We start from the raw sequence: 72,089 nt of genomic DNA on the forward strand, positions 1-72,089 counted from the left end.
AACAAGTCAAAATTAAATAACCTCACCAACAGGAGCCTAAAAAGCAGGTAGATAACAACTGATTATTTTTTAACGTCTTCTTCATAAAAAATAAAATTATTAACTATTTTATTAATATATGCCTCTTAAGAGTTTTCGCTATTTCATCTACTGACCTATAAAAGGAAGCATTTAATTAAGGTCTGACAGAAAAGGAGATTTTCTTTGATCTCTGGCTCTACATCCCTAAATCATTGTACTAAATCAATGTGTTTATAATTACCGACTTTCCTCTAAAGAAGGTGTTTTTGAGGTTTAGTCAAATGAAAGAAGGAATGTCTGAGCATCTTTAGCAAAAAGAATCTCTCAAGAACAGAGCTCGGCCAGTTGCTATGGTTTTTCTGATGGCATCCTTGACCTCCTTGTTCCTCAGGCAGTAGATAACAGGGTTGACCATAGGAATAAAGACTGCATATATGGCTGAGATTAATTTGTTAGAATTAAATGAAGAAATGGCCTGAGGTCGGACATACATGAAGATCACAGCTGTGTAGAAGATGACCACCACTGTAAGGTGAGATGCACAGGTAGAGAAGGCCTTCCGCTGCCCAGTGGCTGAGGGTATGTGCAGGATGGTAGAGACAATGAAAGCATAGGAAAGGACAGTGGATGAGAGAGGAAACACAAGGATGATGATGGCTAGCACAAAGTCTACCGTCTCAGCCATAGATAAGTCCATGCAGGCCAGTTTAAGGATAGGTGACACATCACAGAAAAAATGGTTCAAGATATTATTGCCACAGAAGGCAACTTGGGAGATGAAGTATACCTTTGCCATGGAGATGGTAAAGCCACTCACCCAGGAACTGACGGTCAGCTGGACACAAAGCCCTCTGGTCATCATGACAGGATAGTGAAGGGGCCAACATATGGCCACGTAACGGTCGTAGGCCATGGCAGCCAAAAGCACACATTCAGTACAGGCGAGGGACATGAAGAAATAGAGCTGAGTCATGCATCCCAGGAAGGAGATAGTATTGGGATGGAGTAGGAATCCAGCCAGCATCTTGGGGACTGTGACAGACATATACCAGGCCTCCAGGAAGGACATGGTACCCAGAAAATAGTACATGGGCTTGTGCAGGGACCGAGTGACCCGTACAGTGAGGATGATAACCAAATTTTCCAATAGCACAAACAAGTAGGTGATGAGGAAGAGGAAGAAGAGCAGAACCTGCAGCCAGGGAGCAGTAGGGAAGCCCACCAGGATGAACTCACTAATATTGGTGATGTTTTCCTTCCACATGGTTAGGACACCAAAAGACAAAAGTATTTAGTAATAATAGCATCAAATTGAAGAGTGAGATCCACATTAGCAGCATGGGGTGCTCGGGTTACATGTACTTTATTGTTACACTTAACCCAGTTGCCATCCTCTAGACCCTGGGTATGATTTGGGAATTATGAGATGCCACAGATCCTCTCCAGAAATACAGGAGTCAGCACAGGATCTGAAAACAAATCCACCACAGACACAAAGCTAAGAATGTCAAAGCAGAATCGTGAAGTCAGATTCAGGGTCCAGGCCTTTGGCTCTGGATCAGGAAGAGGTCTTCAGGTAGTACTTGGAGTAAACACTTTCCTTATCGGCATAGTCCCAGATTTCAGAGGCGTTTGTAAGGCAGCAAACCATAGTGTTTGGAATAAGTGCCCAGGATGGTGCGGAAAGCAGGGCAGTTAAGCAGGGAAGTTCAAAACCTGGAGAAAATAGAAGCAGCATATTAATTGGAAAAAACTCTCCTGATCAGGAGAGTCCCTAACTGTGGCCTATTCCTCAGCTATGTTGGATGTGTTTTAATATTATTTGAATAATAATATTTATATATACAAATATAGTAGTTATATACTATATATGTATATATAGTTATATATATATATATGGTAGTTCCCATTTACTCTCAAATTAATTTGTGTGATTCACCTATGTCCTATTCAAAGACTGGCTCAAAATTTTTGTACTGCAAGAAGTGACACTTGATTAATTTTATCTACTCCTTGACTGAAATGCTTTCTTATTATGGACACAGTCTGAAGACAATTTTTACATAAGCAGCCACCTTGGGAGCAGGGAGTCAGGAGGGCCAACAACTCAGAAGGGTCCTGGGCTTCTAAGAGCACAATATGATCTGAGGAAAGAACTGAAATTTAAAAACACATTCTTCATAAGTGGGGATAAAAGAAAGAGAAAAGTAGAGATACAAATTGGCTTGAGATTATAAATAAAATGAAACTGGCCAGGCCTATAATCCCAGGGCTTTGGGAGACCAAGGCAGGTGTTTGAGACCAGCCTGGGCAACATAGCAAGATCCCATCTCTACAAAAGATAGAAAAAATTAGCCAAGCATGGTGGTACTCATCTGTAGTCCCAGCTACTCAGGAGGCTGAGGTGGGAGAATTGCTTGAGCCCAGGCATTCAAGGTTACACTGAGCAATGATCACACCACTGCACTTCAGCCTGAGTGACAGAGTGAGACACTGTCTCTAAAATAAATAAATAAATAAATAAATAAATTAATTAATTAACTAAACACTGAAATACCTCTTCAAGGAGAACAATAATAATGAAAGGTAAAGGCAGAATTCATCGAACTAGAAAGAAGAAGATGTGGAATTTTCTAGACATTCACTAATTATTTCTGATTTCTGTATACTTTGTGGCCTAAACCCCCTAGATCACCAAAAATTGGTTATATATGTTGGAAAAATTGCCATAGTGAAATAGGAGTTAAATATGACTGTTTTCTCCTCTAAGGATAATTATCCTTTAGTTAATTTTAACAACTCTCTCAGGGAGGTAACTTTTGTCCAAGAGGTATAAGGCAGTATGGAAGCACGTAGCCTAAATTCAAACAATTACAGAACAGATTGTGAAGGAATTTTTATGTGAATGCACTCTCAGTCATGTCTGATCTTTCAGGAATAATAGAAGAAATGAGTCACATGACAAGAGATTCAACATGGACAAAAGGAGCCCCAGTATTTAAAGGTGTACTAAAACATTAAAGAAAGTACATACTAGTGTGACTAAATAATTGGAAGGCCTGAATTCTAGTTCATGTTGTATCATTTATTCGCTTTATAATCTAAAGTAAACTTCAACTTGTCTAAACTTTAATTCACTTGTGGGTGAAGAGGGGCTATATTATAATACTAAAAAATCCAACAAATCATGAATGCAGAAATTTATAGCATTGTTAGTGCTTATAACCCTCCATCTGTGGTAGATCCCATTTCTCAGGAAGCTTATGTTTCATATATCCTATCTATTTCTGTATGTTAAATCTATTCTGTTCACAAATAGTCACTGAGTACCCACTATTGAACAAGCACTATTCTAGACATTTAGAATACCACAGTTAACAAAACAGACAAAAACAGGAAAAAAGCCCTGATCTTAAGTAATTACATCCTAGCGGAGGGAGACAGGCAATAAACAAGGAATGCAATAAGGATATTGATGTAGGAATTGATAAATTCTATGGGAAATATAAATAAACCAAAGTAAGGAAAACAGGACTGCCGGGAGTGGTGGCAGTTTGATATTTTAAATAGAATGGTAGGAAGAGGCCTCACTGAGCTGAGTCATGAAGAAGGTGAAGGCATTAGCTGCCTGGCTCTCTGGCGGAAGAGCTTTCCAGACAAAATGAACAGGTAGTCTAGAGACGCTAAAGTAAGGCACAAAGTGAGGAACAAGGAGTCCAGTACGACTGGAGCAGAGCAAGCAGAGGGGCAGAAATGAAGTTATAGAAGTAAGGGGTCGGGGAAGTGATGATGAGCAGAGAACTGTGAGCCTTCTAGGCAGTTGTGAACATGTTGGCTTTTACTGAGTGGACTGGGCAACTTTGGAGGTTTTAAGCAGTTGAGAAATATTATTGATGTTTTAATAATTCTTAAAAATCTTATTCATGTTTTAAGATTCTTTTGGCAGGTCCTTCTGATATGAATCATTTCCTACAACTTTTAAAAATGGTCACTGAATGGTCACTCACTTTCTAAACATAATCCTCGTGTTCTTTACTGGTCATATTTTTGTATCTTCTTCAGAACCTCATATCATCAATTAACCCCTCTCTTTCCTTTCTTTCCACTGCTTACTTCCTACTGCTGCTACCCCTCTGGCAATATCCAGGTCTTTCCCATCTTAAAAATGTTAGTTTCCCACTCCGTTACCCCTCCTCTCATTCCATTTCCTATGCCTTTAACACTATCATGGGCCGGATAGTTCCAAGCACAGAAAACACCAAGAGAAATAGACATAGGAGCAAAGGAGGCATTATAACATATTGTGATAAATATTACAATAGAATATTGAGTACCGTGGGAATCCAGGGTAGAGATTAATTCTTTCTCTCTGGAGAACCCAGAAAGTCATCACCAAGAAGTGTCATTTGGACTGAATGAAGCATTGTAGAGTTTTGGAGGGGAGATATACATTAAGGAGAGAAAATAAAAAATGCATAGGCACAGAGTAAAAAGATGAAAAGTTAATGGTGGAATGATTCGCATTTTGATTAGAAGGAATTGGTGGCATGGAGGAAAGAAACAGATAAAGTACCTTTTCCTATAACCTTCTACTAATTCTACCCATTTCTGCACACTGAGTCCTGCAACATCTAACAGAATATCTCTTATCACATTGACTTCATGTGGAAAATGTCTCTCCTTTTATCTCTAGTATCTACACAATTCCTGGTCCATGCTTGGCATTCAATAAGTAAATGCTTTCTGATGTTTAATTAAGACCAGATGTCTCAACAGAATAGAATGACAGTTACCAAAGGCTGGGAAGGCTAATGGGGAAGGGGAAGATAAAGTGGGGATGGTTAATGGGTGCAAAAATATAGTTAGATAATTAGAATGAACAATATTTGATAGCACAACAAAGTGACTATAATCAGTAATAAGTTAGGGTATACTTTAAAATAACTAAAACAGTGGAAGTAGAATGTTCTTAACACAAAGAAATGCTTGAGGTGATGGCTACCCCAATTACCCTGATTTGATTAACTCACATTGTATGCCTGTATCAAAACATCACATGTACTCTATAAAGATATACAACTATTATGTACCCATAATAATTAAAAATAAAAAAAAATTAAAAAGACCAGATGTCTCACCATACTGCATTCTGTTTATTTCTCTTTAGGAAGCTGGTGGAGTAGGTCTTCTTGGTTGAGTCTGACCTGGAGATCCTGGTTCAGTTGTCCAGTGGTCAGATTTGTGGAGAAGTGTCCGAGGTGATGGCCTACGTCACGCCATGAGCCTGTGCCTCTCCCCCTGAAAGGAGTTGCAAAATGGTGACAGAAAGGGAAAAGGAAAAAAAAAATTTAAAGTCTTTAGAACAGCCTAATCTAAATCCCAGAAAACTGCTGTTCTATGAAGTTCAAGATTTCCATGACTTTGTAATTCTCCTTGCCTGGGAAAGGCTCTGGGCTCCAGATGGATTATAGGGAAATAAAAAAATTATTCTGCTATTAATTCAAAAAGAATGCAACATCAATTCATGTAAGTGGTAAGACCCTTAAATTAAAAATTCACAGGTTACTGCTGGGCCTGTTGGATGCCGCTGTTGGATGCTAAGAACCCAAGATGGAAGAGATTTTTCTGTTCATAAATGTTTTTTTCTCTTTCTATATCTTTTCACTGCATGTTTTTTCCTAGTCCTCTCTCGCTTTCACTATAGATCTGTTTCTCTGCCAAGACCCTGGGCTGGCTTTTTATGCTGACTCCTCCCATAGTCTCACCCAGACAGTACCTAGAGCTGGATGAGTCCACAGTAGCAGTACGCCCACTGCTCAGCAAGGATGACTGTTCTTTCAAAAGCACATCCCTGGGGATTTGATTCACAAATGCAATAGGATTTTCAAGAGCAAAAATGACAAAGAAGTTAGAGAAATCTCCCTAGTGATCTCCATAGGTCAACAGAGAAAATACTAGGTAATTATCAGATGGAGAAACAGAGAAGAACAGCAACAGGTTCATGGCAAATCAGCCTGGTGACTGATCCTAATCCTAGTCTTAAACCTTGATTTTCCTTGCTCTCTCTGTACAAATAGCTATTATACATGACCTGTTTCTTTACGATATTAACATTATTTGGAGGAGATGTTGGTGAAAGGATCAAAATACAGAAAAGAATGATTTAGCAGTGTTGATATTGCATATTAAACTCCAGAAAAAAGCAAACTTTCTGTCCACTCCTTCCACCTAATCATCAAAGACACAGAATTATACATAGGGCTGGGGAATTGAGCTTTGGTGGCCAAAACAAATTTAAAAGTTCTTTCTCTAATGCAAAGGGATATATATGTATATAACCAAAGTGTTTGTACCCTGACAATATTCTGAAATTTAAAAATTAAAAAAAATAAAAAAATAAACAAAATAAAAAATCAAAAGTTCTTTCTTCAGTTTAGCCCAATTTTGTCTCTTTTATCTTTCAAGGAGACTTCCCTTGTCCTAAGATTGTTTTACATTGCTCCTCTCTTTCCTGTCTTATGTTAATAGTCATTGGGAATAGCCTGAGGGAGAGACTTAAAAGGAGAAGTATTCATTATCAGAGATCCAAGAAGAAAACAAGCCCCAAGCCCGGATGAAAGCAAAGGAGAGTAGGAGATGAGGCAAAGGACACATGGAACAGGGAGCTGATGGTATTTCTGCTCTAAACTAGACTGCAGCCTTCTAGTTCCTCTAACTTAATCTTTCCATCTCCTGTCACCAGCAGAATGATGGATGATCAGACTGTGGGTCTGAGGAGTACAAAGAGACTTCTTACGCTTTTCAAGATCTAGAAATTAGTCAGTGGAACAAGAAATGACCTTTGTCTTAGATCTGGCCCAGGCCCAGTTACCAATTAGGGGATTGAGGATAGAGATTTAATGTGTGACAAAAATGTGTCTTTGCGTACAACATTTCCTCTTCATATATCTCTCTTTGAAAACAGCAAGTGAAGTGGTAGCAGCTTAAGATTATTGTACAGTATTTGGAGAATTTCTCAGTTCTTTGTTAAATGCTATTCTATTAAAGATAAGACAAAAAAATATAAATACATTGGTAAGGAGAATTTTGTTGTCATCCTTACAGCACTCATGTAAAGATATTTTGTGCACTAAAATTCATGGTCCAGAAGAAAGATCTTTTTAACTTCTGAATTTATTTTTATAAAAACACTTAGAGAGCTATAGATAGTACATCAATTTATTCATTTATTTAGTAGCCTTATTAGAAATAAAAGTAGGTAAAATAATTATAAGATTCAACAGAGAAACACAGTTATTAGTATATTTGCTTTGTTATTTTTGTCATTCATCTAATGTAGGGGTTCATGTGATATTTTTCCCTGTATGCTTATGAAGAACTCTGCTTCTCAGCATTCATTTACTGATTTGGTTAATTTGGTTATTAACAGCTGAAACATGGCAACTCCAGGATATTCCAGATACTTTAGGGCCTAGTAAAACTGTGATAAGCAGACATAAATTCTGGTCTCTTCAGTTAGGCGGAAGGCCAGAGTCCACCCCAGATGCAGAGAAAAGAAAGAAGGCCTCGTGATTATTGACTGTATTGATGATTATCTGCTAGCACAGTACAATGGGTGAATAATCAGAGTGACCTAAGGCAGGTCCTAGGTCCAAGGGAAGGGGGAGTCGATTTAACAATACTGCCCAGCTATATGAAGTTAAATTTTACAATGCTTATTTAGGTTGTAGGAAATTGTACTTTGTTCTAACTGATGCTATCTGCTTCTGTAAACCTGCTTGCTTTTTACTCGATTGTTTAAAACAGTTAATCAGCTAGGACCGGAGGGTCTTTAGATGATCTTATAACCTTGAAGCTGGAAATTGTTGCCTAAGATGTCCCAAGGTGTATATGTTTAATGTTCCACGTGGTGCAATGGTGAAGGGTATACAAGTTGTCACAAAACCCGTGCTCAGGGCCGCACTCCCAGCTCGGTGGGATTCCCTGCCGGAGAGCGTGCCGCTGGCCAGCTAATAAAGACTCACTAAATTTCAATCAGTCTTTTGTGGTTGACTTTCTCACTCTGGTCCATAACAAAAACTATCCAATCTCTTAAACCAGAAACCTCTCTTAAACCAGAATCATTACAAGGTGTAACTCCTTTGGGTCAGTACTACCCAATCAGATGGCTAAGGTCATCTGTTTTAAAAATGTGAGGAGTACCACGGGTAAGGCCATAAGGACATCTGTGAACACATAAGACAAACTCTTCACAAAAAACTGAGACTTACATTATTAATAATAAGCTGTGTGCCTGCTCTGGCTAAAAACTTCACGTGTGTTATGTAGTTTAAACCTTCCACCAATTCTATAAAATGTTATTAGTATTTCCAGTTTTTAAACAAGAAAATTAAAGTTCAGGACAAATAATAATTTTTCTAGGATGACTGTAATAGTCAACATTCTATTACAAATAATGGAATCCACTCTAGATATTTTAAGCATAAAGGGAATTTTGTCCTTGTAAAATCATTGAGATGTTTAGAGAAAAATTCTTTAGGCTGAGCCCCAGAAGCAATTTTCAGTCCAGAACACCTTTATCTCAACCACAGTAGAGAAAGTTGCTGTGGTTGCTGCTGCTTCTCTTGGGCTGATGAATCAGAAGCTGCTGGCTTTAAAATTTTTGCCATAATCCACATCTGCTAAATGGATGCCCCATAGCCTGCTTCGCTCTGCATGTGACATGTGTGTGAATCAAGTCTAACTCTTCTAGATTCCACACACTAAGTGAGATCACATGGTTTTTGTCTTTCTGTGCCTGGTTTATTTCACTTAACATGATGTCCTCCACGTTCATCCATGTTGCTGCCAATGACAGGATTTCCCCCCCTTTTAACACTGAACAGATGGAGGAATAAGATTAGTGATCTATTGCACCGAATAACGACTACAATAAATAATAATACACTTTATATTTCAAAAGTGCTAAGAGAGTAGATTTTAAATGTTTTCACCACAAAGGTAAGTATATGAGATGATGAATTTATTATCTTGATAAGAGAGGAGGGGCAACCTAAAAGGGAAATAACAGAGGGGTGGTTCTCTGGGTAGTAAACTTACTCAAACTAGCTCTGGAGAAACTAAGTGCTTCCTAGTGGCATATGGAGTCTTAAAATAAATGACATAAAATCTGGGCACAATATGTTTAACAACTGAGTTTAAATTTGCTGACTGAGTTAGCTCAAACATCTCATAATCAATTCAATTTGGCAGTGGCATCATGTGGATGGAAGAAAAATAGGAGTTATTTATGGATAAATACTTAAAAATTTAAATGTGAAACAAATGGTTTTGTACTTTATTCAAGTTCTGTCACATATTATACTTAAGTAGAAAATGAAGATGATTATGTTATGTTGTTGATTTCAAACTCTAAACATATGAGAGCTTTTAAAGTGGTATATTTATCCCAGGAATTCTCACTGTGATTTACTTCAATTTGACTAATATTAATCAAATGCCATATCAGTCAGGATCCCAGAAAGAAACAGAAAGCAATTTCTGCTGAAATTTTTGAGTAGAATTAAATGTCATGACGCTTCACAGAGTCAGGCAAGGTGAAGACAAACAACAAAAGATGTTGAGCCACATAAGGACTAGAGCACAGAAACCCAGTGACAGCTGCAGCCTTGGAAGGGTTTCCTCTGTTTCAGGAGTTATAGCCACTATCAGAGTCACAGAACCCAGCCAGGGAAGAAATCCCATGTCTTTTCTTACTTTGAAGCCTTCAATTTCCTGCTGCTGCCTCCCTTGGCCCAACCAAAGTGGAAGCCAGAGGCCAATTGAACCAGAGCAATACAATCTACAGGATCAATTTTGATTACCTCCTTGGAGATGGGATATGCAAAAGGATAGAGGAGTGCAGAGAATAGAAAACTGGGGGTTGGGAGTGAGGAATAGAGAATGACCAGCACAAAAACCTATAGCAACAGGTACTATGGCAGGCACTGTAGATACAATGATTAATGATTAATAAGGTTAGTTCCTACTTTAGAAGAACTCACAATATAATGGGGAAGTCAAACAGATAAATTGATAACTGATACCTCTTACTCAGAATGAAAATATGCTGCAGTGAAGGCCAAATATTCAATCAACTCACTTTGTTCCTGCTTCACCTTATCAATGACTACCATTCACCTGGCAGAAGTGCTACAAGTTGGAGAACTAGTGGTTGCAGAAACTGAAAATGCCTTTATGGAATTTACTGTATATCCATAAAACTTTTCAATAAGAGAAAATTCACATATTGAAAGATTTTATTGTTTAAGATCAATCTACTTCCTCATGTGACCTGTTTCTTCCTCATGCCCTTTTATGCTCCAGACATGCTAATTATCTTCCTGTTCTTTCAATGTGCTGTTATCGCTTTTGACTCTTGGCTTTTCCTCTTCCCACAACCCCTGACTCTCACTAATACTCATCATTTTCATCTGTCTAATTCCTTCAAGTGTTAGCCTAAATGCTACTCCTGCTAGAACATTTTCTCTTCCCATCCTGGCCATCTACCTACCATTTGCTTCCATAGCACCCAGTTCTTTTATCATCACATTTATAACATGTAATATCATTGTGCCTTTATCTTCCCTGCTTGTCTCTAAACTATCCGAAGAAAGAATTTTCTTCTATTTGTTTTATTCACCATTATATCCTCACAGACTATTATAGTCCCTAATAGGGATACAAGAAATACTCAATAAATAAGTGAGTAAGTTAAGCAAGGCAAGAATCAATATGTCATAATCATTTAGTACATTAAAGTGATTAGTATCATCAGAATGGATGTTTCATATTGGGGTAAGTAAAATACAAAGTTGAGTTGGTAAAGATGGAGAGAAGATATTATTGAGTTTCATGAATGCTAGAATAATTCCAAAATAAAAATAATAATAAATAAAATTATTAGATCCCATTTTTTTCAAATCAAGAGTAACTTTATAAGAGCACTATATAAGGACTATTAGTTAAGGTATATTGAATAACTTTGAGAGTGGCTTAGATAAAAATGGGAGACCAATTCTGGACTCCCACTTAAAAGGGTCATTACATACAGTCAGAGTAGCTCTTCCTCATTATTTCTTGTATACTCAGTCTCAGTTTAACGAAAATTTTTAGAATTTTCTCTGATATACTACATTTCTTTATCTAGTCAGCAGATGTTCCAATGATATCTTATATTTTCATTTGCCTTAGAAAATTTTGCATTTGTTTTTCACCTAATTTGTATGTAGAACCTATATTATAATGATATATTGAGGGTTTTGGCTCAGATACATATAGATGTATGATATTGCACTAGTTTGCTGATGTAGTCATGATATAGCATGGAGGACCACCAGAATTCAAGAGCTCAAAAGAAAGTGTCTCAAGAGACACATTTCAACTGCAAAAGCTGCAGTAATATCAATTCTTTCATCTCTCATGAAACTATTGATTTCACTTCTATAATGAGAAATCAGCTATTATAGTTCTAGAAGGAGCCTCAAATTAGAAGAGGATTGTGAAATGATCAACATTATTATTAATATCAGTAGTAGTCCATCATCACTAACCTAATGCAATCACAATCACCACTATCGCCTCCATCACTAACAACACCATCATCAGTTATCCTGACATCTCTATATATCTTAACCACTAGATAGCTTGTTCCTTCCAGACATCAATGTTTTTTAGTTAATATGACTCTAGAACTACTGTCACAGAATTTTAGATATAGAGAGAATCTAATACAGTGGATTTTAGAGCTGGACTCCCTGGGTTCAAATAATGGCTTTGATATTAATTAGGTGTGCAATATCAGACAACTTATTTAATCTCTCTGTGCTTCAGTTTTCTGATCAACAATATCAGGCGACTGACCATAAGTAACTTATGTATAATGTGCTAAGAACAGCACCTTTTTTCATTACATATTTATTATTATATTATTTCAAGGTACTTATTTAGTATCTACAGTATATATTAATAGTAGCTTATGGTTAAAACAATAAATATCAAATATCCGGTTTCTCCTATAATTTTTCCTTTTTTTTCTTTACTTTTCTCATGCCGTGATTTGAAGAGTTCAGGTCAATAGTATAGTACTAGTAATAAACATGACCATGACAAATGTCATGGGAATGACATCTTGCATGGGACACTGTCTCTTCCTCAAGGCAGCAGGGCTCAGCTGAGCAGGAGGCAGTAACCACCCCTCAAGGTCTTTTTGATAGCATTCTTGACTTCCTGGTTCCTTAGGCAGTAGATGAATGGATTTAGCATGGGTGTGAGAACTGCATACACAGCTGAGATTAATTTGTTGGAATTAAACGATGCAATAGCTCTGGGCCGGACATACATGAAAATCATGGCTGTGTAATAAATTATAACTACAGTGAGGTGGGATGCACAGGTGGAGAAGGCCTTCTTCCTTCCCTGGGTGGAAGGTATACGCAGAATGGTGGAGACAATGTAGATATAGGAGAGGACAGTGGTGATGAGAGGGAACACAAGAATGACAATAGCCAAAGCAAAGTCCACTAGCTCAGCTATGGACATGTCTTTGCATGCCAGTTTGAGGATTGGTGAGATATCGCAGAAAAAGTGATTCATAACATTAGAGCCACAGAAAGCAACATGTGAAATGAAATAGACCTTAATGACAGAGACCGTGAAACCACTCATGTAGGAGAAAGCCACCAGCTGCATACAATAACTTGTGGTCATGATGACTGAGTATCGCAGAGGGTGGCAGATGGCCACATAGCGGTCATAGGCCATGGCTGCCAGGAGCACACACTCTGTGCAGGCAAGTGAGATAAAGAAGTATAGCTGGGTCATGCAACCCGTGAAGGAGATGCGCCGTCTCTGCAGGAGGAATCCGTCCAGCATCTTGGGGACTGTGACAGAGACATACCAGACCTCCAGAAAAGACATGCTACTCAGGAAATAGTACATTGGCTTATGCAGGGAGCCAGTGACCCAAATAGTGAGCATGATAACAAGATTCTCTATTACTATTAACAGATAGACCACACAGAAGAGGAAGAAGAGCAGGACCTGCAGCCATGGGGCAGTGGGGAAGCCTACCAGGATGAATTCACTGACTAGAGTGATGTTTATTCCCAGCATGACTAAAAGCACTGAGCGATATTGAAGTCTTCTTCAGCAACACCACAATTAATGAAGACGGCTACGATGTCAGACAAGAGATGGAAGTAAGTCCATACATCAGCCTTCCCTGTGAATGAGACTCATAAAGTAAATTCTGTTAATAAGGACTCTTCTTCAAATGTGAAGCACATATGTTCATTAAAGTTTTTTGAGTAAAAGTCTCCCAGAATCAAAATGCACTTCCACTCCAACTCTCTCTCACCAATGACAGTGATTGGAATGTCGATATTTATGTCATTCCCAGCTCTTCTGTCAAAGAACATAGATATATTTACCTCTCCCATGTTGATTCCAGTTCTCCATTTAGTTAGGAAATCACTGCATAAATATTTATTCCTGCCTGAAAGGAAACAGGGAAGATAGCATCCAGTCAGAGAAGGGTCCAAAAGTTCAATATTTGGGTGATCCCTGGGCTTTGATCCAGCACAGTTTCTTCAAATTATAGACTGAGGAAATTTTAAAATTATAATAACTATTAAAATTCTTTAATGATTCCTGCATTGACTTCACATAAAAATGCAAAGGCTTAGTTATCAAACATAGGAGGCAGTTCATATTTTGATCCCCACCTATTTCTCTAGCCTCATCTCTTGTGACCCTCTAAATAATGTTCCATGGCAAGGGAGTGAATGAGGAGGTGCTGAAATACATATTATTGGCACCACTGCCTCTTTTCCATAGCAGCACACATTGGCAGAGTTTAGCACTCTTTGCTGGGTAGGAGAAGATTGTCCCTTACTCTCAACCTCCAATCTACACTTTACTGATAGTAATAGTATTTAGTTTACTAACAAGGAGTTCCTGGGCTAGTTCCTCAATGCCTTTGACAAAGAGTTTTTTTGGGGAAAAGAAACTGGTCTGGGAGCAGGGAGGATCTAGTATTACCCATGATCTAGCCCCAGTGGGATGCAGCACCAATGGAGAGGACCCTACTCTTTAGAATATTTGTAATAATCCACAATTACATCATAAGCCACACAATTTACAATACATTCGCCTCTGCATAAAATTTAATAGCACTGACTTTAGTGTTAGGACAATATTTCAGTCTTGTTTTCATCACATAGCAGTTGTGTCATACTTGAGAGATCACTTAACAATTATGTTCTTCCATACCCTCTTCTATAAAATGGGAAAAATTATAATAATGCCTACCTGAATGGACTGTGTTGTGAGAATTAAATGTAGTAATGCATGGAAGGCACTTAACATAGGACTTGACCCAAAGTTATTTTCTATAAGTATTGTTATTATGTCACATGAGACTCATACATATTTACTTAATTATATGTGCTCACATTTTCACTGACATGTATTTATAAACACACAGTCATTCATTCTCTCTCTTTTACTCACTTTTCTTGCTATATTCTGGGGAATAAAATAAACCAAGTTTCCTGGAGAACAGGATTATAGCATCTGTGAAAATCTCTTGAGTTATACATCACTCGTGACTTTTTCCTAATTGACTCTTTGATGAATTGCTTTTATTACTTAAGCACACCCCTGTTTCCATTATATTTTCCTACACTTTTTGCAACATATGAAACTCCAGAGGTCTATGGTTTAAAACATGTAGGAATACAGAATCATCTCATTTTATTGCCCTTGTTTTAAAACCAAAAGCCCAGAGCTATGGGCTTTCTGTGATATCCTAGGTTAAACAAATCCTTTATTTATGCTATAGGACTTCTTTTATAGTTCTGTATGTGCTTGTACTTAATGGAAAATATCAACACTTACAGACTTCTTCTATAACAAGAAATGTATTCTTTCTGCTCTTGTCCAACACTACCTACAAGATCCAGACCTCTCCACATTTCCCAAACTTTGAGTAACGATGTACTGGATCTTCCTTTCCCATTTCATTCCCCAGAATACTCTTTCTCCTGTTTAAGAATGATACTTGCAGCCACTTTGCCAAGTCCTTCATGATCTTTCTAGAAGTTTTCACCAGGAATCAGTCAATTTCTCTTGGTATCTCCAACCACTCATCATGGTCCATCTGTCCTTACTCTGAGAAGTGAAAATTCTTCAGAAATCTACACTGATCATGAGAAAGTAAACTGGTCTGCAGATTCTTATGCTCTAAAGAACCATGTATGGTCCTTGCTTCGCCTACTTGGTAGGTACGGCAGCTCTAAGGCAAGAAGACAAGAGCAGGGACAGGATAATATATTCAGCACTTGCCTACCCGTTCCTGTGTCTTTGCCCCAGGGGCCAACTTACACTAAGTCTGTCCTGACTCTAAGGAAACATAGTGTGTACTGCCAAGACTATGTCCAGGAGACCTGGGAAGCTGAATCTTTATTCATATATAAGTTCTTATTTAATCCTGGACCATGTTTATTTACATCTATGGGTATGATGTGGTCCTTTTCACTTACTCCTGCACACAAAATGATGTAATATCAAATTACTCAGAACCCAGGATAAGAAATGGCTTAGAGAAGTGTGTTAAAGGTAATAGAGCCATTCATTCTTTTCATTCGTTATATAAAATATGCTTCCTGCTTCTACTGATCTCTCACTACATAAAGGGCACTGTTCTGTACATTCTCTGGAATAAAAATATGTAGGTTCTGATTTCTGTCATCTGTTAACCTATAATGTCATAAGTAAAATAAGAAGTATACAGCATAATTAATACAGAATGCAAACATGTGTCATAAAAGAATTCTCTGAAAACTCCAAAGAGGTAGAAGTTCTTTCTGACTGAGGAACCTCAAAAAGATTTCTTCAAATAGGTGTCACGCCAGATTCAGGGAAAGCAGATAGTTTGGAAGTAACACTGTGGTACATAATTTTGTTTCACCAATTAGAAGACTTGGTTTCTAATTTAGGTTTCACTCTTTTTAAACAATTGACCTTATGGAATTATCTTTAATGGGATAAAAATATTTTCCTTGTCAATATCCTATCATTGATATTAAGATCAAAAGTTATATTGGGAGTGACATCAGCAAGATGGAAGAGTAGGAGATCCCAGCCTTTAACCCTCACAACAATTAGACAGCTATCCTGAAATGAAAATAGCTCTGGGAGAAGTCAGATGTCCCTTTAAATTGGTGTTGTGGCCAGGCACGGTGACTCACACATGTAATCTCAGCACTTTAAGAGGCTGAAGCAGGAAGATCACTTGATGCCAGGAATTCGAGACCAGCCTGGGCAACATAGTGAGACCCCATCTCTCAAAAAATTTTTTTTAAGATATCCAGGTGTGGTGGCAGGTGCCTGTAGTCCTAGCTAGGCTACAGGCTGAGGCAGGAGGATTGCTTGAACCCAGGAGTTTGAGGTTACAGTGAGCTATGATGCTATGATTGCACCACTGCACTCCAGTTTGGGCCACAAAGCAAGAACCTGTCTCCAAAAGAGCCAAGGTGTAGCAACTCAGTGGAGCAAAAAACCTGAATAACCTCTTAGCAATTTGGAAATGTACAATACACTATTATTAAATATGCTTGTTATGCTGTGCAATGGATCTCAAAGCAAATACACATTCTTCTGCAGTGCACACAGAACATTCTCCAAGATAGATCATGTTTGGCCACAAATAAGCCTTAACAAATTTAAGAAGATTAAAACTATATCAAGGCTGGGTGTGGTGGCTCACACCTGTAATTCTAGCACTCTGGGAGGCCGAGATGGGCAAATTGGCTTGAGTTCAGGAGTTTGAGGCCAGCCTGAGGAAGAGACAGGCCCTGTCTCTACTAAAAATAGAAAAATTAGCTGGGTTTGGTGGTGCAGACTTGTAGTATCAGCTACTCAGGAGGTTGAGGCAGGAGAGTCACTTTAGCCCAGGAGTTTGAAGTTACAGTGAGCTATGATGATGCCACTGCACTCTACCTGGGGCTATAGAGCAAGACTCTTGTCAAAAAAAAAAAAAAAAAAAATCAAGCATGTTTTGTGACCAAAATAGTACGAAACTAGAAATCAATAACAGGAAGAAAACTGGAAAACTGACAAATGTGTGGACATTAATGAACACATGCCTGAATATTTTATGGGTCAATGAAAGAATCAAAAAGGAAATAAAAAATATCTTGAGACAAGCAAAAATGGAAACACACCATACCAAAATGTATGGGATATAGCAAAAGCAGTTCTAAGCGGGACATTTATAGCAATGAGCACCTGTATGAAGAAAAAAGAAAGATCACAAATAAATAACCAACTTTATACCTCAAGGAATTAGAAAAAGAAGAAACCAAACTTAAAGTCAGTAGAAGAAAGGTTGTAACAAAGATCACAGCAGAAGTAAATGAAATAGAGATTAGGAAACAATAGGAAAGATCAATGAAACATAGAGTTGTTTTTTTAAGAGATAAAATTGACAAACCTTTCACTAGAATAAGATAAAAAGAAAGACTACTTAAATAAATAAATCATAAACGGATGAAGAGACATTGCAACTGATACCACAAAAGCACAATGGATCGTAAGAGACTATTATGAACAATTATACTCCAACAAATTGGATAACTTGGAAAAAATAATAAATTCCTAGAAGTATACAACCTACAAAGACCAAATCATGAATAAATAGAAAACCTGAACAGACCAATAATGAGTAAAGAGATTGACTTGATAATCAAAAACATCCAAATAAAGAAATACCCAAGATCAGACGGCTTCATGGGTAAGTTCTACCAAACCTTTAGAGAATATTTAACACCATCCTTCTCAAACTCTTCCAAAATACGAAGGGGTGAGACTACTTCCAAACTCATTTTACAAGGCCAGCATTACCCTGATACCAAAGCCAGACAGGGACACTGCAATAAAATAAAATTACAAGCCAATGTCCCTGATGAGCATAGTTGCAAAAAACCTCTACAAAATACTAGCAAACTGAATCCAGCAGCACAATAAAAAGATAATTCATCATAATTAAGTGGGTTTTATCCCAGGGTTGAAAGGATGGTACAACATAGGCAAAACAATAAATATAATTCATCACATAAACAGAAATAAAAACAAAAACTGCATGATCATCTCAATAGACGAAGAAGCATTTGATAAAATCCAGCACCCCTTCATGATAAAAATCCTCAAAAAAGTAGGAATAGAAGGAACATATCTCAAAATAATAAAAGGTATATATGACAAACCCACACCTAACATGATACCAAATGTGGAAAAGTCTAAAGCATTCACCATAAGAACTGGAATAAGATAAGGATGCCCACTGTCAACCCCTAGCAATGGAAGTCCTAGTCAGAGCAATCAGGCAAGAGAAAGAAATAAAAGCATCAATATTGGGAAAGAAGAGGTCAAACTATCGATGTAACAAAAAAGCATCTGTATCCCCTAAATCTATTGAAATAAATATGAGAAAACTCTCCACAAATTAAATGTAGAAGGAATGCACTCAACATAATAAAGGCTATATATGACAAGCCCACAACTAACATCATACTCAGTGGTGAAAAGTTGAAAGCCTCTTCTCTAAGATCAGGAAAAGGAAAACTGTGCTCACTCTTATCACTTCTATTCAACATAGTACTGAAAGTCCTAGCCGGAGCAATTAGGTAAGAAAAAGAGTATCCTAATTGGGAAAAAGAAATAAAATGTCTCTGTTTGAAGACAACCTGATCTTATGTATAGAAAACCTTAAGTACCTCACCAAAAATCTGGTAGAACTGATAACACAAATTCAGTAAAATTGCCAGATAAAAAATTAGCATACAAAAATCAGTTGTGCTTCTATATGTTAACAGTAAACTATCAGAAAAAGAAATTAAGAAAATGATTCCATTTAAAATAGTATCAAAATTGAATAAAGTACTTAGGAATAAATTTAACCATCGAGATAAAAGATCTATGCATTAAAAACTCTAAAATTTTATGAAAGAAACCAAAGACACAAAAATTGGAAAGTTACCCTGTGTTCACAGATTGGAAGAATTAATATTGTTAAAATGTTCATACTACCCAAAGCAATCTACAGGTTCAATGTAATCTCTGTGAAAATTCCATTGCTATTTTTCACATAAAAGAAAAAAATTCTAAAATTTATATGGAACCATAAAATATGCAAATAAATAAGGAACCACAAAGCATGCAAATACCTAAAGCAATCTGAAAGAATAACAAAGCTGGAGACATCACACTGCCTGATTTCAAATGATATTACACAGCTACAGTAATTAAAATAATATGGTACTAACAAAATAGACACATAGAGTAATAGAACAAAATAAAGATCTCAGAGATAAACCCACACATATATAGTCAACTATTTTTCCATAAAGTGCCAAGAATACACAATGGGGAAAGGATAGCTTCTTCAATAAATTAGGTTGGGAAAACTCAATCTCCTCATGCAGAGGAATGAAATTGTATCCTTATCCTATACCATACACAAAAAATCAACACAAAATGAATTAAAGACTTAAAGGTAAGACATGATATCATAAAACTGCTAGAAGATAACAGAGGAAAAGCTCATGACATTGGTCTTGGCAACGAGTTTTTAGGTTTGACTCAGAAGCATAGGGAACAAAAGCAAAAATAAATAAGTGGGACTATATCAAATTACAAGTTTCTGCATAGCAAAGGAAACAATCAACAAAAGGAATAGGAAACCTACAGAATGAGAGATAATATTTACAAACCATATATCTATAAAGGCATTAATATTTAAAATATATAAGGAACTCAAACAACTCAATAGCATAAAAACAAATAACCTGATTTAAAAACAGGCAAAGGATCTTAGTAGACATTTCTCCAAAGAAGACATAGAAATGGCCAACAGATAAATAAATGATGGTCAATATCACTAGTGACCAGTGAAATGCAAATCAAAACCACAGTGAAATATTACTTCACATCTATCAATCTGGTTATTACATATTAAATTTTTAAAAAAGAAGATCAAAGTAAAACAAGCATTGACAAGAATGTGGAGTAACAGAACTCTTGTACACTGTTCATGGGACTGTAAAATGATACAGTAATTTGAGAAAACAGTATGCAAGTTCAAAAAATTAAAACTAGAACTATTATATGATTCAAGATTCCCACTTCTGGGTATATATCCAATGGAAATAAAATCACTGTTTCAAAGATGTACTTGCACTCCTATGTTTATTGCAGCATTATATACAATAAAGATTGGAAACAACCTAAGTGTACATCAACGGATGACTAGATACAGAAAATGTGATATATCTATACAGCTGAATATTATCCACCCTTAAAAAATAAGGAAGTTCTTTGAGGAATCTTCATACAGTTATCCATAGAGCTTGTACTAATTTTCAGTCCCACCAACATTGTATAAGAATTCCTTTCTATCTGCATCCATGCCAGCATCTTCTGTTTTTGGACTTTTTAATAAAAGCCAGTGTAACTGGGGTAACATGATATCTCATTGTGGTTTTAATTTTCATTTCCCTGATAATTACTGATGGTGAGCATTTTTAAATGTTTATTGGCCTTTTGTCTTTCTTTTTTTTGAGAAGTTTCTATTCATGTCTTTTGCTCACTTTTTAATAGGGTTGTTTGTTTCTTGCTGATTTGCTTGAGTTCTTTGTAAATTCTGGATATTAGCCCTTTATCAGATATGTAGCTTGTGAATATTTTCTCTCACTCTGCAGGTTGTCTATCTGTTCTGTTGATTGTTTCCTTAGCTGTGCAGAAGCTGTTTATTCATTTATTTATTTATTTTTATTTATTTCAGCATATTATGGGGGTACAAATGTTTTGGTTACATATATTGCCTTTGCCCCACCCAAGTCAGAGCTTCAAGCATGTCCATCCCCCAGATGGTGTACACCACACTCATTAGATGTGTATATTCCCCCTCCCATCTGCCTGACACCAGAAGAATGTTATTACTATATGTGTGCTTAAGTGTTGATCAGTTAATACCAATTTATTGGTGAGTACATGTGGTGCTTGTTTTTCCATTCTTGTCATACTTCACTTAGTAGAATGGGCTCCAGTTCTATCCAGGATAATACAAGAAGTGCTAGATCACCATTGTCTTTTGTGGCTGAGTAGAACTCCATGATATACATATACCACATTTTATTAAGCCAGCCATGTATTGATGGGCACTTGGGTTGTTTCCACATCTTTGTAATTGTGAATTGTGCTGCTATAAACATTCTAGTGTATATGTCTTCCATTTCAAAATATTACGGGGGTACATACAGTTAGGTAACATATACTGCCTTTGTACCACCTGAGTCAGAGCTGCAAGCATGCATACCCCACACAGTTTGCATCACACCCATTAGGTGTGAATTTACTCATCCCTTCTTCCCTCCTCCCACCTGCCCAGCCCCTGATGAATGTTACTTCAATATGTGCACATATGTGTTGATAGTTTAATCAAATCCCATTTATTAATTTTTGTTGTTGCCATGATTGCCATTGGGGTCTTAGTTATAAATTCTTTGCCTAAAAGTAGACCTACCATTTGATCCAGCAATCCCACTATTGGGTATTTACCCAAAGGAAAAGAAGACTTTTCATCAAAGAGACAGTGGCACTTGAATGTTTATTGCAGCACAATTGACAATTGTAAAGATGTGGAATTCACCCAAGTGCCCATCAATGCATGAGTGGATTAATAAAATGTGGTATATGTATAACATGGAATATTACCCAGCCATAAAAAGATGAATTAATACTTTTTGCAACAATCTGGATGGAACTAGAGACCATTCTCCTAAGTAAAATGTCTCAAGAATGAAAAAACAACCACCACATGTACTCACTATTACATTGGAACTGACTGATGTGCACATATATGCACAGAGGGAAGTAAAACTCAATGGAAATCAACCAGGGAGGAGGTGGGAAGAGGGAGGGGAAAAAAATCTACCTAATGGGTACAATGAACACTATTTAGGTGATGGGCACACCTATATCCAGGACTCAAGGATTACAAAAGTTTTCCATGAAACCTAAAACATTTGTACTCCATTAATATTTTGAAATAAAAAAGAAGGAAATTCTTTCATTTATAATTACATATATCAACCTGGAGAACTTATGCTAAGTGAAATAAGCCAGACATAGAAATACAAATACTGACTGATTTTGCTTATGTGTGGAAGCTTAATAAAAGTCAAACTCATAGTAACAGAGAGTAGAATGGTACTTGCCAGGGGTTGGGGGGTGGGTGGGATACGGGAAATATTGATCAAAGGGCTAAAAACTTTCAGGTTTAAGATGAATAATTTGTGAGGATCTAACGTATAGCATGGTGAAGACAGTTAATAATAATGTATTATATACTTGAAATTTGCTACGTGAGCAGGTCTCCACTATCTTTACCCCCCTACGCACAAGGTAACTATGTAAAGTTCTTGATATGTTAATTAGCTTGCTTATGGTAATCATTTCATGATGTAAACATATATCAAGTCATGCTTTACACCTTAAATACACACAATTTTTATTTGTCAATCACACCTGAATAAATCTGGCAGGTGGCGAAGAAAACTATGGGTAAATTACACTTTGAGTAAACACGAAAAAAATTCTAACAAACAATTCTAAAACTACTTTGTGATAACTACACAAATGTAATATATTACTTGTGCTGGAATATGAACTACAGCCATGATTTGATCAGTAGAAATGAGATGGGAGGGCTTTCAGTGTAGAGAGGCTAGCACAGAAAAGAATTTGGAGTATGGACAGCAAAAGCTGAGGCCATAGAATAATAAGGCCTCTTCAGTGACTACAGGTCACGCCACTGCCTTGGACTCCAGGAAGCATTCATTCATTTAATGAATATTTGGGAAGTGTGCATTGTGTGCTAAGAACAGGGTAAAGTGACAGCCCCTTCTGTCCGTCAAGTTGTCCACAGCCTACTGATCTCTCAGTCTCTGCTACTAGTTGTGCTTCAAGTAACCATAAAATCTAGAATTGACTGCTAGGTTTGCAAGCATGAAGGCCCAGGAGATCCATTTGTGTCTTGGTGAGTAGCCAAAGGTGGCTAGAGGGAGATGAAGCAAGTGCCCCAAAAAATGAGAAATCTTAGAAAACCTTCTCCAGTCCTTGAGGATTTGAAGGCTATGTGTGACTAACTTCAATCACCCAGCCATGTTCTTTGTCTAAAGGCATATTGTGAGTTGGTGCTAATTCTGGGAAGGCTGGGGCCGCAGTGCCTTTCATAAAATCAGACTATGGAACATGAAAATCAGGGAAGGCAATCTTGCCCTGAGGAACGATTCTAAGAGAAAATGAAGATACTTCCCCCATGGGCTCTCTCTTCTCTGCCTCATGCATATAGCTGTCCACACGTCCTTGCTGGCACCAAGTGGAGATATCTGAAAGAGCTGGTATAATTTTTTTAGAGTTGCTAAATGTATAAAGCAGTAACTGTGTGTCAATTACATTTTATTTTACCTCTCCCTTATCAATTAGCAAAATTAAAATAACATCCGTGCACGAATGTCATGAGAATTAGAACTCCAGGTAAAAATTCAAAAAAGGTCTTCATATAAAAGTAAAGTTTTGGCTGTACCCATCACTGTAACAAAAAAGGAAGGAATGGCATATCGTTATTTTATGGAAGCCACTGAAAACAATCCAATTTCTATTATCCATGTAACAAAAACATTTGTACCCCCTTGATATTTTGAAATTAAGAAAAAAATAAAATGTCCATAATAAAAAATTATTTGGTATAAAAGGACTAATAATGTGTTTCTTTTTTAAATAAACATCTTTTAGTTTGGATTAATATTACATTTACAGAAAAATTGTAAAGATGCTAATAAGAATTCTCAAATACCTATTACCCAGTTTCAGTTTCCCATAATATAATCATCTTTCATTACCATGTACACTTGTCAAAACTGAGAAACCAAAATTGATATATTACTGTTAACTATCCATCTTTTACCATTTTATTCAGATTTTATATTATCCATTAATATTCTTTTGATATTTCAGATACAATCCAATATACCATACTCCACATAAGTATCTTGTCTCTTTATTTTCCTCTGATATGATATTTCTCAGTCTTTACTTGTGCATAACTGTAGTGGTTTTTTAATGAAGGGAAATAGGGTTTTCAGTGCTGCAGAACAATCGTTATTTTTAAAATGTCTTTAACCAGAAAGGTGTCTGTTTTCTGATTCTGGTTAATGTGATATGTTAGCAAATAGTAAAAAAATACTGGATTATTAATTTCAAGTAAAAAATTGCTAATCACAATTTAAAATTCATTTGTACAAGGTTTGTAATGGACAAGAGGTTAAAATAAAGACCAAAAAGATTATTAAGAATATGCCATGAAGAAACTTGAAAGGCAGAAGAAGAAACTTGGCATGTATTCAACATCAGTGGGAACCACTAGGTATTTTGAGCATAGAAGTCACCTACATTGACCCTCACTTGCCTATAGATTTTAGTTGCCTCTGGCTATTCTGAATAGCACCCCTATTCATGTGGATCTAGCACCTACAGTACTGATGCAAGAGATTGGTGCCTTCTCCAGACACTGCCCTAGCAAAGAGAATTATACAAGAGTTGTATTATCTAAGCAATATTTTGAAATATTGGCAGATTATGTAGCTGGTATAAAATAAAAAGGATCAAATGGAACAGGGATAACATGAAAGCCTATATCTAGGTTTATAGAAAAAATCAGTTATGTCAAAGGCAGATGGGGAATACTTAATATGATAATACTTCATTTGAAAAAACTTAGGAGACTTTATGACCTCCAATTCAATATGAGTCATGAGGGTCATATGATTATTAAAATTCAGTCTGAGTCAATAGGGGTGTCAATCTCACCATAGTACACAGAGACTCAAACTCATTCATTGTTTATTGAGAGATGAATATATGAAGGACCACTGTGCTAAACACTGCTCCTATATTGGAAGTTTAGTTTCAAATTCTGAAGTCATAGTTAGAGGTATTTTTTTTTCTTTTTTTTGAGACAGGGTCTCACTTTGTTGCCCAGGCTAGAGTGAGTGCCGTGGCGTCAGCCTAGCTCACAGCAACCTCAAACTCCTGGGCTTAAGTGATCCTACTGCCTCAGCCTCCCGAGTAGCTGGGACTACAGGCATGCGCCACCATGCCTGGCTAATTTTTTCTATATATATATTTTTAGTTGTCCAGATAACTTATTTCTATTTTTAGTAGAGACGGGGTCTCACTCAGGCTGGTCTCGAACTCCTGACCTCGAGCAATCCACCCGCCTCGGCCTCCCAGAGGGCTAGGATTACAGGCGTGAGCCACTGCGCCCGGCCTAGAGGTATTTTTTTAACTTGAAAAATGTAATGCATTTTTTTGTAAAAAGCTTGAAAAATAAAGAACAGCACAGTGAAGAAATTCAACATCATATTTTTACTTTCTATTAACTGGAGTTAACCTATGAGGGAAGTTCATATGATAGCAATAATAACAATGCCCAGAGAAGGACTCTCACAACCCAGATCACTACCACATTTGAGAAACTTACTCTATGGGGACAGTTGGAAGGTAGGCTTTTGATTAACTTTATGCTTAGTCATTTTTTAAATTATTGCAACAACATATTTACATTGTTTTGGCCCATATAAGCTATGTATATTATATTAAAAATTTCAATAAGTATGAATGAGCAAATAATGCCTGATATCCTTGCTAGTAGCCTTGTGAAAACTTTATTAAGCAACAGACAACTATAAAGAGACAGATAGCAACAGTTGGATCCCACATCTGGAGATAGAATCTTTGTTATCTTCAGGGTTCTGGGTTTTAGGAGCTAAATTTCTGAAAATCATACCAACATACTCTCTAACCATTTCTCTGTCCAGATGAATAAAGTTGCATATATTATTGGTTAAGGAAAGTTTATTTAAATAAATATGTTGATAATGATGCTTTGCCATGAAATACAGCTTGTAAGTTTATAAGAGATCCATTGCATAGCTACAGCTAACATTTTAGTCAAATTCCTTTTATTCTTGTTTAAACAATCAAATAAGACTGATACTTTTGACACTGTTACATAACTTATTCTTTCTGTTTATTGTATTAGGAATATTTTTTCTGAAATTAACTCCATTTAGATCATGTTATTTCAATGTCTGCACAGTGTTTCATTTAATATGCAAGCTATAATTTATTTAACCAATGCCCTGTTTGTGAAAGTTAAGGATATTTCCATGTTTTTTCATTATAAATTAAAATGGCTATTTGTACAAATCTTTCTGATTCTTCTGAATCAGAGTGGTTTCAGTATTTTAAAAATTTGTGATACATGTTGTCCAATTTCCTTCCAGCAAGCCTGAGTTACTTTGTACCTCCCCATACCCTGGTGAAGTATGAGGGGTTTAGTTCCTGCCCTTGCCAACCCCATATATAAGCATGACACATATGCCTTGCCTACATAGCTCCTAACTATATTTTTTATTATATTTGTTCACAGCCATCATGTACTAGGTACTGTCCTGAGCCAAGGTAATAAAATGATGTACAAGCAAATGTGATCCTGTCTCCATGGTGTTTATAGTCTAATCAGGGAGGCAGAAGGTTAAGGAAACAAATACACTCAGCCAGCAGTTCAATGTGGACACTAACCTCAGTAAATTAGGAAATGAAGCTAGAAACCCCTGTGGTTCAGGAAGTGTGATGGGTTCCCAGTACACAAATTCTTGGTTTCTTAGCTTTTGTTACTGCATAGGCTACAGTTGGTGGGCTGTGGCTGGAAGAGATTGCATCAAGAAATCAGCTATTGCTTTTCCATAAGGAAGGCTGTGCTTCCTTGAATAAAACAGCATCTGTGTAAGTTACAATGAAGCAGACAATACAGGATCAACCTCTAGCCTGGATTTTAAGGCTGTGTACTACAGAAATCCAATTTTTAGCTTGTAATCCCTCCCTTTTCCTCTTCCTGTACTAGTTATAAGGAAGTGTTTCCAGCTCCTTGGTGATATCTTTGAAACTTTAGTCCCTAATTTATGCCCTAAGAACTCTACTGGACTTCATAGAAGATCTTGATCCCAAGTTTAACAGCATTTTATCAGACATCATATCTCCCCTTTACCCATCTCTGCTAGGTTTCCTGGGATTAGCATCCTGGCCCTGGTACAGGTGCAGAGTGCAGCGTAGGGCTCTCTTGACCTCTTGGTTGCGCAAGCAGTAAATGATGGGATTGAGCAATGGTACAATGACAGCATAGAGTACAGAAACCAGTTTATTGGTGTTAAAAGCAGAGAGTGCCTTTGGCCGGGCATAGATGAAGATAGTGGCTGCATAGAAGATGATCACAACAGTGAGATGAGAGGCGCAGGTGGAAAAGGCTTTATGACGTCCAGCAGCAGAGGGAATGCGCATCACAGCACCTGTAATGGCCATGTAGGAGGCCCCAATGACAGAGAATGGCCCCAAGAGAATAAAAATGGCCAGGACAAAATCTGCAAGCTCTGCTGTGGACATGTCAGTGCATGAGAGGTTGAGCAATGGGGAGACATCACAGAAAAAGTGATTGATGATGTTGGGACCACAGTAAGAGAGGCGAGAAATGAAAAAAACTTTGACCATGGAGATGCCAAAACCTCCAGCCCAAGAGCCAGCTGCCATCTGCACACACAACCGGCCACTGACAATAACAGGATAGTGGAGAGGATGACAGATGGCCGCATAGCGATCGTAGGCCATAACAGCAAGAAGGGCACACTCAGTGCAGCCCAAGCCCAGGAAAAAGTAGAGTTGTGTCATGCAGCCCTCAAAGGAGATTAGTTGTCCATGGCCCTGTTTAGATGCAACAAAGCCAGCAAGCATCTTGGGAACAGTGACAGTGACATACCAGATCTCCAGAAAGGACATATTGGCCAGAAAAAAGTACATGGGTTTGTGGAGGGTGGAATGGTTCCTAATTGCTGTAATGATGAGTATGTTCTCTGTTAGCACCAGTACATAGGCCAGTAGTGAAAGGGCAAACAATAGTGCCCGCAGTGGCACAGGAGCTGGGAAGCCCAGCAACACAAACTCACTCACTCTCCCACTATTGTTCCTCTGCTCCATGGTATCAATCTTGCCCACTGTTCTTCAGGAGATAAGACTAGAGTGTCTTCAGGAGGCAGCCACAAGAACCCAGCCTTTCTCTTGGTGGATTTATATTGGCAGAATGAATGCAGTGCATATAATTAATCACTGAGTGGAGGCCATTGCTTTCTTCTGTAATCTAGAAACAGAGTAGTACAAACATGGACAAGAATAAATGACTTTGTGTTGGGGACAAGATAGGAGTCTGTTTTGACTTTTGGAAAAGCACGTATTGAGAAACACTAGGGAACAATGACAGTAGTTGGCACCTGAAGAACACAGATAAAAGCCAAAAATAGAAAGTCTGTATTGGCCTAAAGTGAGGGTTTGTCTCTGAACTGGATTGTGACTCTGTTTTAAGGAAATAAGTTACGCATGAAGGACCAATGATAGTATATAACACAATATTTACCAATATGGTATTAGTACAAACAGTTTTCTAAAATGTTTTCATAATTAAGTCTCTTGATCTTCAGAACAATTCTGTGTGTTAGTACTATTCAAAGTCCCCATTTAACGCCCTAAGAAACTGAAGCATAGAGTTAAATGACTTGTTCTGGGTCATAGAAATAATAAGAGGTGGAACCAGGAAGTTGGGACCTCAGAGCTTCCAAAACATTCAGGAGACATGAAGAAGGGACTGTGAAATACATCCTGGATTTACATCCTGGATTTCCTCTCTAAGGAAATCTTAGAGAGTCAGCTAGGGAAGCAATTCCCTCCTGCAAGGAAGAAAGACTAAAGCAGAACACAAGCAGGTCACAGCACCCGTAGAATGCAAGTCCTACAGAACCCAGTACTTAATACTCACCTAGAAGTCAGATTAGGAAATGGATGCTGGGTGGCCAAAGGACTAAGAATCCCATCAGTTCTGAAAGTTGTACTAACTCTCTGGGAATGAGAGTAGAGCATCTTCCTTTAGCATCGAGACCAATATAAAAACAACTTTTAGTTGTTTACCTTGGTAACAGAGGTAATTTTTTTTCATTTCAAAACTTCAAACCCTTTCTGGGTCTCATGTGGAAGAGAAGTTAGAATTTCCACATGGGAGCTGATACAAAGAAAGGGTTATTTTTATCCTTTTTGGGACAGAGGGTAGAGATTAGAAAGGATGACAGAGTAGCATCAGCTGAACATGTAGACGCTATTTTCTTTCAGAAGATTTCTTACTTTTAGTCTCAGACCTGTTCCTATGATGTTAGCAGGAGCAGAATGTGCTCACAAATCAAACTTGAACCTCCTGATTATTTTATATCTGAATGGAAATTATCTGATCTATTGTATGGTGAGCTATTTCTTTTGGATCATTAAAAGTACTTATAAAATAATTTTAGACTTATTCTCTAAAAGAGATAACTTGGCACAGAGTAAGTGTTCAATGAATGATAGAAATTATAATTAAACCTTTATATCTTTATACAATTTTTCTGTCTAATATTCCTCCCTCTCACACATCTTGTTTTTCTTCTAGAAGCTCTCTCTGATTCCCCTAGCCGAAGCTGAGTTACTTGCCTTTGCTACATATAGCATTGTGGGAATATTACTGTTAATGCACTTAAGACAATGTAATTGTATTTTACATGCACATCTATCACCTGAGCATAAGGACAGCCTCTCATTTAGGTTCATATACCTGTGTCTGGCCCTCACTAACACTCAATAAATATTTAAATGAATGGTTAATTCTCAAATTATTACCTCTGGCAGTGAGTGACCTGTGAGTTTTATGTTTCCAACTGCCTCTAAGACATTTCTGTTTAGGCAGCAAGGTATCTGTGTGGCACAATGCTTCCAAACTATAATATATGAAATAAACTTTTATGAAGGATGCTTCACAATAAATGCAGCAATACGTTTGAAATTGGTCAGCAATTTCCTACCAAAAAAATGCTTCTTGGCTTGCAAACATGTTTTTCTCGAGAGCCCCCACAAGATTTTAACCCAAAAAGCCCACCAGAAATGTTACCCAAAATGCATGCCAAAAGATGTTTACCCCTCCACTGGTTAAAAAGAAAATGTTGTTTGTGAGGATTTGTTTGCATACATGGAGATGAACAACTCACCCAAATGTGATTAACATCCACTATATCCCAAAGTTGTAAACAACTTACATTACTCATAATGTAATATATGCAAGCACTTTGAGTATTAACCAATCAAAACATGAATGATGCAACTGTGACTCAATTAGCACAAAAGGTCAACAAAAGTTGCAGAACAGGGCTCTACGATCATGGTCTGTCAGGAGTGTGCTGGTGTTCTGAGCTGGCTGGCTGAGGGTCACATACAGACCATAACACAGCTATGACTCCTTGTGTGGCATGCCTACATGATGACATTCTGAACCCAAGCCTTACATGTAATAAACTATAAACAAACTCATTCTTCCAATCACCAAGTCTGGATAATTTTTCTCTTAATAATTACCCCTCTTTTTGACTCAATTTTTCATTGATTTAACTTTATATTCCATCAGAGAACATTTAATATGCTGAGTCCCAATGGTACAATCATGAATGAAGTGGTGCTGTCTAGTTGGTGCTGGTCCACTAAATAAGACAGAGAAGTAAACAGACAATTATAAAGTGAAAATGTCATTCAATGTACTTTACCATGTTATAATGCCACAATTTGATCGCTGCTATCATAGAAGTATTCAACCAGTCTCTAGTTCCTGCAAATGCTTCCTTGGCAACATGATTTTTACTCATCCCTTATGATTAACACCCATTTCCATTGCCACTGTCATTGACCTTGTTACTTCTATTTTGTTTGACCCCACCTTTCATCAGCATAATTTTTCATTCGATAAGTGAGTATTTATATGCTGAATCCTAAGGTAGAGCAATGAACGACGTGCTGCCCTCTAGGATCTTCTGGTTCCTTGAGTGAGACAGACAAGTAAATACACAGCTATAGAACAGAAGGACAGGGCCATGCAAAGGGGTTTACTATGTTATAATTCTACATTGGTAAGTGCTATCGTGGAAGTGTTCATCTAGTCTGCTAATCCTGTTAATTCTTCCTTGGCAGGAATCTTTTTATTCAGACCTTGGTTCAATTCCCATTTTCACTGCCAAAGCCAAAAGCCCAGCCAGGCCCTTATTTCTGAACTATTATCATAAGTACCTCCTCACTGTTCTCACAGATTCCAGGCTCACTTTGCAATGTTCCTTTACACACACTGCTAAGAACTGGATGTACAGTGATGAGCAAAACAGAGTTTCTGCCCTTAGGGACATTAGAGCCTTATGAAAAGAGAATTAAACAAAGAATTCACAAACAAATGTATGATTATATATTGCTATCATTGCTATGAAGAAAGAGAGCAAAATTCTCTGAGAAAGAATAAATGAGACTCCTAATATAAGGGAGTTAGGGAAGGCCTTTCTGAGGAAGTGAAAACAGAAAATGAGAGAGCAGTATCAGAAAACTGAGTAGGAGTTAACTAGGTGAAAATTAGGAGGACAAATATTAAAAACAAATGTATTCACTTATGTAAAAGTCTTAAGACAGGAAAGAGTTTGGTGCATTAGATGGCAAGAAAAAGCCAATCTGACAAAAATTTAGTGTGATTAAAGAAGCAGTGTTGGTGACAATAATAGTAGTGGTGGTGGTCATCATACAGTCAATTGGAATGCCCCTTCCCCTCCTTGATGGCAACCTTTAAGTCCAAGGTCAAATAATGTCATGACAGAGCCTTATCATATATGACATTTGCCAGAATTTGGCATGGTTTCTGTACTTTATCTCGTTTCCTTCTCACAACAGGTATTAGAGCATGGAGTAATTTTAATATCTTTCTCTGGGTCATAAGACTAGAACTTACTGGGGGACGAACCAGAATGAAAGTATTTTTCTGTTTCAAATATGACTCTTTTTGCTAAAAATTTAGTACATATACATGATAAAAGACATCTGGACTCGAATGTTTATAGCAGCACAATTCACAATTGCAAAGATGTGGAAACAACCCAAGTGCCCATCAATACATGAGTGGATTAATCAAATGTGGTATATGTATACCATGGAGTACTATACAGCTATGATACAGCTAAGAAGCAATGATGATATAGCATCTCTTGTATTATCCTGGATAGAGCTGAAACCCATTCTACTAAGTGAAGTATCCCAAGAATGGAAAAATAAGCACCACATGTACTCACCATCAAATTGGTTTCACTGATCAACACCTAAGTGTACATATAGGAATAACATTCATCAGACATTGGGCAGATGGGAGGGGGGAGGAGGGGATGTGTATATACATACACAATGAGTGTGATGCACACTGTGTGGGGGAGGGACATGCTTGAAGCTCTGACTGGGAGGGTGGGCGAGGGCAATATACGTAACCTAAACATTTGTACCCCCATAATATGCTGAAATTAAAAAAATAACGCAGGCAAAAAAAATAATTAAGTGCAAAATAATGTATAATCAAAAGATTTCCCTGTCAATGCTGAACTTTTTGGTTCCCCACTTTCCTGCTCCAAAGGCAATACTATTAACAATTTTTGTATATCCTTCCAGAAATTTTCCATTTGCAGTGCTCCATCAGGGAGGGAGGCATTCGGGGCATTGGTTCCAAAACAACACTCCCCCACCCTCGCATACCAAAATGTGTGTACAATTGAGTCCCATAGTCCGCCCTGTGGAAGCCACATATGGGAAAAATCAACCCTCCCTACAGGCTTCACATCCCATGGAAAAAAAATTCACACATAAGTGGACCCACAGAGTTCGAATTCATGTTGTTCAAGGATGAACTGTGTATATTTTCTATGTATGTATGTAATGTTCATTTCTATAAAATATATCTAATTAATTTATGTGATGTTTATATAATGTTCTTCACCTTGCTTTTTCAAGTAAAAATTTATGGGAGTTTATTCCATATTAATATGATACATTCACAGTTATAGAATATTCCAATGGAACATTTACAATTTTTGATCAATCCCCTATTGATGGAATCAAGGCAAGTTTCCCATTCTTTTGCTGTTAAAAATTATGCTAAATTAAAAGTCATAATCTTTCTTGTCTCTAAAATTATGAGACTCCTAAAGCCTGAATCAGTATTTCTCTTTTGTACTGTTCACTAACCATTTCAAAATACAGGACCCCCAATCCACTTGATCAACCTTTGGACAAGGGATTATATAGTCTGTTTATACATTTTCCTTAACAATGACCAGCCTAAGAGTAGTAAAAAAAAAAAAAAAAAATGTCTACTTGATTAAATTCTTTTTTTTTTTTTTTCGAGACAGAGTCTCACTTTGTTGCCCAGGCTAGAGTGAGTGCCGTGGCGTCAGCCTAGCTCACAGCAACCTCAAACTCCTGGGCTTAAACGATCCTACTGCCTCAGCCTCCCGAGTAGCTGGGACTACAGGCATGCGCCACCATGCCCAGCTAATTTTTTTCTATATAGATTTTTTAGTTGGCCAGATAATTTCTTTCTATTTTTAGTAGAGATGGGGTCTCGTTCTTGCTCAGGCTGGTCTCTAACTCCTGAGCTCAAGCAATCCACCCAACTCGGCCTCCCAGAGTACTAGGATTACAGGCGTGAGCCACCGCGCCCGGCCTACTTGATTAAATTCTTTCTGTCAGCATTTCCTGTCTCTTTACTCCTGAATTTTCTTTATGGCAACTACTTAGTCTTATATGCCTAATTGTTTATTTGCTCAATGCCTGGTTTCCCCCATTCAAGTGTATGCTTTATGAGCACAGGAACTTAATTTATTTCTGTGTCTCTGAATCTACAGCAATGCCTGGCATGTGGTCATCACTCAGTACATATTTGTTGAATAAATGAACAATTATTGGTCATATGATAGGTTATAGTAACATAATGTTAATGTGAGATATATATATGTTGTAACATAATATATTAATATCAATGTTAATACATCCCATCTCATTGTACCTATCCTGTAAAATAAGCCTTATTGTCTTTGTCTAAGCAATTTGGAAACTAAAACTCAGGGAGTTTAAGATATTACTAAATATCATAAGTCAGTGAGTTTGAGAGCTGGTTTTAAACTTAGGTCACCAAGAATCCAAAACTTTTGTTCTTTTCTCTACACAATCTTACATCCCTGGGAGTATGGTTTTCCTTTTTGAACTTCATCCTTTTGGCATCTAACATTGCTTAGGGCCCCAAAGGACAGTAGATTCAGAAAAGGTCAGGTCCCCATGAGGAAGGGAAGGAAGAGGAGCTTAGATGAGCCCACAAACACCTGGGGAAAAATACACGGGCCAACCCTTTGACTAACTCCAAGGACAAAAGAGATACGACTGGAAATAACTCTCCTTAAGCCAGGACTGGGAGCATGCCCAGCACTCGTAGTGTGCTCACTCACATCTGACACACACAGCAGCTATTGATAGATCAGCTAGGACAGGAGGTAAGACTTTCCTGGTTCCTCCTTTGGCTCTTCTGAAACAGATATAGAGCCCTTAGATTACATGCATAAACAACATACATGAAGCATGGGTGTCAAGAAGAGCCGGACAAGGCAGATGTTTCTGTTGGACACAGGTAAGGCTTTTTACCAATGACTGAATCTACCAGGGACCCCTCTCCAGGTAGTGTGAACAGAGTTTTGTTGGACATCTAATTTTATTCCTCTGTCCACACTGGAAAGATCTCGTCGGTTTTTCTCTTCTCTGGGTCTCGGTTTTCTTTGGTTATGTCATAGGATAAGTGAGATCTAAGGGCACAGAAGAAAGACATTACTCAGGATTTTTTTTTTTTTTTTTTTCCAATTCTATCCTGTAAAGCTCTCTAGGTTAGGAAAATTTCAGTCCCTGAAGCTTCCGCAGGACATATACCTCCTCCAGGTCTTGATATTCCTCTGATTAACTCAGGGAAGACTTGTCTCGGTAGAACATTTGTGAAGCAGAGGACATCAGGAGACACCACTTCTCTGGGACAATTCTATGGTTATAGAAGGCCTAGAAGAGTGGATTCCTATACGTGAGACAGTCAGTCAAATGATCAGCAAAGGGATCCTTCTGGGGAAGTTCTGAAGGAACTGACAAGGAGCCTGTAGGTTGGCTGTGAGCCAGTAGCTTCTGCAGTGTCTCCCATACTGGAAAGGGCACCAATTCTTCCTCCCCAGTAGTTTCCAGAAGTTCTATTGGAAATCCAGCAGGTACTATTTCTCTAGTCATGAACACACTATCACACTAAATTTGTTCAAGATTATATTATAACATTTCATAAGGGCTTTTGGTTTTTTAAAATAGGATGCTACGTATTTTCTGATGTTTATTTCAAGATTTTTATATTTTATTAATGAAATAAAATTTATTTTTTGACTGATTTTTCCTTATATATAGGAAAAATACCCATTTTAAAATATATTGTATTACTGGTTAACTCATTGAACATCTTAGTTTTAATAACTTTCCTTCTGTAAGTAAGGATAGTTCTTTATTTTCTTTTTCAATATTTACACCTTATTTATTTTTCTTATCCTTTGCATTCACCAGAATTTCCAAATTAATAATGGCATTAAAACTTCAACAATATCTATAGATGGTCTTCAGAATATCCATGACACCAAAAATTATATGCAAAATTTTATACATATGGATATAAGTACATTTGAGAGGAAAAAGAGTCTATAGCTTTTGTCAGATTCTAAAGGTGTTCCATAATTCCCAAATTCTCAGAGCCATTGCTCTAATGTTATACTGTTAAGCCCAGAATTTGCTATTGTTTTATATAAATATTCATGTTTCATTAAGAAAGTAGTCTTCTAATTGTGAGTTATAAAACTACTCTGTTGAATTTTTTTAGAGGTAAATGTTGAATACATTAAATATTTTCAGGATCTACTTAGGTTAACATATTTTTCTTGATTGAATTGTTGATGGGATTAATTTTATTTGATTATTTCTTTTTTATGGGCACATGATATTTGCACATTTTTATGAGGTACATGTGATATTTTGTGTTTTTTTTCTACCAGATATTTAATTTTATTATAAAAGTATAGTATTGGCCTAGGGATTCACATATAGACCAATGCAACAGAACAGAAATTCCATAGACCCATCTATGTATCAATACTTGCTCTTTGAGAGAATTGGCATTGCAGATCAATGGGGAAGGATGTATTCTTTAATACATGATACATGCACAGGTAATTATGTGGAAAAATATGAGATTGGATTTCTACCTATATGTTAACTTTTTATGATTTAACACCTGTGTTTATTTTATTGACGATTTTTTGAGAAAAAATAGACCAAATGAGTTTAGGAATGAATTCTTTCTTCATCCTATTTTAATTTTTAAAAAATTTCAGTAGATTTAGGGGGTAAAAGTGGAGTTTTATTACATGGTTATATTGTATAGTGATGAAGTCTGGGCATTTAGTGTACCCGTCACCCAAATAGTGTACATTGTACCCAATAGGTAATTTTCCATGCCTCACCCTTCTACCTCCCGCCCCTCTTTTGAATCTCCATGTCCATTATACCACTCATACATGTGATATTTTGATATATGCACAGAATGTATAATTATCAAATGAGGATATTTTAGATATACATCACCTTGAACACTTATCAATTTTTTGTGTGTTGGGAACATTTCAAATCTTCTCTTGCAGCTATTTTGAAATATACAATCTATTGTTAACTATAGTCACCCTACTGTACTATTGAACACTGGAGCCTATTTCTTCTATGTAGCTGTATGTTTGTACCTATTAACCAACCTCTCTTCATCTCCCCAACACACATACATAACCTTTCCCAGACTCTGCTAATTATCATTCTACTCTCTACCTCCATAAGGTCAGCTTTCTTAGCTCCCACATGTGAGTGGGAACATGTCATATTTGTCTTTCTGTGTCTGGCTTATTTCACTTAACATAATGACTTCCCATTTCATTCATGTTGCTGCAAATGATAGGACTTCATTCTTTTTTATCGTTGAATAGTATTTTATTGTGTATATATACAACATTTTCTTTATCCATTCTCCATTTGTGGACATTTAGGTTGATTCCATATCTTAGCTACTGTGAATAGTGCTGCAATAAACATGGGGGTGCAAGTGTCCCTTTGATATATTGATTTCCTTTCCTTTGGATAAATACCCAGCAGTGGAATTGCTGGATTGTATGGTAGTTCTAATTTAGTTTCCTGAGAAACTTCCACGGTGTTTTCCACAATGGAAACTAATTTACATTCCCACCAACAGTGTATAAGAGTTCTCTTTTCTATGCATCCTAGTCAGCATTTATTATTTTTTGTCTTTCTGATAATAGCCATTCTAACTGGAGTAAGATGATATCTCATTGTGGTTTTAATTTGCATTTCCCTGATGAGTAGTGATGTTGAGCTTTTTTCATATACCTGTTTGCCACTTGTATGTCATCTTTTGAGAAATATCTATTCAGATTCTTTGCCTACTTTTTAATGAGATCTTTTTTTTCTGTTGAGTTATTTGAGTTTCTTGTATATTCTAGATATTAGTCCCTTGCCAGATGACTAGTTTAGAAATATTTTCTCCCATTCTTTAGGTTATCTCTTCAGTCTGATTGCTTCTTTTGCTTTGCAGTAGCTTTTTTAGTATAATATAGTCCCATTTTTCTATTTTTGTTTTTGTTGCCTGTGCTTTTGAGGTCTTACCATAAAATCTTTGCGTATACACCACTGTCCTGAAGTTTGGGGTCTTACATTTAAATATTTAATCCATTTAGAGTTGATTTTTGTATGTAGTGAAAGATAGGGGTCTGGAAGCATTCTTCTGCATATGGATATTCAGTTTTCTTTATACCATTTATTGAAGAGAATGTCCTTTCCCCAATGTATGTTCTTGGTGCCTTTGTCAAAAATCAGTTGGCTGTAAATATGTGGATTTATTTCTGAGTTCTCTATTGTGTTCCACTGATCTATGTGCCTGTTTTTATACCATTAGCATGTTGTTTTGGTTACTACAGCTTTGTAGCATATTTTGAAGTCAGGTATTGTGATACCTCCAGCTTTGCTCTTTTTGCTCAGGATGGCTTTGGCTATTCAGGCTCTTTTGTGGTTCCATACAAATTTTAAAAATGTTTTTTTTCTATTTCTGTGAAGAATGTCATTGGTATTTTGATAGGGATTGCATCGAATCTGTAGATTGCTTTGGGTCGCATGGTTATTATAACAATATTAATTCTTCTGATTCTGAGCATGATATGTCTTTCCATTTGTTTGTGTTGTCTTCAATTTTTTCCATCAGTGTTTTATAGTTTTCCTTGTAGATATTTTGAAATATCTCCATAAGGAAATACCTTGGTTAAATTTATTCCTAGGTATTTTTTGGTAGCTATTATAAATTGGATTGCCTTTTTAATTTCTTTTTCAGCTAGTTCACTATTGGTTTATAGTTATTATTTCTTAATTACAAACTGTATTTGCATTTCTGTAATAAATCCTACTTGGCCATACATACATAGTTTTGGATTAAAAATGATCACATTTTATTTCGTAATTTGGCACTTGTTTTCACAAGTAAGATTGATCTTTGGACCTTTCTGTGTGTATTATGTTTGCAATTTTTGAGAACAAGTATAAGTAATTGTCATAACATTAATTGGAAAATGCTGTGTCCTTTTCTTTGTTCTGAAATAGTTCATCTAAAGGTAAATCACAAGATTTACCTGTTCCTTGAAGGAATAAATTACCTCATCTGTTACACTACCTCGGTTCACAGTCTTTTGAGTTGTAATCTTCTGATAAAATTACTTAGCCCACTCATACGTTTATCTGTTTTATTCATGGCTGCACCTTGCATACTACTACAAAGCTATCAATTTTGTTTTTAAAATCACGTATTTTGGGAGGCTGAAGCAGGAGGATCACTTGAGGTCAGGAGTTCAAGACCAGCCTAAACAAAAGCCAGACCCTGTCTCTACTACAAATAGAAAAATTTAGCAGGGCGTGGTGGTGCATGCCTGTAGTCCCAGCTACTCAATAGGCTGATACAGGAGGATTGCTTGAGCCCAGGAGTTTGAGGTTGCTGTGAGCTAGGCTGATACCATGGCACTCTAGCCCAGGTGACAGAGCAAGACTCTGTCTCAAAATAAAATAAAAAAGTCACATATTTTTTAATACAATAGTATTCTCTCATTATTTTTAAAATTTAATTCTATATCTGAGGCTATTTTTCATTGCTTATTCCTAAATTGCATATTTTTGTCTTCTCCATTTATTTGTTCATTAGATTTTCCAACAATTTATCTTTAGTTAATTTTTCAAATGACCAACTTTTAGATATATATTGTATACATTATATAATTTTAAAATTAATTTCTGCTTTCAATTTTATTTCTTCCTTTCCATGTCAATTTTGTTTTCTAAGTAGATTTGAAAACTAATTTATTTTTATGGTTTCTTATGTGATAATAATAAAATTATTAATTCTCTTCTCCAAAATTTTTAAACTTGAATCTATTGTGTTTTGTGTGTTATCAACAGAAATATCTGTTGTTCTTTGGATTTCTTTTTTTTTTTTTTTTGTATATAGCCTAAAAGGTGTTTTGGTTGTGGCCTGTGTGGTTTTGCTTTTTCATTTTTTGTTTCCTATGTGGATGCTTTTAAAAGTTTTCTCTACCCACAAAATTTTTTTTAAAAAACACAAAGATTGAGAAACATTAGTGTGAATATATTTCCATGTATTTTATTGTGTAATAAGGAATAGTTTCAGTTCAAAAATGGTTAGTAAGGGTTTTTATTTTTTTTGCTAGCACTTTGTTTTTCATCTCTCAACTTTAATCTGTCATTCTGTATTCCTAGAAATTTATCTATTTTTATTTCTTGAATTTTTCATTTCTCTTGTCATTTTTATTGCTTCATAATTTTCCCCAAGAATTCAGGTATAATTTCTTAAACATTCTCCTATTCAGTTTCCTTCATTATCCAGTACTATTTGTCACTGCCTTTTAATTTAACAATGACATATTTTATTTCTAGGTAGTTTTTTTGTTACCATATATTGAACATGTTCATGACTGCTTGTTCAATAGTCAATATTTATTGTATTTTTTTGATAGCACAGATTACAGAAATTTACATGTTTCTCTTTTCCCTCCATTTTTTTTTCCAGAAGAGGGACATCTCCTTTGATAGATATGTCCTATTAGTTTAAATAGTTGTATTCATATCTCCCATGACTTTACTCTGTTTACTTACTCTCAAATACAAAGGGCTAGATTGTGTTACATACAATAAAATAGTAGTTTATAGTTGATATGTTACGTTTACTATATCATTGATCTTTTTGTTTTATTGAAAATTTTGTCAGTCTTATGTGTGTGTGAGCTTGAGCAGTTAAAGATAAAATGCAGTTGCTAAAGTCTCCAAACTATTTTTTCCTCAAAATTGTAGATTTTGTTTTATTTACTTGTTATTGCTACAGAGCAGTCCAAGTTCAGTGTGATAAGTATTATTTTTAAAAAATTGTTTTTTCCTGCATAGATGCTGCAATATTTTGCATATATTCTTGAAAACCAAATTGTTCACCAGGACACAATTAGCTGTTAGTGTTTTTTCTTTGACTTTGCCTGTTGCTTCATGAGTTCTTGTTATCATCTAATTGAGTTTTCTTAGCTTAGTAACAGCTTCATCTTCTTTCTTACTAAGTATTATTTCCACTCTATTGGTTTGGTTCACTTTTTCAAGAATATTAATTATTTTTTTAGTTTGGTTTCTGTTTTATATTTTCCAATTTTACCTTATTTTTACCTATTTCCCCATTTTATTCACCTTGTGGGACAGAACCTCAAGCTTGTCTATGTAAGTTTTTATTTTAGGCAAAGTCAAGTCCATGCTTTATCACTTTACATAAAAATTTTGTTTCTACTCTTGCAATTCATTTTCATTACAATATTTTCATAATTACATGTAGTACCCTATTTGATTATGCCTATATTTTAGTCAACTTAATTTTCATCTCTATTGCCTAGAAAGCCTTTATAGACCTCATTAGGTATCCGTGTTCCCCATTGGCCCCCAATGTACTATAAATTTCTTGTATCATGACCTTCATTGTGATTTATTGTAATTAATTACTTAATATCGCCTCCAGTAGATTCTAAGCTTCAGTGAGTAATCAATCATTGTATCACCAGTACCTCTATAGAAATTGAATAAATACTAAATTTTTTCATATCATTTAAGATTCTTTTTTTCATATAGTCCAGGTTAACTACTTATCCGTGATTGTTTTCCTTTGAAACTTCACTCTAATGCTGCTCGTATTTTTTTACAGAATTTTTCTGTGAATATGTTTCATTTTCTTTTTTCTTTTTTTTTTTCTAATTTGCCCATTCTTGAAAGAGAAGTAGTCAGAATCTCCTTGGACACTTTTTGCACAGTTGTAGTACAATACTCTTCTCAGATCTTAATTTTGAGAGCCAGTGCCTTATGCAGGTACTGACAATAAATTGTCAATTATAGCTTTTTTGGACTGAAAAGGAAACTCCTAAGGTTGTTCCCAATAGTCTGACTGGGGAAGAAAGAATAAGTATTATGTGATTTGAAATAGTCTATAGTTATTACATTGAGAAGGGGATAAGTGCATTAAAACAAGTACACCCTGTGGACATTGTTCCCACACATCCCCTCACCTCTCCTTTTCCTGCTTTGAATCACCTCGAAACAAAATGATACAATACACCTTTTCCACTGCAAACTCTGTCAATTGTTTTGGAAGGGGAATCCCTAAGTGCATAAAGAAAGGTAAGTAATAATTCTGACAGTAGATGAAGAAGATGAAAACCATGAATCTTTGATGAAGAGTGATATATAGTAGGTATCAATGGAAATTTTCTACCGTTTTTCCATCTGAATCTCATTCTAGTGCCTCAGGAGCCTTCTCACTTAACCTCATTACAAAAATATTAAGTGCACAGGAGAAAATGAGAGTGTGTGAAAACAATCAGATTTATTTTAGGAAATATGGTAACAGTGGAAATGGAACACAAAAAAGAATAACAGTAGGGAAAGATGAGCTATTCCCCATCTTAGAGCTTAGGCTCTGGCCATTCTGTATTGTGTCTTTACTCTTAGACAACACAAGGTCTTCCCTCTTCCAACTGAGATCCTGACCTTCTCTCCTTCCCTGACTAGCAGAGAATCTTAAAAACAAATCTGGAATATGACTCCTGCAATCAAGAATCTCTCTCCATGACCACAGCTGGGGATTTTTGCCTATACCTATGGCTGCAGAAAACTGGACAAGAATAAGTGAGTTTATCCTCATGAGCTTCTCCTCCCTACCTACTGAAATGCAGTCATTACTCTTCCTGGCATTTCTAGTCATCTACCTGGTCACCCTGATGGGAAACAGCCTCATCATTTTGGTTACGCTGGCTGACCCCATGCTGCACAGTCCCATGTACTTCTTCCTCAGAAACTTGTCCTTCTTGGAGATTGGCTTCAACCTAGTCATTGTGCCCAAAATGCTGGGGACCATGCTTGCCCGGGACACAACCATCTCCTTCCTTGGCTGTGCCACTCAGATGTATTTCTTCTTCTTCTTTGGGGTGGCAGAATGCTTCCTCCTGGCCACCATGGCATATGACCGCTATGTGGCCATCTGCAGTCCCTTGCACTACCCAGTCATCATGAACCAAAGGACACGTGTCAAACTGGCTGCTGCCTCCTGGTTTCCAGGTTTTCCTGTAGCTACTGTGCAGGTCACGTGGCTCTTCAGCTTTCCATTCTGTGGCACCAACAAGGTGAACCACTTCTTCTGTGACAGCCCCCCTGTGCTGAGGCTGGTCTGTGCAGACACAGCACTGTTTGAGATCTATGCCATCGTTGGGACCATTCTGGTCGTCATGATACCCTGCTTGCTGATCTTATGTTCCTACTCTCGCATCGCTGCTGCCATCCTCAAGATTCCATCAGCTAAAGGGAAGCATAAAGCCTTCTCTACATGCTCCTCCCACCTCCTTGTTGTCTCTCTTTTCTATGTATCTTCAAGTCTCACTTACTTCCGGCCTAAATCAAATAATTCTCCTGAGAGCAAGAAGGTGCTATCCTTGTCCTACACTGTGGTGACTCCCATGTTGAACCCTATCATCTACAGCCTGAGGAATAACGAAGTGAAGAATGCCCTCAGCCGGACCATCCGCAAGTCCTTAGCCCTCAGAAACAGTATCCCGTAGTCATCAAGAAGTGAGACTAAACTCTATTGAATGACAAACCATCAGTCTCATCTTTGAGATTCCTCTTTTCACATCTCCATTGGAATGAAACACAGCTTTTGAAATGGCCATTGGAAAGCTCAGTGGAGAGAGCAGAACACAGAAGTGGTATTGACCTATCATTACCATCTGCCAAACTCCTCTGCCTGTCCATTGCAGACTTATTAATACATTGTTTTTCTTACTGGTGCAATTGGCATTTTGATACCTGACATTTTGACACTTCTGTGGCCAATCCATCCCAGGTATTTACTTTGCTCATGTGCACAAATATGACATATATTGTGAATAGTATAAAACTGTTTGTAATGTAACCTTGGGGACACACAAGGGTAAGACAGCAAAAAGCATCAAAAGTCATCTTGGTCCTTTATCTTGCTTTGGAGAAATCTGACTCCAGCGAGTAGGAAAAAACTCTGTTCTTTCATTTCATTTCACATGCCCCTGAGGCAGTGTTGGCTCTTAAATTTGTCGATATTTAGCATGGATAGAGGAAAGTGGATTACTAATCCCCATGCATATTCCTTTATAAGCCCAGTGGCCTCATAGACTCCTTCCTCAAGCTATTCTTCCCAGGTGGAATGAGCTGAGCTTCCAATTCTATCTGAGTTTCCAATTCTATCTCTCAATTTCATTTTCAGGTTCTTAAGCCTCATCAAAGTAATTTCAAAATTTCAAAAACATTATTTCAATCATGGTGTTTTCTTTGGATCTTAGCTGACTTCAGTATAGGCCCTTCAACAAATCTGTTATATTTTGTTCAGTACCTTCAAATTTTAAAATGACTCCAAAAGTAAGAAAACATTTTTTATAGTCTTTTTTTGTAGTTCTCTTATGTTTCAAGTTCCCAGGCCAGTAAGATTTGCTGACCAGGACTTTGAAACTTTCTGTTGCCCTAATGCATTCCCTTTTCTTTCCCAGAAACAGTGGAGCTTCCTTGCAGTCATGAGATAACTACAAAGCCTCACACCACCTGTTTGTCTGGAGAAGACAAGTGATAATCCACCACAGATTGTGTCCAAGGACCCACTGAACCTGTGCACAAGGCTGAAAGAATGACAAATATTAACCCCTAGCTCATTATAACACTAAAATCCCCACCCTGGGAGGGGCTTATCTGTCATTCTTTGATTATGGCATGCATGTACTAGCATGATTTCTCACTGCACTTGTGTGCCCTATGCTCCACTCCAAACAGGTAATGATGCTCTCTCCCTCATGCATTATTCATTTCACCTCCAAAAAAACCTCTGACCCTGTTGATCGGTGAGGAAGATTTGAGGCAGTCTATATCTGCCCCTGCCAGTAGGCGTGTCTCCTGCAATGAATCCTTTCTTCCTTGAGAATCCTAATTGTCTCAGTAATTGGCTTTCTGTGTGGCAAGCAACATTGAACCCCTCTTGTGGGTTCATTGACAAAAATACAAAAGACCATAAAGCACAATTACTTCTATCAGAAATTAATAATTTACAGGGATGGGGCAAGACAGCTGACTAGAGACATTGCTTGCTGGACCATCTGGAGAGAAGGAAGGGTTCCAGATAGGGAGATGGGAGAGGGGATGCACCACAGGTGAATTTCAGTGAGAGAAGTGCCGGAGCCTACCGGAGATCTCACAGAGGAAAATTGCAAAGCAGAGAAGGAAGTGGATAAAGGAAAAGAAGATGTCAGTGAGGACCAAACTCAGGGAGGCTCGGAGCCCAGTGAAGGGGTAAAGGGGGATCCCTTTCTTCTTCCCACACTCCTTCAGTGATCATTGGGCTACCAAGTTACTGGTAAGCTTTTTCATCCCTACAAACCCAAGCACGGTGGCAACCACAGAATTGTGGGGAGAACTTGCATGATCCCAGAGCTTGGACACTCCATATGGGGTTCCCCTTCAAGAAGAATGACCTGAGAGGCTGGAAATCCAGCTCTCTCCCATTCATACGCTTATTCCTCCCCTGACCCCAGGGCAACCAGGTGGCAAGCAGCCACCTCTCCTAAGCTGACACATCCTGCAGTCTGAAGTTCTCACAGAGATGTGGGCCCATGCCTCTGCCCTCGGGGACCTACAGGGGACCCAGGGAGCCCAGTCTGGAAGCTTCCTGCCCACTGGCATTTCGCAGAGATACATGCAAGCAGGTCAGACATGCAGGCCACATCCTGTTCTCCCAAAACTCCAGTGGGTAGCTGGGGGACATTGAGGGGGAGGTTTAGGAGTTGGACTTGAGAGGTAAGGGAGCCCACATGGGCAGAACTGAAGGGGGGGCCAAGACGTGGCAAACTGGGCAAGCTCCCATCCCCCCCACAGGAAAGCCAAGCTGTAGGACTAGGGCACTACTCCCTCAGGGAAGATCCCAGCCCATGTTGCCATAGTAACCAGTGCAGTGTATTCAGGGCTCCAGGGCAGGGGCAATGCAAGAGGGCAGAGCTCACTCCCTACAGCCAGTCTGGTAAGTGTGGCCCCTCCCTCACAAGCAGCCTTTCTGGCTTAGAGAGCTGGCCTCAACCCTTCTCCCAGCGCTAGCTGCTAGGAAGATGACCTCTGAGCCATGCTGAGGCTTTGCAAAGCCTTCCAGACTTGCACAACCTAATCACACCCAGCTCACCCCTCCACCCACTTCTGCTGTGGGAGAGATCAAGAAATGTCCTACGAGCATTTCTATACTACAAAGCTATAGTAACCAAAACAGCATGGTATTGGCACAAAAATAGAAACAGACCAATGGAATAGAACAGAGAACCCAGATATAAAACCATCTACTTACAATCAACTGATCTTTGACAAAGCAGACAACAACACTCACTGGGGAAAAGAATCCCTCTTCAATAAATGGTGCTGGGAAAATTGAGTATTCACATACAGAAGAATGAAACAGGACCTCTACCCCTCACCACTCACAAAAATTAATTCAAGATGGGTAAAAGACTTAGATTTAAGGAATAAAACCATTATAATTCTAGAAGAAAATGTAGGTAAAACCCTTCTAGATATCGGCCTAGGCAAAGGATTTATGACTAAAACCCCAATGGCAATCATGCAATCACAAAAATTAATAAATGAGATTTGATTAAGCTAAAAAGCTTCTGCACAGCTAAGGAAACAGTCAACAGAGCAAATAGACAATGTACAGAATGGGAGAAAATATTCACAAGCTATGCATCTGATAAAGGAATAATAACCAGAATTTACAAAGAACTCAAGCATATCAACAAGAAAAAAACAAACAACCCTGTTAAAAAGTGGGCAAAAGACATGAACAGAAGTTTCTCAAAAGAAGAAATACAAATGACCAATAAACGTATTCATTCATCCCTTGGGTGTTGGGCAGGTGGGAGGGGTTGGGTACATACCTAATGGGTGCAGTGTGCACTGTCTGGGGGATGGAAACAAAGCTCTGACTTGGGTGGGCAAAGGCAATATATGTAACTTAAACATTTGTACCCCTGTAATATGCTGAAATAAAAAAATCTAATATGGTATTAAAATGGCATTGAATATCGGTGGGAGAAAGTCAACAAATCAGTAATATTGGGCAACTGAGCAGATATTACACATTTAGAAAAAAATTGTTAGATCTCTATCTTAATCCTTACATCAAATGAAATCACTTCCAGATGGATGAAAAAATTTTAATATAAAAATGAAACTGAAATTATTCTAGAAGAAAACTGGAATCTTTTTATTTTTAAGTTCTTACAGGGAAGAAGGCCAGGAGCCATGCGGCTCAGTTATAAATTGCATTCTAGATAATAGAGACTTCATGTCAACAGGGTAGGCCATTGCTGCAGATGGGTTAAGATATCATTGATATTAAATGTAAAGTTTCTGCAATTCTTTTGTCTCTTCCTTCATGAAACAAGGATGGAGCTCCAGCCACCTTTTCTGCTTCTCAGACAACTAGAAATAGAAAGGCAAAACTGGCTTTCACAGAAATCCCCCTTGGCAATGTTGCTTTCTTCTCATTGGCCATTCTTATCTGCAAAGAAGCTTGAACATTGCCCAGGGTTCTGTTAATGAAGAAGAAGTGCAAAATAAATATTGGGTAGACAACTGGAAGCCTCTGCCAAAATTGCAAAACTTTTAAACTGTTTAAAATTAACTTTATGCTTATAGAAAAATTGCAAAAATAGAGCAGAGAGTTTTTGTACACCTAGTCCTGCCTTGCTGCCAGCTTCAATTAATGTTGACATCTTACACAACATAGTATAATTATGAGAACCAGGAAATTTGTATTGGCACAATAGTAAATACCTTATTCTAATTACACCAGTTTTTCCACCAGTGTCCTTTTCTCAGATCCAGGATCCTATCCAGGGAGTCACATTCCATTTACTTATTATTTCTCTTTCAGCTCCTGTAGTATGAAACAATTTCTTAATCTTTCATGACCTTGTCACTTTTGAAAAGTATTGAGAAGTTATTTAGCCAAATGTTCCTCCATTTGGATTTGTCTAATGATTTCTTATAATTGGACTAAGGCTATAAAATTGCAAAATTAGATTAGATAAAGAGTGAAATCTCCCATATGAAAGAAACACCATAAACAAGGTCAAAAGATAAACCCCAAACTAAAGAAAATGATCTGCAAGTAATATCCTAACAAAAAGTCAATTTCCCTAATATGTAAATAATTTCAACAAATCAATAGGACAGGCATGCAACCCAATAGTGGCAAAACACACTAATAGTTCACATAAAGGGAGTTATATGGCTCTGAAATATACAAAAATATACTGAAACTTATTCATAGTAAGAGAAGTAAAAATAAAACTATGATCACATCTCATTTTAGTGTTTTATTGGATTGGCAAGGAGCAAATCACTTAACAAAGAGGAAATCATTTTGTGCTGGGAAAAGATTTGAGAAACAAATCATGTTTATGGAAATGTAAATTGGTACACTCTCCTTGAAGAACAACTTCACAATATCCTCTAACTGTAAAATGCCTATATTGGTTAACCCAGAAATTCCACATATAGGAAGTCATCCTTTAACTAGATAACAAACACAAATATGAAATGATATGTGTATGGAGTATGCATTCTAGATCTGATGATAACCTGAATTTCCATCAATGGACCACTAGTTAAATAAATTTTGATGCATTTGTGCAATAGATTACTATGCAGCCATTATAAAGAATAAGGCATGTTTATATGTACTAATGTATTTAATAGAATACTATCTATGATGTACTGTTTTTAAAAAAAAAGTGAGGAATGACTAATATGTATGGTACGCTACTATTTTGAGGGGGAAAATAAAAATATACACATAAAAAAAGAGAAAATGCTTAACATCACTAATCATCAAGAAAATGCAAATTATTCTTGACCCTGCACTCAAAAAGTTGCAATAAAGCTTTACCATTGCTAAACTATCAAGTTGCTCTGTGGTAGGGCAATTTAGGATTTTTAACTTCTATTTCAGACAAAATTCACAGAACTGATCAATAGTGTGTTCACAAAAGCAAATGAAATTCACTATGAATTTCATTTAGTTCAATAACATATGATAGATTTAAATATTTTCCTGTAAGTACTCAATGATAAATAATACAACAGATAACACTAGCCTTTAAATACTTCACATCTTCATAAACTTTTCAAAATTTTTCAACTAAGCTTTTTTTTCTGCTCCATCTAGATTTTTAACACCATCAGTTGTAACATATCTTAACAGATTCCACATCAAGTTGTACTGAATTAGTGTTTTCTCAACTTTATGGAATATTATTCTTGCCTCAGATTGTCCCATGAAGAGGCTAATGTTTCAGTCACTTCCCTCATTTCAAATTCAACATGAAGTCTTTGAATAAACAACAGCAAAATAGCAACATCAGTAGCATCTGTCAACTCATCAAACCCCAAAGAAAACACTTAAAATCACTTGCCTAATTTTCTAATTGACTATTGATATTGTTCCTAATATCTTGAATTCTTCAAGGACCAATTCTTACCAAAAGGCTAATGGCTTTAGGCAAGTTTCTTTTCTCTGGACACATTTTTTTGGTTGTTGCAATTAAACATGATTTAATTAACTCATCATTGGTAAAGGCTTTCCTGTTTGGCTAACAAAGGAGCCACTTGGAAATTTTCTTTGGTTGTAGCCTCATTTTCATTTTTCATTTTTTGTGAAGAAATTCTACTGTGATAGGATACGCCATTTAAAATTTTTCAAATTTCTCTGACTTTTGCTTCTCGTGAACTGAAAATATTGCCACAAATGCTTAGTCTGGTGTTCTCTACATATATTGTATTCTTTTAGAGTAGCCAGATATCATTGCATGATAAACACGATGCTTTGCCATCTAATTCGATAACAAAACCTACACTCTACTGCCCTTAAAATGTGCCATTTGAAATCCACTTTCCTTTCTTATTTTGCCATAATGGGTATGCACTGGAAATGAAAATAAATAAATAAAATGCTGTAGTACAAGAATATACATGACACTCAAAACACTGACAAGCAATAACTGCATTACTGTGATTTTTAATGCCCCAGCCACAGATGACAGTATTACTGATGGAGGAACTCTGTTACAACTACTCTGCTGCTGTAGCATGAAAGTAGCCATGATCTGTAAATGAATGAGTGTGACTACGCTTCAATAAAACTTTATTTCTGAGTACCAAAAGTTGAATTTCCCCTATAAAGAGATATTACTCTTGTTTTGATTTTTTTATAACCACTTAAAAGTGTAAAAAATATTTTTAACTCATGGACCATCTAAAAGATTGGTGGAGGGTTGAATTTGGCCATAGGCTGTAGTGTGTCAATACTTGGATAAGAGCATGAACTTTGAAACTAAAATGCCTAGGTTTTAGACCTGATCCTGTCAAACAGCTCTGTGACATTGGGCAAGTTACATAGCATCTCTTGTGCCTCAGTTTCCCCTTTAGTAAAATGAGGATAATCATAACACGTACTTCACTGCTTGGTTAAGAGGATTAAATGAGTTAATGTATGTAATTCACTAAAGAACAATGCTGGGCACATAGTATTTTCTACAGAAATGTTAACCATTGTGATGACATTGATGGCAGTGGTGGTGATGGTGGTGGTGGTGGAAAGAATAATAAAAATTGTGGCATCAGAGGGAGAATTGAAGGAAGATTAGGGTGGGAAGGTAGATGGGTGTCAAATATTGAAAGACCCTTTATGCTGAGCTGCTTTTATCCTATTTTGTGAACTATGTAAATCAATTTAAGGATTCTCAGCCCAAATAAACAATCAGATCTGTATTTTGGAAAAATTACTTTGGTGGTGGTGTGGGGAATAAGTGATAGTTTCTATTTCACAGGCAACACAGCCTTTAATAAAGAGAATAGTCAAAGACTTTTGTAATTGAGCAATTAAGAGCTATGACATGAAAATGCAGTGCAAGGAAAGCCACTTCTTAATCTCAGGAATTAAAGCCCTCCATCAAAATGAGTCAGCAGAGCAGGCATTAAGCAGAGCCGACAGCTCAGAAGACAATCACTGCTGCTCTGGACTGTGTCTACTCCTGTAAACCTGCAGGCCAGCAGGGACTCAGCTTCAAAGGTGGCTCCTTGCCAAGATGAGTTCATTTGGAGGCATGTCTCTACAGCCTGAGTCATTATCCCTCTCCAGATCTGGTCCCTTCTATTCACTTAAGCTTTCCCTCCAGGCCCCAGGATGGGCCACTGGGAGCCTCAGTCGGCTGTGCTCCCTGAACAGCAGAGTGCCTCATTAACTACTTTTTAATGAGGTCACAGCCTGTGACTGCTCATTAATAGACTGGTTAGTCTGTAACCCCAGGGGTGGAGGAGATTGAGGATAGAAGTCAGTGATAACAGAGCTCAGTCCAAGTATAGCTGCATTAGAGGGAAAGAGAAGTTCACAGAGATGCCTTGGCTTTTACTCTGAAGTCTCCAGGGTCCCTTCCAGCTCTCAGAGAGCTGGAGATCTGGAGGGAACAGGGCCTTGGTGGGAGGAAGTGACAACAGAATCAAGTAATCCCAGGCCTGGGCCAGCTCTTAGACTAGAGATTCTTGAGGAAATCAAATGTTCTTCAGGTGTTCTTGGATGATTGTGTAAATGGAGTATTGCTCTTAATACTTTTTATCATCTTGTCTTCCATAACCATGGATTCCTTTGCTATTCCCCTTACATGTCTAAGTGCAGATTGTGTTATTTACCAAGTCCTTTTAAAATGTATTGGTCTTGGGAGTTCAGTCACTGGCCTTCTTCTTTCCTCCCTGTGTATACTCTCTTAGACATCCCACCCATTCACAGGGTTTCAACAAATCACCCCTGGGGAGATGAAACTTGGGCATTGACTTCTATTAATATCTCCCACCAGGATTAGTGCTAGAGCCTCCTAATTGGTCTCCCTGACTCCAGTCATGCTGCAGATGTACACATACAGCTCACTCCAATCCACCCTCCTTAGCCTCCTCAGAGTTCTTTCTAAACATACATGTCATGATCTGTCACTATCATGCTTAAAACTCTTATGTGTCACCCTCATATTCAGAATGAAAGTAATGTTCTTAGCATGCCATAAGAGCCCCCTTATCATTCAGCTCCAGTTTCCCATTCCAATTTCAGTTCTTACCATATCCCAGCCATATAGTTGAAGGAATATTCAACTATTGTCATACCAAACTATTTTCTTTCCCCATCTACCATGCATCTTTAATTTCTCTAGGCATGGTCTTTGTAATTTCCCTCAAAAATTCAAAGTCTGAAAACCTGAATTCAAATCCTATGTCTGCTATTTACCAGGTATTCAAGTGCATGAAAATCACCCTAAATGTCTATTTTGCTGTTTCCTCATCTGTGAATGCTATGATACTATCTCATGGGGTTAATGTAGCGATGAAATGAGAATAATGAAACCTACTATGCAATTATTAAAAAGCCAGTTTTTCTGTGATGACAGAGGTACCAGGTGAGTTAATCAAATAATGTTAGTGAACCTCTTACACTTATGAAACTTTATGATTCTTCCCACACTTTTGTATTTATTCCAGCTTAAAGTAGTGTATTAGTTACACAGAATTTTCAATAGGTGTTCACTGCTATTTATAATGTATAATTTATAATATAAGCAAATTATTAGGTTCCCTCCTTTTCCCAGGGAGCGGAATAAATAAAGGAACTAACACATATTTTACTGTTAAATGTGATCTATGCATTTGTTAATGAAGTATCATTTACTCCTTGCAGGTATTAACAAGATGTATAAAATAGGGCAAAGTAACAACTAAAAAGTATCAGAGATTAGGTTTAAATTCAGGTCTACCTGATGCCAAAATATCATGTTTTTTCAAGATAGCATATTCCTTCCCTAAAACATAAAGACAGAAGCTAGAAAGACATTAGGAGGAAAAGGAAAGAATTGATATGTAATACGGAAGGCCAAGAGGCTTTAGGAGGGTCATAAGAGAAAAAAACCTTTGAAACCAGTGATATAAATAGATGTAATATTAGTGTATATGATGAACTATTTATTTGGGATCATTGAAAGGACTCATAAAGTTACTTTTATTCTCTAAATAAAGCTACTTGGAACATAATAAGTCTTCAACAAAAGGTAGATATTATTATTAAATCTTTATAGCTTTACTCAATTACCCTGCCTACAGTTCTTGCCTCTCTCCCCATATTCCCAATACCAAGTAAACACCTACATGTTATTTAAGGTTCAACTCATGTTTTATCTCTTATGAATTTCTCTCTGATTTTTCTAGGAAAATCTGAGTTCATTCTCCTTTGTACACATATGATATATCGCGTTTATAACTTGAGCATTAAAGACATTGCAATTGTATCTTTATAAGCACAGAAGACACAGTAAGAACAGTTTATCATTCATGTTTGTATTTCTGACACGTAGTCCAGTGCCTGGCATACAGTAGGTACTCAGGGAATGATTGAATGAATGAATGCATAATCTCCAAATTGTCTCTCCAGCCTTGATCTATTTTATTCTTACTGAAATGTGAGTTTTCTATTTCCAACTGTCTCTCAGACATTTCTGCTTAGGTGTCAAGGCATATGTCAAACAAACAACAAGCTCCCAGACAAACGTATCCTGCCAGTCTCCAAATCTTAAAAAAATTCCTAATACTCATTCCTTTGTTTGACCCCACCTTTCTTTGGCATATCATTCATTCAGCTGGTGAATATCTATATACTGAATCCTAAAGGTACAACAATGAACAAGATGCTGCCCTCTAGGAGCTCCTGGCTTCTTGAGTGAAACAAAAAAGTAAATACACAGCTAATAACCAGAATCTACAAAGAACTCAAGCAAATCAGACAAAAAAAGAAAAAAAAAATCAAACAACCCCATAAAAAGGTGGCAAAAGACATAAAAAAGACATGAACAGAAGCTTTTTTTTCAAAAGAAGATAGACTAATGGCCAATAAATGTGAAAAAATGCTCAGCATCTCTAATCATCAAAGAAATGCAAATCAAAACCACAATGAGATGTCACCTAACTCCACTGAGAATGGCTTTTATCAAAAAGTCCCCAAACAACAGACACTGGTATGGATGTGGAGAGAAATGAACACTACATTTACACACTGCTGGTGGGACTGCAAACTAGTGCAACCTCTATGGAAAATAGTATGGAGATTCCTCAAAGAACTAAAAGTAGACCTACCATTTGATCCAGCAATCCCACTATTGGGTATTTACCCAAAGGAAAAAAAGGCATTCTATAAAAAAGACATCTGCACTTGAATGTTTATAGTAGCACAATTCACAATTGCAAAGATATGGAAACAACCCAAGTGCCCATCAATACATGAGTGGATTAATAAAATGTGGTATATATATATACATATATACACACCATGGAGTATTATTTAGCAATAAAAATGGTGAACTAATACCTTTTTTAACAACCTGAATGTAACTAGAGACAATTCTCCTAAGTGAAGTATCATAAGAATGGAAAAACAAACCACATGTTCTCACTATTTAATTGGAACTAATCTAGCAATACTTGTGTGCATAAACGGAAGTAAAACTCAATGGAAATCAAGCCGGTGGGGGGAAGGAGGAAGGGATGGATAAAATCATACCTACTGGGTGCAATGCACACTATTTGGGTGATGGGCACACTTCAATTTTGACTCAAAGTGTACAAAAGCAATTCATGTAGCCAAAACATTTGTACCCCTGTAATATTCTGAAATAAAAATCAAAGAACAAAAGGACAGTGCCGTGCAAAGTGGTTTACTATGTTATAATTCTACACTGATAAGTGCTATCATAGAAGTGTTCAATGAGTCTGCTAATCCTGTTAATTCTTCCTTGGCAAAATCTTTTTGCTCAAACCTTTGTTCAGTTCCCATTTTCATTGCCCACTGCCATGAACCCAGCCAGGCTCTTATTTCTAAACTATTAAAATAAGCATTTCCTCACTGTTCTCATGAATTCCAGGCTCACTTCCCAATCTTCTTCTACACACACTGCTAAGAACTGGATGTACAGTGATGAGCAAAACAGAGTCTCTGCCCTCAGGGACATTAGAGCCCTAAGAAAAGAGAATTAAAGAATTTGCAAACAAATATATGATTATATATTACTATCATTGCTATGAAAAAAAAGAACAAAATTCTCTGAGAAAGTATACATGGGACTCCCAATACAAGAAAGTTAGGGAAGTCCTTTCAGAGGAAGTGAAAACAGAAAATGAGAGAGCAGTATCAGAAAACTGAGTAGGAGTTAACTAGGTAAAAATTAGGAGGAAAAACATTAGAAACAAATGTATTAACTTACGTAAAGCTCCTAAGGCAGGAAAGAGTTTGGTGCATTAGATGGCAAGAAAGAAGGCAATCTGACAAAAATTTAGTGTGATTAAAGAAGCAGTGTTGGTGGCAATAATAGTAGTGGTGGTGGTCATCATACAGTCAACTGGAATGCCCCTTCTGGTCCTTGATGGCAACGTTCAAGTCCAAGGTCAAATAGTATCATGACAGAGCTTTATCATATATGACATTCGCCAGGGTTTGGCACGTTTTCTACACTTTATTGTGTTTCCTTCTCACAACATGTATTAGGCATTTTATACATGAGAAATTGGGAATGTGGAATAATTTTTTGCAGGTCATAAGGTTAGAAATCAATGGAGGAGAACCAGAATGTAACCTTTGTTTTATTTTAAATATGTATCTGTTTTTTTATTAAAAAAACAAATATTTTGCACATAAAAAATTTAATCAGACTCTTTCCCTCTGGAAGTTGAGATTAATTTCCCTTTCTTGCATGTAGGTTGAATTTACTAACTCACTTCTAAGGAATAGAATATAGAAAGGGAAAAGAAGTAATTTTACAGGGGAGAAAACCTGGCACACAACACCATAACCAAGTGATTAAGGCTAATATAATTAGTGATAGGTCATGTTGATCTCATGCACACCCTGATATGATGTGATAAGAAGGGCACCTCATCTCTGTGGCATTATCCCCCTGCCCTGCCAAAAAAAAGAAAAAGTCTAATAATGAAAAAACAACAAACATGCCCTAACTCAGAGACATTCTACAAAATACCTGAGTAGTACTCTCTTCTAAAGTAAGTATATATGATAATTAAATGCAACATAGTATCTTGGAATGAGATCTGGAACAGAAAAAGACATTTGTGAAAAAACTGATCAAATTCAAATGAAGCCTGTACTTTAGTTAATAGTATTGTACCAATGCTAATTTTTTAGTTCTGATGAATGAACCATAATCATGTAAGACTTTTGTTTGTTTTTATTTTTGTTTTTTGTAGAGATGGGGTCTTACGATATTGCCCAGGCTGGTCTTGATATCCTGAGTTCAAGTAATTCTCCTACCTCAGCCTCCCAAAATGCTGGGATTATAGGCATGAGCCACTGTGCCCAGCCAAAATGCTAAATTTAGGGGAAACTGAGTGAATTATATAAAGGAACTCCATATTATCTTATGACTCATCTATAACTCTAAAATTATTTCAAAATTATAAAATTTTAAGTAAAAATATTCAATCAGTATAAAAATTATATATAATCAAAAGAAGCTTCTCTCCCAATACTGACCTCTGTTCCCCCATTTCCTTGCACAGAGGCATATATTTATAATTTTCTGTTTATAAAATATATGCAGTTTATGTTATGTAGTGTGTACATAATGTTCACCTTGATTTTTTAAATAAGCCTTTAAAATTTTATACTAGTTTTAGATTTACTAAAAACTTGCAGTGATAGTATACTTAATACCCATATGCTCCACACATATCCTGTTATTAACACTTTGCGTTAATGTGGTATATTTACCACAATCAAAGAACCTATACTGATACATTGTTACTAACTAAAGTCCGTAATTTATGCAGACTTAGTTTTTACCTAATGTCCTTTCTATGTCCCAGGATCACATCCAAGATACCACATTACATGAAGTTATTATGTCTCCACTGGGCTTCTATTGGCTGTGCCAGTTTCTCATTTTCCTCATTTTTGATGACCTTGACAATTTTTAGGAATACTGGTCAAGTATTTTGTAGAATGTCCCTCAGTTGTGATTTGAGGCCTTTCTTACTTAGATGGAGGTTATGGTTTTTAGGAGGATTACAGGAGTAGTGCTATTCTCATCACTTCTTATCAAGGATACATATTATCAACATGACTGAGTGCTGTTGATGTTAACCTCAGTCACCTGGCTGAGATAGTTTATCAGTTTTCTCTACTGTGTAATGTTTCTCTCCCGCCCCCACCCCCAGCTTGTCACACTGTACTCTTTGGAAAGAAGTCACCATGCTAAGCCCACACTCAAAAGGGGAGTTATGTTTCACCTCCCTGTGGGCAGAGTATCTACGTAAATTATTTGGAATTCTTCTGCAAGATTTTTTTATTCTTCCTGTTTTATTTCTTGATCCAATCATTTATTTACACCAATATATACTCATGGGTATTTATTTTCTACTTTGTGTTATAATCCAACATTATCCTAGCTTTGGCTAGTGGAAACTTTCATTTGATTTCTGAGTTCATTTAACCCCAATAGGGTTTTTTTTTTTTTTTGAGAACTTTCTTACTTTCTGTACTATAAGAAGTTCCAGATCCTTTTATTGGAAAATAGTATTAGAGAGAAAAATCTAGGTGTTAGATATTCACCTTAATTCTTAACACAGGTATTAATATATATTCACAGTTACATGCCATTATGTTGTATTCTATGGAAAATCCACAATTTTTTAATCAGTCCCCTATTGATGAAATTAAGGTATTTCCCTCATTCTTTTGCAATTAAAACAGTGCTACATAATAAACAATTATGACTTTTCTTTCTGTAATATTGAATGACTTTTAAAGCCTGAATCAAACTATTTGGTACCACATTATCTTTGTCTTACACTATTCACTAGCTATTTCAAAACTTGATAGACTCAACTCACCTGAACAACCTAGGGACAATGAGTTATGTTTCCTAGTTATACATTTTCCTTAACAACAACCAGTATAGGACTAAATAACAACAACAACATAAAATTCTTATGTTAAAGTACATATTGGAGCACTTTTGTACCTACAGTTTCCTCTTTATTTCCTCCTGTATTTAATAACAGCCACCTAGTCTTATGTTCTCAATTGTTTACTCATAGTTTGGGTTTATGAACAGAGAAAGCAAATCTATTTGTTTTTTTAATTTCACTTCCATAATCTAATGCTAGAAGAGTACCTTACATTTAGTATATACCTAGTGAATATTTATTGAATAAATGAATTATTATTAACTATGTGATAGGCTCAATTAATACAAGCCATTTAACATCATCATAACACCAACCCTACAAAATAAGTATATTGTCTTTAAGCAATATGGATACTGAAGCTCAAAGAGTTAACAAAATTGCTAATCATCACAGCCAGAGAGTTCCAGTGCTGAGATTAAATTTAGTTTGCTCTAACTGCAAACTTTTAGTTCTTTTTCTCTACATAGTGTTACTTCCCCTAGAAGAGAGTGTGGTTTTCCTTTCTTGAATTTTATCCTGTTGGCATCTGAAATTCATCATATTCTCAAAGGACAGTAGATCCAAGAAAGGTCAGGTCCCCCTGAGGAAGGGAAGAAAGAGGAGCTTAGGTGAGCCCAGAAACACCTGGGGGAAAATATAGGTGCCAGCCCTGAAACTAGCCCAGAGGACAAAAAAGGCACTGCTGGGAATAAGTCTCCTAAAGCCAGGTCTAGGAGCAGGGACAACCCTCACAGAGTGCTCACTTACAGCTGACACAGAAGGCAGCAGTGAGGTGATTACAGCTCCAGCTACTAATAGATAAGCTGAACAAGGCAGATGTCCCTGTTGGACACAGGTAAGGCTCTTTATCAAGGACCAGATCTACCAGGAGCACCTCTCCAGTGTGTTACTTAACCAGACAAAGTTTGGGCAGGGTTTGGCAGAACACCTAATTCTATTCCTTTATCCATGCTAGGCAGATCTCATCAGCTCCTCTCTTCCCTGAGCCTGTTTCCCCTTCCTGTGTGATAAGATAATTGAGAACTGAGGCGACAATAAGATTGATATTACCCAGGCTTTTTTTTCCAATTTTTTACTTTAAATTTTGGGGGGGTGGTCAGGAAACTCCCAGGCCCTACAGACTTAACAGGATGTGTAACCCCTCTAGGTCTTGATTTTCCTCTGATTAACTCAGGGAAGACTTGCCTCAGTGGAAAATTCATGATGCAGAGGACATAAGGGCAAGTTACTTCTTTACAACAATTCTATGGTTATAAAGGGCTTGGAAGAATGGGTTCCTATTTCTGGGACAGTCAGTCAACTAATTAGCAAACAATGCTCCTGGGACAAGGAGCCTGTGGGCTGGCCATAGGCCACCAGCTTCTGCAGGGTCTCCCACACTGGAGACAGGGTGCAAGCTCTTCTTTTCCGGAAGTTTCTAGAAGTTCTATGGGAAACCCAGCAGGCTCTGTCATCTCTGCCATTCTTCCTTCCCAGTCCTCTCCACAAGGACCACACACTACATGTCACACTACACGTCTGTCATGAGATGGAACTGCTAGTGAAAGTGGAATTCTGACAAAGGAAAAGCAGTCATTGATGATAATAGGAACTCTAATGGTGAATGAAAACTCCAGGAAGAATGAACAAACTTTGTCAAATTCATGTATATATTCATCCAATTAGTTGTCTGAAACACATATGTTAAATAAATAGCTTATTCTGAACAGACACTAGGCTTCATCCTAGAAAGATGACTAAGATAGTTTATACTATGAAGGAGGTTACAGATTAAGATATAAGTTGGCAATGAAAATATCTGAATAATTAAAATATTTTAAAGGATATAGGAACATAGATAAGATGACTAATCCTATCTGGAAGCATCACATGACAGACAGAGCTGAGTTTTGAGGATGCGAAGGGGTCAGCCAGGTAGAGGAGGGGATGTGCGCAGGCAGAAGTGATGTCACATGCAAAGGGAACTGACATGTTCAATAAAGAGCATGAAACTCAACAGTGAAGCAGAAGGAGGAGCGATGTATGCCAGGGACCAAAGATGACACTTCAGGGGTAGCTCATGTTCATTTTATACACCTTGCTGGAAACCCCAATATTTTATTATAAATTTTTCTCATTATGGTTTTAAGTGCAGGCTCTGCTATTTAATCTCTATGTAATTATAAAGGTTTTTAACTACAAAATTACATGTCAGTTCTAAATTTCAGTTTATTCATCTCTAATATGAGAGGATTATAATGGCTGTTAAATTTCAGAGCTGTGAGAAGAAAATAAGAGAAAGAATGTAAAGCCTGATGTATAAATTTATTACATACTGAATAAATATTGCCAGCTTTGCCATTATCATAATCATCATTATTTTCATTTGTAATTTTTTAAAATTTCAATAGATTTAGTGAGTATGAGTAGTTTTTATTACATGGGTGAATTGTATCATGCTGAAGTCAGGGCTTTTAGTGTACCTAACCATCACTAGAATAGTGTACATTGTACCCAATAGGTAATTTTTTATCCTTCACCTCTCTCCCATCCTCACCCCTTCTTGGTTTCCAATGTCCTTTACATATCTTTGTGCCCATATGTACCCTTCATTTAGGTCCCACTTATTAGTGTTTGCTTTTCTCACTCTTTAATGGGGTTGTCTTTTTTCATGCTGATCTGTTTGAGTTCTTTGTAGATTCTTGACATTAGTTCTTTGTTAGATGTAGAGTTTGAGAATATTTTCTCCCATTCTGTAGGTTATCTACTTTTTTGATTATTTCCTTTGCTGTGCAGAAACTTTTTAGTTTAATTAAGTCCCACTTACTTATTTTTGTTGCAAGCTATATTTGCTTTCGGAGTCTTAGTCATAAATTCTTTGCCTGAGTCAATGGCCAGAAGAGTTTTCCCTATGTTTTCTTCTATGATTTTTATGGTTTCAGGTCTTACATTTAAGTCTTTAATCTATCTTGAGTTTAATTTTTGTATTTGGTGAGAGATAGAGGTGCAGTTTCATTCTTCTGCATGTGGTTATCCAAGTTTCCCAGCACCATTTATTGAATAGGGTGTCCTTTCCCCAGTGCATGCTTTTGTCTGCTTTATCAAAAGTTAGTTGGTTGTAGCTCTATGGATTTATTTCTAGGTTCTCTATTCTGTTCCTTTGATCTGTCTTTATACCAGTACCATGCTGTTTTGGTTTCTATAGACTTGTAGTATAATTTGAAGGTTTATAGTATGATACCTCCAGGTTTGCTCTTTTTGCTTAGGTTTGCTTTGGCTATTTGGGCTCTTTTTAAATGTTTTTATTGCTAATATATAGCAAATATAGCTCATTGCAGAAAATTTGGAAATTCAGAAAAATAAAAATAAGAAAAAAATTCCCCTCCTTTTACCACTTGATGTAGATCACCTTTAAATTTTGCATATAGCCTTTCAGTCTCTTTATGCAGCATACATTTTAAAAGTTGGAAATTTATTATATGTTTTTTAATTTAATATTATATGGTGTTTATTACATGACAGCATTCAGTGTTCTTCAAAAATGACTTTAATGATAATCCTTTAAATTCATGCTTTGTAATTGACCATTCATTCATTTTATTAATGATCATTTTTGATTTATCACTATAGTGGTTGGCACTGAATAAACTTACACATAAAATCATTGCCTCCATCTCTTCTACCAGAATGGATTCCTCCATCAAAATGTATGAACAATAAGAGATCTTCATATAATTATGCCAAATTGATTTTCAGAGAAATTATACTAACTTATACAGCCATAAACAAATTAAGATATTGCCTACTACATCACCCCTTACTAGCACTGAATATTATGTTTTTAACATCTCAACTTTGATGAAGGAATAGAATCTCTATGTTGACTTTTTATTTTTATTATTAGTGAAATAGAATAACTTTCATATCTTTACTGGCTATTGGCATTTCTTGGTAAATTAAATTTTTGTATTCTCTGACTACTTTTAGTTATTTAATTAAATTTTATTATTTAAAATAATAAAATTTTTTATTATTTAAAATTTTTTATTATTTAAAAAAATTAAATTTTATTATTTAATTATAATCTCTGACTATACTTTTAATTGTTAAAAGTATAACACTTTTAATTATTTGTTGTTATTATCGTAAAATTTGCCACTTGTCTTTCCCTTTTGTTTATGGGTTTTTTTGTGTTATAAATATTTCATTCCTAATAATGTCCAAGTATTTGTTCTTCTAAAAACAAAGCAATATATTTTCACTGTGGACAAGGTAAAAAATAACATAAAGATGAAATTTAAAATACTGTAATTGTACCACTAAAATAGTAATAAAAGAATGGAATTGAAGGCTTTCTATGTATGTATATGTGTGTATATACATATTTTTTCCTAAGGAATGACTTAATTGAATATACTATTTTGTAGCCTACTTTATAAATTTAGCAAAACATACTGAAAATTTTCTCATTTATTTAATATTCTTCTATAACACACTTTTAAATTACTACATAGCATTCCATAGTACAGATATAACACAATTTATTTAACCAATCTGCCATTTTTATATATTTAGGCTACCCTTTATTACTTATTTCAATTACTCAATTATAAATAAAGCTGACAGAAGCATTCTGATGGCTAAAAATTTGCACATTATGTTATCTACAATAAAATTGTAGATATGGAATTGCTAGTTCAAAGAGTCTCTGATACATACTATGAAATCCACCTTTTCTTTAGACCCACAGTGTTTTAATGTCTGTGTTCTTTCACTTTTACCCAAAATAGGTATTATCATATTTTAAATTTCAAAAGAAAAAACAAATCTTTTTAAATATTTGTATTTACTTTTATGATGACTTTAAACATTTTGATATTTTTTAGCCATTTGACTTCTGATCTTATGAATTGAATGATTAGAGCTTTACCAAATTTTCTCTTGGGTAATTTGTAAGAATCTCTTAACATCAACTTATACATAGTGTCTCCTTTGTAATTTATATTTAATTTCTATTTTAGGGTTTTAATGCCTAAACATTTAATTTTTAGGGTCAAACCAATAAATTTTTAAATGAATTCTATTTTAGAATACATGATAAGAAAGGTCTTCAGAATGCTAAAATAAATATTAATTAAAGTAATACTAAATATTTTAATAAAATAAATTTTAAAATTTAACTAGATCTTTATTTTTACATTCAAATCATTGTTATATTGGATATGTTTTGTGGTATTATTTAAGGTGAGAATGTAAAATTTATTTTCCCCTCACATTGCCCCACTGTTGTTTATTGAATTCCTCCTATATATGCAGTGCTCCTGGGCTTTGTTCTGTGTCAATTATTTTCCTAAAGCACAAAACTTCAAAGCATACACAAAGAGACATATTAATAATAAAATATTTTAATACTATGAAAGAATATAATAAAATACCATGGAGTAGTATTATAAAATGTTTTAATATCTGATTGTGCATGTATTTTTACTCTAATTTTCTTAATGTTTTTGGAATTACATTCAATTTTTTTATGCATTGTAATATGTGTGTAGTGATATATCACAGTGGTCTTAATATGCATGTATACATTTCCCTGATGATGAATAATGGTGAACATTTTTTATTTTTTGTTTGGTTGTGGTTCATAGAGATATTTTTTTTGTCATACAAAATTCTTTTTTAAAAAAATTTCACTAGGGGATGGACACACTTGAAACTCTGACTCGGGTGGGGTGGGGGGCAAGGGAAATATACGTAACCTAAACTTTTGTACCCCCACAATATACTGAAATGATAAAAAAAACTTTCAGAATATTACAGGTGTAAAAACACTTTGGTTGCATATATTGCCTTTGCACGGCCCAAGTCAGAGCTACAAGCATTCCCATCCCCCAGACAGTGTGCACTGCACCCATTAGGTGTGAATTTACCCATCCCCTCCTTTCCCCTCCCACCTGCCCAACACCCAATAAATGTTACTTCCATATGTGCACGTAAGTGTCGATCAATTAGTACCAATTTAATGGTGAGTACAGTGGTGCTTGTTTTTCCATTCTTGTGATACTTAGAAGAATGGGCTCCAATTCCATCCAGGAGTGACTCCATGTGTAACTTCTGTAACTCTTTGAAAATAATAACTGCATAAGTGTTTCTGTTTTAATATGACATAGACATTCCTGAAAAATTTATGTTATGTAAAACTCTGCACTAAAAATATTATGGGAAAATATGGTCAGGGTTAAAGTTAGACTCAAAATACATGTAACTTTGAAGCCAGAGCATTAATAGAAACAGCAGTTGGTACCTAGAGAAACGACATAGATTTCCCAGGCAGGGAGCTCAGTGAGGCTAGAGTTTGCCAGAGTAGATATTTAAAATATACAGTAACAGTGAAATGAAAATAATAGTAGTGCTTTAATTAGAACAATGATGTTTGATGCTGAGACAATAAACATGGATTTCACAGTCTAAACCAGTGAAGTAGTCCTTAGGTAATCATGGGAATAAGTGCCACTTGCCAGGAGCCAAGTGCTACACAAGCAAGAGGTACCCTTAACCTGGGAATGGATCACACTTGGGTAGGCACATTTTTAAATTTTTCTGAAAAACAGCTACAAGAGCTCCTGATGCCAGGGCCTAAGAACATTTACCCCATTGTTGAAGGGTATCACTCTATCTATTCTGGTTTGCCTTGCTCAAGAAAAACTTTCACATTGCAATGAAATCATTCTCTGATTTTTCAGTAGTGTATGAAAGATGAATAAATGGACAGGTAGTCCAGCTGAGAAATCATGGCGACTTGGAGTAGAGTGGTATGCACAGGAATCAATTCTAAATAATATTTGGAGGAAGAATTGACAGGACTTGTCAGCAGATTACATGTGGAGAAATGCACTACTCAAGAGAGGAGGGTTGGTTCTGGAGCAAGACCAATTCCCATGGTAGAGCATAGGTGTTCTGGAGGTCTGGAAAAGATCCACAAGAGAGGTGTGAGAGATGATTTTCTTTTCAAACCTAAAGCTTTTTTCTTCATATCTCTATTATGAATCCCTTTCTACCTTTCCAGAATATCTACCCCCAGACAACAGGAATTGGACTTGCCTTGGGACCAAAACTTTCATCACAGTCCAGGTTCTCCCGGAATCATATATGGAGCCGAGGATGCAAGTGAAATTAACCTATTAAGGAGAAACCTGTGATTGAGTGGGGAAAGTTGAATAAGAATGGAGAAGAAGCTTAGCAAAGGTGCAATTTCAGGTGCAATCCCAGACTCAGCCTGATCCAGAAGGGAACCCCAGAGCATAAAAAAAACCTCACAGTCCATTCACGTCAGGTCATAGGAAGTAGGATTTTATACTCCCGCATCAGCCATCCATTGGCTACTGGTGGACTCTGAGATGGGACAGAGAGAAAAATGAAACTCCAAGGTACCTCTGTTTCCTGGAGAGGGTCCCCAGTGCCCAAGGGCAGACTTCTGAAGGTTTCAGGTACAAGCTGTTAGAGAGAAAGTTTACAAGTAAAGCTCATGCTAAGTGTTCTTTCCCCCAACACACATGCACACAGGAAAACTTTGGGAGGTGATAGGTGTGTTTGTTACCTTGATACATTTTTTTTTTTTGTAAAAGTAGAGCTTGCAGAAGCTGACAAGGGGGCACAGAGCTGGTGAAAGTGACTCAAGAGGACTGAGGAGGAACTACAAGCATCTACCACAGTCCTCCCCTCAGAAATGCTTTCAATCATCTGAGTGTTTGAGTCAAAAAGAAAAAAAAATCCACAAAGCTTTTAACCAGGACATTGAAAAATAACCACTGAAATCCTAACTCCAGAAAACAGTTCTATGTGTGGTGACCTCTCCAACTTCAACATCTACACCAGTGTGAGTTGCTGATATATTTTTTTCCTCCAGATTTTTCCATGGGTAATGTGAACCAAATACAAATATTCAAACTCATCTCTCAAAGACATGCACTAATTATTAGAAACAATAGAATCTAACACATAAGTAGAAGATAAATATTTTCTTATTTAATTCATCATTTTCAAGGCATCTTTATTTTTCACAATAGTCTCAGAACCACATATCATTAGATAGGGCAGTGACAGTTCTTTTTCTTCATCTCCCACTTTCACAGAGGTCCACTTTGAGATTTCTGGGGCTGAGAAAGTAGCTCATGGTGACTGATTTACCTCTGTAAGGCTTCTCTCTTGGCTACCCAAAAACATGGCTGAAGGCTTTAGGTTGCTGCTTATAATAATTTTATAAAATTATTACCCCCTTCTCTCATGGTCATAGATTATGCCCAGGGAGAGAGGAAATGGTGGTGCTATTTTTGCAACTACAGTATTTTCTTCTAGTTACATGTTCATGAGAGTTGTAATTTCACATTTTCATATGGTTCTTTGATGTTTGTCTTCAAAAACAAACTGTATGTTCCATGAGGCCAGGGACCATGTGTTTTGAATTGATTATTAAATCCTTAGTGCCTGTTGTATGTTAGGTGTCCAATAAATATCTGTCAGATGAATGGACATTCTAAGTGGATTTTAAGCATTTGTTCATTGGCCATTACAGGCTGTGTTTATGATTGCTCCTCCTCCAAATTGTAGAGAACAGGACTAGGGATGAGAGGAAGAATGGCAGAGAGAAGTCAGGTGGCCGTATCTACCCTCACACTATCTTTGATTGTATCCAAGTAAGCATGGGAGCCAAAAGAGATTTAGAGAAGATACTAGACAAAGAAAAGTGTTATCAGGGGCAACAACAAATAACTATTCTTTTTTATCCACTGAGCCACTTCTCTATCATCACTTCTTTTGGGAATGTGGAGTATTTCCATAGAACAGAAGGCAAGATGAATGTGCCATCCTAATCAATCAAAATGGAAAAGCCCAAGTTATGTAGGTGGTAGTGAGCCAGAGGCCAGTGTATCAAATATGTCTTGTGGAAAAATTCAAACACCTAAGTGCAGATACCATGCTAGACACTAAGCAAACAATAATGAACAAGTCAGGTATGGCCACTGCTTTCGGTAGGAAACATGCAATCAAATGTCTCTTTTAAAAGCACTGTGAGCAATGTTCAGATGTCCATTTGAGCCTTTGAGCCCTTATCATGGGGGAAATTTTATCCCACAGTAGTGATTTCACCTCACCATCTCCACTTCAACTCCTATTCCAGAAGGGTTAGACTGTTGAGACTGTTAGTCAGACTTTCCTCTTCTCATCTTAACCAGGAGTTAATAACCCCCCAAACAAAGAGCATCCCCAGCTGACTGATAATGGCTGTTTATTAATAACCTCCATTTGGTTTAGACAATGATTAATGGATTCTCTTCCTCATGCTTGAAAACTTCTCCCGAGTCCACTTCAGAAAATACTCCTGAGAGCCAGCCCGATGGGTATCAAAAGTGAGGGGAAATTGAAAAATAATACTGTCTGCTTTTCTACTCTCTCTCAGGTACAAACCTTGGAGGATACATAGACCACTGAGTTTTGTCCCTTTGCAATTACAGCCTCACAAGTGCAGGAAAAGTTGGAGCTGTAATAAAGTCCTTCCTCCGATTACAGGATTGCAGAATCTTCATGAATTTTTGCACTCTAGGAACTCCCCCAAACTTATACCTGTCAGAAAGTGAATCGATGTCTTCAGCAGAGGAAGAGGAAACATTGGGGGGAATCACTAACCTACAGTAAACAGCAGGGAATGAAATAGTCCTGAGACGTAACCTGGAATCCTCTAGAGGCCCAGCATAGAGCACAGAGCTTCTCTGGAGTGACGAATGCTGTGAAGCTCAGAGCTCTTTTACAGGGACTGACCCAGTCACAGCCCAAATTCACCTAGGGTGACTGACACAGCCCTGGGACAAAGCTTCTTTGAGAATGTGACAAAGTCACAGCTCAGAATTCACCAGCAACGTGGACTGAGACAAGCAGAGCCCAGAGTGTCTTTGGCATGCCTGACATGGACACAGCCCAGGGCTTCTCCAGAATAACTTGCACAGACAAAGGCATAATTTAGGACTCCCTTGGACTGGAATCACTCACAGAAACACCCTAAGGCTGCTCTAGAATGACTGACACACACTAGAGCTTCTGGAACGTATGCAGACAGGTGCCATTCTCAGGAGGTGAGTAAAGGCTGAGAGGATGGGACACAGACGTGAAACCTCTTGTAAAGAGGGTGATGGCTCACCACCAAAAATCCATCTTCTTTGACGCGTTTCTGAGAGACAAGAAAAGAGATCAGGGGTCTCAAGTAAAGAATTTGGAGTTTTATAGGACTTGACAAATTAGGGAACCCGAGAAAGGATAGAAAACAATGGTAAGATACCTATTGTGCTTTAGCATGCTCAAACTGTTTGCATATATACTATCTCATTTCACTCTCACAACCACCCTGTCAGGGCATTTAGAGCATTTATTATCATTATCATTTTGCAGTTGAGAAAACCATAACTCAGAAAAGGTCAAGTCAGTAGCTCAGTGTCTCACATTCAAAAATAAATAATAGCCAGAATTTTAATTATGAATTTACAGCTCCAAAGTCCTTGGAGTTTCACAAGGTTCTCTTAGGTATGTTATCTAGTTCTTCCTTATTGAAACAAAGCACAGAGTCTCTAAGACGTTATCCCTGATAGGAGAAGCTCTGGACAGAGAGATGTAGCCGAACAGGCAACCTCAACTAAGTTTCCCCATAACTTTTCCTCCTCCTAGGGCTCTCTCTCCCTCTCTCTGATGGCTGCAGTCACAACCACACTTGTCAAGTGTCAAATGTTCTGTGCTTTGCAAAACCAGTAGTAAACTAGTACCTGAATTGTACTACACTGACAACATCTTTACAGCCATAACTACACATGCAGTTATAGGAAAGTCAAGTCTTCAAAGTCTTCCCAGCAACTTCCCTTCTACCATCCCTTCCATACTTAGTAGGGGGGAAACATAAAAATTAAAAGCAGAAGAGGAAGATGAAAGGTATGAAAGAGAAACAGAGGAAAGGATAGGTCAAAAGAAGGAAATATAAAGGAGAAGATTAGAAAGGAATCAAGACAAGTAAAGGAAAATGTAGAATTACAACTATGGGAAGGAGGCAGCTGCAAAGTCCTAAGTCAGGTTTTCACATTGTGTTTCTTGCAGCCCTAGGGCCTTAAGATGCAAGAGGGGCCATTTTAGGGGATAGGACAAAAGTGAAAGCCAAGCAGGTGGAGCTCTGAGCCCTGCCCTTGTTCATCCTCATGGATTTAAGTGTGGCAATTCTCTGTAAAATTTGGTTTGGAAAAAAATGGAGGGGGAATCCCTGCTTAAAAAGTTAAAAAATACTACTATCAGGCTGCAAGTTCGCTCAGCTTCGCTAACTGAACATGCAGCAATACTCTCTGGTAACTTCTGAATTTTTGGCCTGAAAACCTTTTTATTCCTAGCCCTTTGTCTGGCCGTTGTCCAACTGTATACTGCCACACCAGTATCATCTGGTTGTGTGTCCTTAGGATATTCTCAAACTATTCTTAGCTGCACTTTTCCTTTGGTTTCAACTGTCATGGGTCTTGGCTACACTTCATTGGATTGTTTTCTGTCTAACCAACCCTGCTTTACCAAAAGGTTAGATTTAGAGTCTTTTTGAAATTGTAGGAGCTGTAGTAATATCAATAATAATTATAACAATAAGAATTCAAATTTGTATGTTGTTTCATAATTGTACATTTATTTCCATCTCTCTTATCAGATAATAATTTAAACATTGTTAAAAGGATTTTTTACAAAAAGTTTTAAAAAATAGTGATTACTCTAATGCATCATGGATTCACTAAGAATTTCATGACAAAGAACTTCATTCACTTTCTAAGATAAATATTAGTATGTTAGGGCAATTAACTAATGTCATTAAAATAAATGTTAGTAATTCAACAAACATTTATTGTTACTTAGTAGGTATCAAGCAATGTAATATGGATACGATGATGGATATGATTTTGTTTTTGTCTCCAAGGAGTACACAATTTGCAAGAGAGTATATATATGTAAAAATAGTTGCACAAGGAGAGAATAATTATTTTTACCCAGTTGGGAGATGGGGATGGTTAAAAAAGGATTTACAAGGAAGCTGATGTTCGAACTCAGTGTAAAGAATGAGTGTTGATATGGTTTACCTGCATTTCACTAGGACATTTGATAAACTCTTTCATGAGATCTTTGTTACCACATTAAAGAGATATGTGCTAGATGACAATACCTAAAACTGTGGGTTTTTTATATCCAACCAGTGTTTAAAATAATTTAAGGTCACTGATAGAAAAAAATACATGGTTTTGCCCAAAAAGCATAGATTAAAAATTGGTGTCAATCCATTTTGGGATATGGCTTAAGTGATGTGCCTCAGGGTCTTGGCTCTGTTCCAGGGAACATTTTGATTAAATATTTGAGGGAGTGGCACACTGAGTGATACAAAGCTATTATAATAAAGCTTTAAAATATTTTCTCAGAACATAGCAAAAAATTTAAACAAAATAATATACCTTGGAAGATAACTTAATATACCACCTATAAAGCAAACACTCAGAAACATGATTGTAGACTCAGCTAGAGATCAAATAGTGTCATCAATCTACTGTAAAAATAATTAAGCCTCAGGCTACTTTAAACACTGAGCACTTGGAGTTAAGCACTCTGCTAGGTACAAAAGATACAATGATGAAAGAAAAGATTTGTCCTCATGGTGTTAACAATTATAATAACAAAAAAAGATGCACGTGTACACAATTATGAAAGTCTCTAATGGAGGTTTGCACAAAGCATTATGAGAGAATAAAATAAATAATTCCTTGATTCTGCCAAAGGAGGAAAGGGAAACTTCACAAAGAATGCTTCAGCTGAGACTTGCATGCAAGATGAGAAGAAAGTTGTATGTCGTCACGGGGAGAGGTTTGAAGAGAAGAGAGCTGCATGCACAAACGCAAGGAGGGTGGGGTGAAAGGACATGATGTGTGCAAGGAACGGAAAATATTTTTGTGTGACTAAAGATCAGCTGTGTGGGGAATTTGAAGCCATAAAGACAAGCAGAGAGCAGAGAAGAAGACCTTGTTAAGGAGTTTGTACTTTATCCCAAGGGTAGTAGGGAGTGATTGAAAGACAGTAAATGCCTTAATCAGAGTTGCTGTCAGATCACGTAAAAGCCAAAGATGGTCTGAAGAGAATGAACTGGAAGTTGATTCCTACAATACTCCAGGCCAGAGAAAATGAAAGCCAGAACCTAAAGGCAGTGGTGCTCAATCAGTGTTTAGGAGGAGAAATAATCAAGCCTGGGGGATGGATTAAAGAATTGTATTCCAGTTCCTGGCTTGTACTTTTGGGTAGTGCCATTTACTGAAATGGACTACGAGGAGGAGGTTTGAGGTGGAGTAAGATGATGAGTACAATTTACATCTCTTATCACTCTTTAAATCCGTGTTAATTGTATGAGACTGTATGTTATTTTGTGTGTGTGTGTTTATATTCCTTATGAATGGGGCTCACTGTACCTCCAATATGTGTATATAGATGTTTTCCTGGTTATTTCCCACATTTTCTTCATCATATATTAATTCATTCAATAACACTTTATTGGATATCCACCTCGATGGACATTGGGATAAGAATTTCTACTTTAAAGGAGCATGCCGTCTAGAGTAGGAGACAGAGACACAAATAAATGAGTATTCTAAAACAAGGACTACAAAAGTGGTATTCCAGTTCTCCAGTGTTGCTAATATATTGGTATTTCCTGCTCATCTATATAAATTGTTTTGCTTTGCTCTCTTACCACCCTGTACCAGACCCTCTGGCTTCCCCTCACCTATGTGCTCAGATTTATTCTCATTCTGAAAAAGTGGATGAAGATATCACTTGATGATTAAATCTATGACTTGGACTCAGATCATACAGGATACCTATCCTGACACCAATACTTGCTGGCTACCTACCCTTGGAAAAATTACTCAACTTCTCTGTGTCTTGGATTACTTGACTGTAAAATCGGCCTAATAATAGTACCTGTATCTTTAGGTTGTTGTGAGAATTAAATAATACATGCAAAACACTTAGAATAGTATATGGCACTTGTTTGGTGCTTCATAAATGTTCATTCTTATTATAAAAATAGATGAGATATCAAAGAAGTTTTCATAGAAGAAGCAATGCCCTGGTTGAGTTTTTTTTTA

The 72,089-nt window shown here is 36.8% G+C and overlaps 4 protein-coding genes across 4 annotated transcripts; 1 reads left to right on the top strand and 3 right to left on the bottom strand.

The window, feature by feature from the left end:
• Positions 1 to 328: 328 nt before the first annotated feature.
• Positions 329 to 1,285, bottom strand: LOC123642060 (olfactory receptor 6). Its single transcript, XM_045556987.1, has one exon. It carries the CDS (start codon positions 1,283 to 1,285, stop codon positions 329 to 331), a length of 957 nt encoding a protein of 318 aa, XP_045412943.1.
• A 10,943-nt stretch (positions 1,286 to 12,228) lies between these two features.
• LOC123642061 (olfactory receptor 6-like) lies at positions 12,229 to 13,173 on the bottom strand. Its single transcript, XM_045556988.1, has one exon. It carries the CDS (start codon positions 13,171 to 13,173, stop codon positions 12,229 to 12,231), a length of 945 nt encoding a protein of 314 aa, XP_045412944.1.
• Positions 13,174 to 27,136: 13,963 nt separating this feature from the next.
• LOC123642377 (olfactory receptor 6A2) lies at positions 27,137 to 28,281 on the bottom strand. Its single transcript, XM_045557407.1, has one exon. It carries the CDS (start codon positions 28,210 to 28,212, stop codon positions 27,229 to 27,231), a length of 984 nt encoding a protein of 327 aa, XP_045413363.1. The 5' UTR covers positions 28,213 to 28,281; the 3' UTR covers positions 27,137 to 27,228.
• A 14,150-nt stretch (positions 28,282 to 42,431) lies between these two features.
• On the top strand, positions 42,432 to 43,482 carry LOC123642378 (olfactory receptor 10A5). Its single transcript, XM_045557408.1, has one exon. The coding sequence runs from the start codon at positions 42,456 to 42,458 to the stop codon at positions 43,407 to 43,409; it is 954 nt and encodes a 317-aa protein (XP_045413364.1). The 5' UTR covers positions 42,432 to 42,455; the 3' UTR covers positions 43,410 to 43,482.
• Positions 43,483 to 72,089: the final 28,607 nt, after the last annotated feature.

Source organism: Lemur catta, chromosome 7 (genome assembly GCF_020740605.2).
Source record: "Lemur catta isolate mLemCat1 chromosome 7, mLemCat1.pri, whole genome shotgun sequence".
Taxonomy (NCBI): domain Eukaryota; kingdom Metazoa; phylum Chordata; class Mammalia; order Primates; family Lemuridae; genus Lemur; species Lemur catta.

What these genes read in the sequence shown, in the direction of transcription:
- LOC123642060 (XM_045556987.1), bottom strand. Translation starts at nt 1,285, where the DNA reads ATGTGGAAGGAAAACATCACCAATATTAGTGAGTTCATCCTGGTGGGC.
- LOC123642061 (XM_045556988.1), bottom strand. Translation starts at nt 13,173, where the DNA reads ATGCTGGGAATAAACATCACTCTAGTCAGTGAATTCATCCTGGTAGGC.
- LOC123642377 (XM_045557407.1), bottom strand. Translation starts at nt 28,212, where the DNA reads ATGGAGCAGAGGAACAATAGTGGGAGAGTGAGTGAGTTTGTGTTGCTG.
- LOC123642378 (XM_045557408.1), top strand. Translation starts at nt 42,456, where the DNA reads ATGGCTGCAGAAAACTGGACAAGAATAAGTGAGTTTATCCTCATGAGC.